The 60948-nt window shown below is 35.6% G+C and overlaps 1 protein-coding gene across 2 annotated transcripts; it reads left to right on the top strand.

Annotated features, from left to right (window-relative positions):
• The first annotated feature begins 14694 nt into the window (after nucleotides 1–14694).
• Nucleotides 14695–51913, top strand: smad3a (SMAD family member 3a). Of its 2 annotated transcripts, none has more exons than XM_051115099.1 (9): nucleotides 14695–15143; nucleotides 34418–34611; nucleotides 37515–37649; nucleotides 38725–38799; nucleotides 39158–39208; nucleotides 41349–41561; nucleotides 41680–41817; nucleotides 41975–42119; nucleotides 49864–51913. In XM_051115099.1, the coding sequence occupies exons 1-9, from the start codon at nucleotides 14941–14943 to the stop codon at nucleotides 49985–49987; spliced, it is 1278 nt and encodes a 425-aa protein (XP_050971056.1). In that variant the 5' UTR covers nucleotides 14695–14940; the 3' UTR covers nucleotides 49988–51913. The 2 variants fall into 2 exon arrangements, with proteins under 2 accessions (XP_050971056.1, XP_050971057.1); XM_051115100.1 differs by lacking the exon at nucleotides 14695–15143 and adding an exon at nucleotides 34166–34266.
• Nucleotides 51914–60948: the final 9035 nt, after the last annotated feature.

Here is a 60948-nt window from a genome sequence, read left to right on the forward strand (position 1 = left end):
CTTGTGCTTTGAGTTGAAAATAAATACAGATAGCTGAATCAGATAAATGAATTACAACACTACTTTTTCATATACTTCTGTTAGATTCACAATGCAGCAGCCACATTGTGGATTTAATTTGTATATGGCAAACACTACTTTTTTTACAAAAAGAGAGAATCATTTTTTGGATGTATGATGGTTAAATCACCACTGTAAAGTTATTGCTCATTAAATTCATGGAAAAAGCCTCCCTGATTAAAGCATGAAAGGGTCAACCTAATTAAATCTCAATGGCACAATAGAGCTGTGACACCTTTAGAAAGAGAACTAAAACATTTGATTACATATCAGCTGATTCATTTTTTCCCACATGTCCCCGTTTCTTTTTTCACATACAGTGTAGAAAAATATGAAGCATGGTCGTTGCAATAAAAGTAGACAGCGTCATAAATCATTCTGTCATTGGGTAATTATCTAAATATAATATTTAGCCTTATTTTCTTTCACTCTTTTTCCTTCATTTAAATCATTCAGCAGTCCATATAACTCTCAGATTATTTAAACGTAACGTGTCTGTGATGTGTAGGTTTACGTGTGTCGAGTTTGGCGTGTAGGCGTATTGGTGTTTATTCTTAATCCTGTCTCTGTTTTGTTTCTTTAAGCACTATGTCTGTCAGCCACTGTAGTAATTATAGTGAGACTGGAAGCCTGGCTCGGGACGGCCCGCTCCTTAAACATCCTTCAGACACAACACTGCTAGACCCAGATTCTGAAACCCTGCCAAAACCATTTCCCTACCCTTTCGCTTCTTTTGAAAATCCTCTCTATGCATCCGCCCCCCCTCTCGTTTGAATCTCAAAAGCAGTTTGAATTACACCAAAACCTTAGATAAGTATCTGTCTATGGATGTGGAAAAATATTTGTCTTTGCTTCATCATATAATTTTGAATTATTATATTTTTATAGGCTTGTAGGTTTTTTTTTTTTTTTTTACCAAGTATAAACTGTGTACTTTATGAAAGACTGAGCCACTGTAGACTGTCCAGCATTTCCTGTCAATAGCTCTGCAGCAGAGAAATCAATATGGTCCCCATGGAGCCAGACACAGTTCTGCTGTTCAGCTCCACTGTTTATCAGACAGTCCACGGTGATATATAAAGAAGACAATCCATTCTTCATTTTATTCTTGATGGGCACACACTGGCATTTATCTGTTTGTGTGTGTGTGTGTGTGTGTGTGTGTGTATCAGTGGGTGACTTTCGTTCATCAGTTATACACTGTCAAAAGAATATTGTAAATGAAAAAATATCTTTTTGGAGCACATTTTACATACATACATACATACATAAAACTAAAATAAATAAGAATAATGAGCTTTTTCATGTTTAAGTCACTGTTTTACTTGTTTCTTTGTAGTTATTTGTGTGAAAATTGTATCTCAGTAAATCCTACACCAATTTTGTTGTGCACATTCCTATTTGATTAACTGAGCATGTATTTATTTATATGTGAATTTCATTGTTATGTTTCTATTCTATTCTATTCTAGACTAGTCTAGTCTAGTGTAGTCTATGCTGGGTTGTTGAGCTAGAAAGTGCCTGATTGTATTTACCAGCTTCTGTCATGAGCAAATACCAGCAAAAACGTACGTATTTTACGAGTTGCACAATACGTATGAATTTGTACGAACGACCTACACCTAACCATGCCCCTAAACCTACCAGGGGTCGTACGAAGTGAGGTCGTACGAATTTGTATAAATTAGCCACCTCGTAAAATACGTGCGAATTGGGCGTGAGATAGCATTGGTAAATACACATATAAATACATGTAATATGTATATATATGTGAATTTCAGTGTTACATTTCTATTCTAATCTAATCTAATCTATTCTATTCTGTTCTATTCTATTATTCTATTATTTTAATCTAGTCTATGTTGGTTTGTTGAGCTAGAAAGTGCCTGATTATATTTCTATGTTAATTTCAGTGTTACATTTCTATTCTATTCTATTCTAGTCCAGCCAGATCTAGTCTAGTCTGTGCTGGGTTGTTGAGCTACAAAGCGCCTGATTGTATGTATTTATATAGAAATCTAAGCATTACATTTCTATTCTATTCAAGTCTAGTCTGTGCTGGTTTGTTGAGCTAGAAAGTGCCTGATTGTATCTATTTATATGTGAATATCAGTGTTACATTTCTATTCTATTCTATTCTATTCTATTCTATTCTATTCTATTCAAGTCTAGTCTCTGCTGCTTTGTTGAGCTACAAAGTGCCTGATTGTATGTATTTATATATAAATCTGAGTGTTACATTTCTATTCTATTCTATTCTAGTCTAGTCTTCTATAGTCTATAGAAAGTGCCTGATTGTATGTATTTATATGTGAATATCAGTGTTACATTTCTATTCTATTCTATTCTATTCAAGTCTAGTTTATGCTGGGTTGTTGCGCTAGAAAGTGCCTGATTGTATGTATTTATATGTGAATTTGTGTGTCACATTTCTATTCTATTCTATTCAAGTCTAGTCTATGCTGCATTGTTGAGCTACAAAGTGCCTGATTGTATCTATTTATATGTGAATATCAGTGTTACATTTCTATTCTATTCTATTCTAGTCTAGTCTAGTCTAATCTAGCCTAGTCTAGTCCACTCTAGTCTATGCTCGGTTGTTGAGATAGAAAACACCTGATTGTATGTATTTATATGTAAATCTCAGTGTTACATTTCTATTTTATTCTATACATTCTAGTCTAGTCCAGTCAAATTCTATTCTATTCATTCTAGTCCAGTCTAGTCTAGTCTATGTTATGCTGGTTTGTTGAGCTAGAAAGTGCCTGATTGTATGTATTTATGTGAATTTCAGTGTTATTTTTTTATTCTATTCTATTCTATTCTATTCTATTCTATTCTATTCCAGTCTAGTCTAGTCTAGTCTGTTTGATTGTTTTTCTATGCTGAGTTGTTGAGCTAGAAAGTGCCTGACTATATTTCTCAGCTTCTGTCATGCATACATAGTTTGGGATGTTTAATTACTTTTGTTTAATTGATATTGTAAAAAAGTGTTAGAATGTACTCCACCCCAGCCAGCCCCTATCTTTCTGTATCTCTTACTCACTCTCTTTCTCTCTCTATTTTCTCACCTTTGCTCTCACTCTCTCTCTCTCCACAGGAGGATCGGATGTTCTCGAGTCTCCAGGAGGGCAGTCGGACGGCAGACGGACTGGCTCCACACTAGACTGGGCATCCGTACACAGTCAGACATTTTCTCATCAGTTTTACTTTCACTAGCCTCAGCTAAACATGCTTGTTGCTAGCAAACATTCTCACACATACATATGTGTAGACATACACATAAATACATTAGAAACCACATGCATGTGCTTGCCTTCAAATTTCAAATTCATATATGCCATTCATTATCTATATATATAGTTTTCCCCTCAAGTAATTCACCAAATATACTGTATATATATAGTGTATAAACAAAGATGATATTCAAGAATATGATGACAGACAGTTATTCAATTATTTGGACAGACACACAAGCATCTATCCACACAGTGTCAACATATGATGATAGGAAAGGTAATCTATAGGCAAGCAGACTAGCACATGCTACCAGGAGTTGAGGTTCTTTTTGTTTTAAATTTGCCTTTAGTAAGGATTTGTCAAAATAACACAGACTAACATACTTTACATGTTAGATGTTGTCACTTGTAATATGAACCTCATCATTAAGTCTTTAAGAGCATTAAGACAATGCATATTATGTGAAGTATGTGAGTCTGTGTTATTTTGACAGTCCCTTATAAAAAGCCTATTTTTACAATTTTAGAAATGATCATCATCATCATCGTCATCTCTCTCTTTCTTTCACACTCTCTCGCTCAGTGAAACCAGAGCGGAGGGCATTCCTTCCTAAAATGGCTCCCTCTTCCTCTGTCTCATCCTGTGGTGTTATTGAAGCAGTATTTCAGGCCTGTCATAAAGTCCCTCAGGGATAAAGTATCATAACTACCTAAATAAGTGTCTCCAGATGATTAAAGTCTTAACACCTCAAGATTATAATAACATGAGGTCTTTCATTATATTATTTTTATTTGTAATATATTTTGCATACTTTATCACATGCCATATCTTATATATTAGATTCAGCTTAAATGATCATTTTCAGAAGTATTTCTTTTGGAGGAAAGGGAATGGGGCGGGCGTAAAAACTTGTTCTGTCTTCAATTGTCTGCACTTGCTGCCACCTAGTGGCGTCTGAACTAACTACACGTCAGTAAGAACCTTTTGGAAGGAGCAGGACAATCCTCTGGCATCATGTTTTGGCTACTGGCCATGCAGCTAGTCAATATTTTCCTGGAAGACACATTAGATGTGAACGCTCACTGGAGCCAAGCAACCTCAGATGTTTTCCTTTGCCGTTTCTGCTTCCATTCATAAGGAGTTGGAGCTCAGCCCAAATAGCTGTGTGATCCGTTAGTGATTTATAACTGTGCTGTATTGTTTAATCTCCTAAATTATACTAGCAGACACTGGAAATGTTTCCACGGTTTTCTAAACGCTGCCTAACCATGATGAATTTTTTTCAACCCACATGCCTGGAGTCTTTTGCCTAAGACATGTGAGAGATACATTGAACTATTCATAATAGTCTAATCAAATAGTCTGTCAGCAATTTTTTGTCTGACTTCCCTGCTGGAAAATCCAGCTTAAAGTGGTATCTGTGTTTTAGAAAAAGCTAGATGGTTTCTAGCTGGTCCAGCCTACTAGCATACCATCTTGGACCACCAATGAACTTGCAAGCAGCTAGTCAAAACTAGCTTAAAGGAATAGTGCTTTCAGAAATTACTGCAAATTTACTCACACTCAAGTTTTAAAGATGCATTACATCACTTGCGATCCCTGAGTCTGAACAGCTGATAAAAACATCACAATGATCTACAAATAACCCACAAGACTCCAGTCCATCAAAGAACATCTTGTCAAGTGAAAATCTGCGTGTTTGTTAAAAATAAAAAAAAAAAAAAACATCATTTAGACAAAATCTTTCTTTGCTATAATACGAGTCCTCTAACCATAGTATTGCTTCCTGCTTGTGGATTGTTGTGATATCAAGCAGCAAAACAAGCTTTTTTTTTTTTTTTTTTATTTCTCTTTCAAGAACAAAAATACAAAGATACATAACATCAAACATAAAATAAACAGAAGTAAAAGTGGGAGCAAAACAAGCTATTTTGTACAGCTAAAAATAGCTGGAAGCCACACCCATAAAACTTATAAACGGCCACGCCCACTCTTGGAGGAAAAATAAGGTGGATAAAACACAAATATAATTGTTATGAAGTGCATTTCTCTCTGTACGTTTATTATTAATTTACAGTAAATGTACGTTATTGTTCTAATAAGTGGAAAGTTTTAGGAGTGAATTGCATGTTGCACTGCATGCTCTAAATAAAGGCTTGTGCTTAATTAAAGAGTATCTCGTGATCAAGCTCTACTGTAATGGGCTGTGTTTATCCTTCTCCATGTGTGAGGCAACAGCTAAAGAGACTAGACTGTTCAGACCCATGTTTGCTCAAGTTATATTTTTAAAGTCTGTTATTTCCTCTTAAGAATATTTGCAGTGCACACAACAGTATTTAAGTATGGATTAAAGGGCGCTTGTAAAGCTGTTTCGAGCCCCTTCGGAGCCCCTGCTTCTCAGACCCCACCCAACAACAGCAGACCTGAACCGAGTCCTGCATCCACTCACACTAAACTCACTGCGACAGACCAGCCCTCAACACTGCTGAGAATTTAATGTGCTGTATTGGTCCATCACTCAAATTTACTCTGACCTAGCAGATGACAAAAGTAGACAGAAAAAGGGAAATCTAAAATAAAATATGATTATTAATGGATAAAATACTGTTGGGGAAAAATGGTTTGAAAGATTGTAGCTGCCTTCTAGCAGGTTAAAGCTGGTCATTAGTTACACAAACCTGACTGTCTAACAGGTATGACCAATGCTAACTGGTTTGCCCCATATAGCAAGAAAAAAAAGTATTTAGAATTATATATATATATATATATATATATATATATACACACACACACACACACATATTCTATTTCTATTCTAACTACTTGTTTTCTTTTTATTTGTATTCTTTTATATTATTTTTATTTTACAAACTGACCATTTAAACTTGCATTCTCTATTCTTTTTCTGTTCTACTTGTTTTCTTTTTTATTATAAATTTTGTTTTTAAATACATTTATTTTTATTATACAGTTTTTTTAGACAAAATGACCCTCTAACACTAGTGTTCTCTTTTATTTTTCTATTCTTCAACTTGTTTTTTATAAAAAATTAATTAAAATTGTCCCTCTAACAATAGCATTCTCCTTCTTCTGTTCTGTCTACTTGTTTTTTTTTTTTTAAATTATAAAAAATACCATTCTTTTTCTATTCTTTGACTTGTTTTCTTTTTATTTCTATAAAAAATAATAAATGTAAAAGTTGACCATCTAACACTAGCATTCTCCATTCTTATTCTGTTCTCTTGTTTTCTTTTTATTTTATTATAAGAAATGACCCTCTAACACTAGCATTCTCTATTCTTTTTCTATTCTATCTGCTTGTTTACTTTTTATTTATAAAAAAAATAAATAATAAAAAAATGACCTTCTAACACTAGCATTCTCTATTCTTTTGACTTGGTTTCTTTTTATTTATAAAAAAAAAAATAATATTAAAATAAAAACACTAGCATTCTCTATATATTTTCTTTTTTTCTGCTTGTTTTCTTTTATAAAAAAAAAAATGACCCTTTAATGCTAACATTCTCTATTCTTTTTACTTGTTTGCTTTTTATTTATAAAAAATAATAATAATAAAATTAAAAAATAGCCTCTCTAACACTAGCATTCTCTATTCTCTTATAAAAAAAATGCTGTTTACTGTGTCAGACTAACTGAGACTTGTCTCAGCACTTATTTTTGCTCTTTAGTTGGTTTTGATTGCTTCTATTGTCCTCATTTGTAAGTCAGTTTGGATAATATATATTTTACACCTATATTACCAATATGTTTTTGTTAATTTGTTATATATTTTGAAATATATTTAACAATACAAATCTAGTGGTGGTCCAAGGTCTACCAATCAGAAAGCAGATACCATGTTCCAAAACATGTAGTAACTACTAAGCTGGATTTTCCAGTCGGAACTAAAAAAGTAGCAACTTTAATAGAACGTCTTCACCAGCAGGTGGCACTGGTTTGCTTGTGAATCTTTAAATACAACCTAAGTGCCTTCTGTACTATTAACTATACATTTTGTACATCTTGCTGAGTGTCCAGCTAAGAAGACTTACTTGTGCGGTAGTGTCTCCTCTGATAAATCAACTTATCTTTATGTCCAAATGACAGGCGAAGATGGCATGGGACAGTGGCATCATCACCATTTATGGTCTCTGTTAGATTTTAGTATGCACTTGCTGATACGTGTCATTCTTGCCCTCAGTATTTCCAACACACAGTTGGCTATTCGCTCTGACTCATGGGTGCGAAGACCAGTATGCATCACACTCAGCACAATAGAGGAGTCATATCTCCAGCCTTGTGCACGCATCAGCACGTGAATCATGGTAATCCTCACATGGGTGTGGAGTATATTGGGCCCAGATCAGCCACAAAATATATGCCCTCCATGCTGGGTCTGCACTCTTTTAGTCCCTGTTACTCACGCAGATAAATAAAACAGAAACATACACACGGTGAGTCACCGGTGGTTTTGCAACGCAGCACACTCCTTCAATAATACAAACCCAGAGCGTCATATTACGTAACACCGGAGTGTGGGCTGGTGTTGACTAAGTGGTGGTGACCAGATTTATCACAGCCCTCAGAGCTTATCAGTGTCTTTCCACAGACGATCGGAGTGACTACAACATGCAAAATAACTCAGCCAATCATATGTTTGGGCTTTCTTGTTTATCCAGCGATGAATTTTAATTACACCGAATGCTTTAAAACAGCATTTACTCACTGTCAGCATGAAATGGGTAGAAGTGCTGTATTTTAATAGACGCAAGAGGTGTTGATAGGCTTTTAGTTTCACTGTGCACACACTTAGGTAACATAATTATATATAGTTTGGGTCATAATGACTTTAATAGCTGTTTTTGTGTATTGGAGAAATAAGGAAACAAACAACTACATCACTTTAAATTTTCAAAGCAAAAGTTTAAGTTTAACCTTAAGAATTCAGTACATTCAGAGGAATGACCTTCGTTCCCTGTGTCTCCGTATCAAGACTTTATAATATGTTTCTATATGATGGCGTAGTGCATGGGGCGTTTATGATGGTAACTGAGGAGTGGCTTTTCTCCAAAGTTCGAGGTTTTATGGAGTAGCGTGCACGTGTGTGTGTGTGTGTGTGTGTGTGTGCTTGCATATGCCTGTGTTTTGGATCTGTGTGAGTCTGTGGACAGATTGATGGATTTTAAATAGCAAAAAGCTTGGGTTGATTTGCACTCTGCTGCCTGGAATCTTCATGCTGTCGTGGTGTGATGGCTCTCAACATAACACCCTACTTATGTCTGCTATAAAATGTGCCTTAATCACACCCTATGGAGTTGCAAATTTCTCAGGTATGCTTGTAAACACACACACACACACACACACACATATATTCTTAAGAAATGCAGTGCAAATGGGGACATACCACAGATTTCTATGGCTTTTATATGCAGATAATTATGAATAACCCACCTGCTAAACCTAACAGAGAACTTTTTAGAATTAAAACTATTATTAAATGTTATCAAAACACTCACTGAAAGGTTTGGAGACTTAAGATATTTGAATTTATCAAAAGTGACAGTAAAGACATGTTTAATGTCACAAAGGATTTCTATTTTAAACAAAAACTTTATATTCATCAAAGAGCCTTGGAAAAAATGTATCACCGTTTTTTAATTTTTTTTCTTGAACACCAAATCAGCACATTATTACGATAAAATAAATGCAGCATTGGTGAACAAAAGATACTTATTTCAAAAACATAAAAATACCACATTTTGAACAACAGTATATATAATTTTCATAAATGTCTCTAGATGTTTCCAAATGCAGGTTTTGTCAGATTTCGCTCAGTTCCAGGAGCAAAATTGTACACACACCTACATGTACACACTACACATTTAGGTGACACATTGCTATGACAGTCACATCTGCACACACTTGTATAAAAGACACGTAGTGGTTTTACACTGGAACAGACACCCTAACATATAAACAAAAATGTATGCATGTAAACATATAGATCCCGCCACACACAAACAAGGCTACTCAGACTCACACAGCTAGCTCTTGGCAGAAATATTTGTTTATCTCTCAGTATCTCTCACTCACTACATACTGGCACAAAGTCGTCATGTCAGAACTGTTCTCCAAAATGATTTAGTGGCATTTCTTTCCATCTGTCTCTGTTATGATCCCGGTCTGTGTTCCCCTGTCTTGGGGCCTGTACCATGAAGCTGAATTAGCTGGCTAGCCAGGTAAGTTTCAGTTTAGTTTTGCACCAAACTGAAATTGGACCAATGAGACATGAGCAAACTGACACATGTCTGATGCAAAAAAGACCATGTTCACACAGAAGCAGAATATGGTTGTCAGTCCTGTATTTGAGTCCTTAATACAGTTACGTTCACACGCAGTACGGTTATTTACAGGTGTGACAACCGTACCAAACTCACACCCAATTTTCAGGACTCCACATTCTCGGAACACACGCGCTGTGTGAACGGAACAGGGCTGCATTTCCCAAAAGCATCGTAAGCTTAAGTACATCGTAGACCCATTGAAACCAGTGGAGATACAATCAACTTAGGCTTACAGTGCTTTTGGGAAACGCAGCCCAGGACTGGACAACTAGTTGTCCATCACAACATTCAGTGCGACATAGAGCCGCTCTGCCACACAAGCACGCGTCTACCTTGTGTTGCCTGTTTTCATGTGTGGTCTCGGTAACTTACAGTGGCGAAGGAATGACCTGTGTGTCATCTGAAAGTTTTATATCCAGTCTCAGCCGGAGCCTCTCCCATCAGTTTTGTGTTCTGTGCGCGACTCAAATGCTCAGCTCTTCAGCCAAATATAAAAGCCGCTGTCGGTTAATGAAGGTTTGATAAAAGAACTCGCAGCTCGACTGGACTCTTGTTCACTTTTATGGATGTCGCCATCTTTGATATTTGATATTGTTCATTGTTGCTTTGTTTACTGGTAAGGAATAGGGGCTTGACTCCCGTTCAGACACTTCTGTAAACTGAACGGGACATTTCGAGACTCACACCTGTAAGTAAATGCGGTTGTCAATTCCAAAAACTGACAGTGTGAATGTAGCCATAATGTCACTCCCCCAGTTTCTCTTGCTTCGAGAAGGGTGTTCCTGCACAACCGGAGGCTGCAGTTTCAGGACCGCATTTCTAGGACCCTATAGTTTTTTGTGTTATTTTATTTTATTTATTTCTTGTATATATGTATGTATTAGTGTCTCATACTATTTAATAGCGCTTGCTATTCAATTCTGTATATTATTATTTTTTAAAGAAATATGTAGTTGTTTAATTGTATACACTTAATTATTGTCCTAACCAACTCCTAACCCTTAACATACCCATTGGTAACCTGTTTAAAATATTAAACCTAATTTATTTCAATATATTCTATATATATTCTGGTGTTGAATTCCATTTTCTTGTAAAGAAAGACTTGTATTTTTGCAGACTTCAGTTCATTAGCCGCAGCACAGCGATTCACGTCTGATGTGTGACACGCATAAAGTGCAATAAACGCTAAAACAATTGCGCTACAAATTACGGTTTATTAGTACATTAATAAATGTAATTTCATTTGAATACAAATGTTAGTTTATAACATTCAACAGAACAATTATCTGTTTTGCACAGCTAAATAGGCTAAATGGAGATTGCTGACACGCCCCGAACATTAAAAAAAGATGGAAAGATTGAAAAAAGAATAGTTTTTGTTTTATGCTTAATTCAGATCTCCTCTAGATGGGGCTGTCACAAAAAAATAGGGTCCTAGAAGTGCGGTCCTGGAACTGCGGTCCTGAAAGTGCAGCCTCTGGCTGTGCAGGAACATACTATTGGGGTGCTTGCTCCATATTACACAACTTTCAACTGCCATCTTTATTTTTTTTCTAAACCATCATGAAACGGAACGCACAGGATTGCACAGGGATATTAAAGGCATCAAAGGATACATCTATGCTGCTTTCAGAAATAACCAGATGAAGGTTTCTCAGGAGGCAAGAAGTGAAGCTAACACTGGAATTGACTGTGCCTGAAAGCCTTCCTACCTTGAAATGTGTCATCTAAAGGCAGCATTTTCTAGTTTTCACATGCAGCCATTGTTTCCTGATTGTGGTTTTTCTGGTTTCCTGTTTAACTTTGTTTACTCTTTTGCTTTAATAAAACTTTAACTGCATGTGGATCTGCCTCATCGCTCCTTCGTCTGCCTCTGCCAAGTGTTACAGTCTCCGTCAGCAGTTATCCAAAGTTATCCAGTTCTACAACGCAGAAAAATGTGTTAGACTAAAGAAATATGTAAAAGAACATTATACTGATAAAAATTTTCATATATAGAGTATAATACTCAATTAGCCTACATAACCAAAGCTAAAGTGAAAGAACAACAAAAATAACATCAGATGTTGCTGCTGTTGCCCTGCTGAGATGCTCTACTGCTGTTTTCCGTTCTGCTAAACATGCACAGATGAAGCTGAGATCATTGCTATGTTCCACCTGTCCTTTATCACACTGGTACTAGTATTGTGTTAAACACTTTTGATTAGACATAAGCTTCATCTTATCACTCTAGCACATGTCCTCCACTGGGACATAGTTCATCCCCCTCCGACCCTCTTTACCACCTTGTAGCTCCCTAGGGTCTCTTGAGTCCAAGTATGCACAATACCCTCATCAGCCATCAGATTATATAGGGCCATTACTCATTCACACAGCCTTGCCTTTTGTGTGAGGCAATTCTTCAGACGAATGCATGCACACACACACAGACATATATACCCCCAAATCCCCCCACTTTGCTCTTCCAGATCCCATCTGCCCCCTACCCCCACACATTCTCAACTACAAGCCCCTGTAGGCCCTAGACTTCATCCCTTACTACACCCCTAAACCAGCTGTCCGGGAGCCGAAGACCCTGAGGGAATAAACAGGTGCTGAGCTTGTGCTGGCCAATGCCATCAAGCCACACATTTTAATACTTGCAATCTCCATCCTGCCACATGCTGTCATGCAGATACATGATGAACATGAACATGCACATGCATGCACACACACACATGCATACTTGGCTAACTAAATGAGGATTTATACAGACCTTTGTGAACTATACTACCATTCAAAAGTTTGGAGTCAATACGATTTTTACCGTTTTTGAAAGAAGTCACATTTATTTAAATAAAAATACGGTAAAAATGGTAACACTTTACAATAAGGTGTCATTTGTTAATCTATTAACTAACATGAATGAACAATAAACAATACTTTAATTACATTATTTATTAATCTGTGTTAATGTTGGTTAATAAAAATACAGTTGTTTATTGTTTGTTCATATTAGTTAATAGTGCATTAACTAATGTTAACAAACACAACTTGTGACGGTTAATGCTTTAGTAAATGCTGAAATTAACATTAACTAAGATTAATAAATGCTGTAGAAGTGTTGTTCATTCTTAGTCCATGTTAACTAATGCAGTTAGCTAATGTTAACTAATGAGCCTTATTGTAAATTGTTACCGTAAAAACAATAATATTATGAAATATCGCTATAATTTATATTATATGAGAGGCAGAAACTACATTGAATGAACAACCATGGAGTTCTTCAGCATGTGATCTTTTACATTCTTGAAGTGTGTCATGCTGTGCACAGAAAGATCGTCTGTTTATACATCAGTTTTGAGTATATATTGACTACAATCATGTGGGAGGACAAAAAGAAAGGAAATGCTATAAAAATATACATCAGATGTTCTTTAAAATAGATAAAAGAAAGAAGCAGTGCCACGCTGAGCTGAGTTCCAGGGTATTTTTAGCACAGCAGTGAACTGTTTTAAGAATGTACTAAGGGTTGTCATACGCCAATTTAACTGAATGTGTGTGTTAAAGATTTATGAAAATTGCCTTGATGTTTTCTTATTACATCTTAGAAAATGTAGAAATTGACATAAATCTGCTTAATTCTTACTGCTTGCTTCTTGCATAATATGTCTTCTGTAGGGGGACAGAAATCTTGGGCTCAATCTGATAAGGATAAATCAAATCTGACTAGTGAAGGCCCTTGTGTTTTCATTTTGTATGTAACAGCTGGCCGTTGGCTGCACACACTTCTCTTGACACTTCTGACCTAAACTCCCACTGGCATATGTTCGTGTGTGTGTGTTCCCAAAGATGATGGTCAGTAATAACTATATTCGACAGACACCAAACACAAACCATTCAGGTTAAAAACTTGACATGTAAAGAACAAAATGAAAAATATAAGTATGTTAATGATGAAAAATTATCACAAGGCCACACAAGAACTAAAAAGTGAAGGAAATATTATAATACCTGATGCAATTCTTAGTTCATATAGTATGTTTTAGCCATAAAATCTCCTCAATCTTCTAATCGGGAAAAGAGACGTTTTTTGAGACTTGTTTATTGCGCTTCCAATGAGTCTGGTTTGTGTCAATGTTTGTGTGTAGGCTGCTACATTAGGGACATGTATGATTGCTTGTTGTCATCATGCTGAGGCAAGGGCGCTGCATACTCAGCGTTGTTTCTTTCATCCCCACTCCCTCACTAAAAAAAGAAGCCCATGCCCAGTATCAGATTAATTAAACCCTGTATACTCAGTTCTGTGGGATGCCCCCCTCACTCACAGACTGTCCTATGGTGAGAGAAAGAGTGGGGGTGGAAGAGGCAGAGGTTTTCTCTTCTAAAAAATAAAACTGCAATTGCTTTTGGGTTCTGTGAATGATAAGAAAGGTTTTGTATAACTCGTTTCCTGTGCGTCACTGTCTAATAGAGGTTATTGGGTGGGTTTTATGAGTGTTTACAATAGCACAGGAGGAAGGGAACAATAAAACTGTTCAGGAGGTTCAACTTAGTCCCTGTTTTAAATTAATGACATTGCTCTGAAATCTATGACATGCTGAACATAATTATTTGTGTATGTAAGTGAGTTTGGCAGTGTGATGTCAACATGTCGCCCTCAAGAATAGACCGACATAAAAAGTGCTTTATCAAGATACTAATATATAACTAAAGCCCTTATTTCATGTGAGTGTACATGATTTTACACATATGTTTAAGTGTACTACTCATTTCTTTCAGGGGTAAAACTTTTTAATGAGGAAAAATGACTGAGTGCACCTTTAAAAGCAAACGGAAAACGTCACAGGCAGCCGCAGCACACAGCGGATGACATTAAACTTGAGTAAACCTCGCTTTTTAAACTGTGACCGCACAAAAACATACGCTATATTGCGGACGGATGAGGTAGTGCATACGTTATTTGAATATTTCTGCTGTTTACTCGCAGAAAGTGCGGTCCAATTAGTCCAGACGGGATTGAGGGACTATTTTCCCGCGCGGAGTGATATGAGTGGCCTGACAGTGCTGTGTGGCGCGCACTATGCTTGATGATCTCGAGAGACAGACGGAGCTGAGCTGAGCGCTGAACTTGAGACCGTGTCTCGGTCACGTCTCAAGTGCCTCTCACTTTTCTCAGTTTTACTATCGACCACTAAGCAGTTTATTTTGATTTACCGCCGTCGGATTAAGCTGAAGATAAAAAAGTGTCCAGAATTTCTCTCCGAGTTGCGTGAGAGACTGCGCAATAGAGGAACGCTGAACTGAATTCAACATGTCAATTTTACCGTTCACTCCGCCGATCGTGAAGAGGTTGCTGGGCTGGAAGAAGGGAGAGCAGAACGGACAGGAGGAGAAATGGTGCGAAAAGGCCGTCAAGAGTCTAGTGAAGAAGCTGAAGAAGACGGGACAGTTGGACGAGCTTGAGAAAGCCATCACAACTCAGAATGTCAACACCAAGTGTATCACCATACCACGGTGAGTGCCGTTAAAAAACCCTCGACTTTACCGAGAAACAGCGGGTTGTGGTAAAGTGCTGTTTTACCAGAACGAGTCGTGATTTTAGCAGTCCGTGTAATCTTAAAGTGAAGCTTTGAAGAACACAGTTAAAGTTGAAGAAAGCAGCAAACCCCCTTCTGTTTAGTAATCAACTCTTGTTTCCTACGTAACGTAAGATCATAAACAGCATCTCCATAGGCTACTATGAGTGCAGTAACTCCTGTCTGTTTATATTATCAAATTCCGACACTCCTGTTGATTTATTATAACTTCATATTCTGCTGTGCTTTCATAAACTCACATTTGCCTTGCCTGGGGTTGTCGTTTGGGTTGTGATGAGGTTATATAACCCGACCTTAATCTGGGGAGCGCTGGAGCTGCTGTATCTGGGCTAAACGGTGTGTTATGTATTCTCTGCTTATATTTTGGATGGTGGGGTATATTTGGTGCAGGACTTTCAGTTCTGTTGTTTTTCATGAGTGCATGTATGTGTGCATAGGTGGATATGGGATGGAGGTTGTTGTCTGAAGTCGTTTTTTCTCTTAGTTTTGCAATGACTGGTTAATCTTGTTATGTCACAGTCCGATGCTGGCCAACTGCTCACAGGTCTTGCCCCTACAAGCCACATGAGGGTTGCCTACAAGCCCTTACACTCGGCAGATCTTCAGCCTCAGCATTTCAGTACAGAGAAACATGGCAGAGGCACTGGTTCTGTCATCCTGTTTTGTTGGTGTATTCAAACATTGAGAACTCATTTATAGAAATCACTGAAGTGTTGTTGTAAGTGATGCTTTTTATTGCTGTAAGGTGTTTTCTTATTGACAGACTTTCCTGGCATAGGGTTTGAATAGTAGATGCCAGTTTTTAAATTGCATTAAATTGAGCAAACACAAAAACAATAAGCAGCTGTTTTTAACATTGATAATAATAAGAAATGTTTCTTGAACACCAAATCAGCATATTAGAATTATTTCTGATAGATCATGTGCCACTGAAAATTAGTCCTGTCATCACAGGAAAAAATAGTTCACCCAAAACTGAAAAATTTGACATTAATTACTCACCCTCATGTCGTTCCAAACCCGTAAGACCTTTGTTCATCTTTGGAACACAAATTAAGATATTTGGATGAAATCCAAGGACCCTCTGGCCCTCCATAGCTAGCAAGGGTCCTACCACAGTCAAGGTCCGGAAAGGTACCAAGAACATCGACAGAATAGTCCAAGTCACATTAGTTGAACCGTAATTTTATGAAGTTACAAGAATACTTTTTATTAATGCATTTTTGTAGATAGGACAGTAGGAGAGATGACAGGAAAGCAGTGGGAGGAGAGAGGGGAGCGGGACTGGCAAAGGACCTCGAGACGGGAATCGAACTCAGGTTGCCGTGAGCGCAGCTGCGCCGTATGTCGACACGCTAACCACAAGGCTATTGGCGCTGACATATGAGAAGATTTCATTTTGGAGAGTATCTCGATACTATACTCTGAACATAAACAAAGCAAGTTTACACGGAGAAGAAAGTGCGCACATGCATCATGATGCTCTCTAGAATGGTGCTAGGGTGACAGGAGAAATTGGTGAATAAAGTCTGTATTTTTGTTTCTTTTTTTGTGCACAAAAAGTATTCTTCTAGCATAAAATTATGGTTGAGCCACTGATGTCACACAAACTATTTTAGCGCCGTCCTTACTACATTTCTGTGCCTTGACCGTGGTAGGACCTTTGCTGTCTATGCAGGGTCAGAAAGCTCTCTGATTTCATCAAAATATTTTAATTTGTGTTCCAAAGATGAACGAAGGTCTTATGGGTTTGGAACAACATTTGGGTACTTGTGTGAGGGTGAGTACTTAATGATAGAATTTTAATTTCTGGGTAAACTATCCCTTTAAATTACATTTCATGATGTATTAAAATAGAAAACAGTTATTTTAAAACATTTAAAAAATCCAACTTTTGAACTGTAGTGTATATTGTCATTATGTTGGTCAGTTGGTCGGAATTTAATCATGATCTTTACATATTGTTTGCATTGACCAAACAGTTTACATTATTTAGCAAATCTTGAAACCACAGATGGAAATTTCAAAATACTTTTGTCTGGTAAAGTAACAATAAATGAACGGTTGTATTACACATTCCTATTAGAATTCCAACAGTAAAAGATGCTAATAAAGATTTGAATTTAGAAGTGACAAAAACGGGAAAAAGCACGCTCTGCGTGGACAGAGAAACAGAACGTGAAATAATTCATGGGATGTTGGTTTGTAAATCAGGTCACCAAATCACAGTGTCTGTTTTCTTTTTCACATTATAAAAGTAGAATAAAAAGTAAGAGTGGTTGGAAAGACAAAAATAGCTTTTTGTGATATCACTGATGGAAAATAACTAGAGCAGGATGGAAATTTGCTACCAAGTCAGTCAAATTAATGGATATTGATTATTGTAAAGCAACCTATGATTATATTGCCATTGAAAACCTCATATTGAAATGCAGATAGACCAATTCAGTGTTATTTTCTAGAGTTTACAGACAGTAAAGACTGAGAATCTCCTTGTAAAGGTTAAAGCCACAAAATCTTACCTATCTGCAGTCTTCAGCTTTATAATCACAGGTAGCTGTCCGAAATGGAACCAGATGCTACAGTATTACTATGCTGGTAAACCTCATAGGAGAGTTTATTCATGAGATATGCCATTGTCTTGACATATTTGGGTTGCTTGACTAAACTTCCTATATATGCTAAGTTAGGTTGGGTAACGGAATTTAATTAAAAACTAAAAGACACAACGTAGAACTATGTAACCTTATAGTCAACATTTACATTTATAGACCTCTAAATAGAGTCCCTTAGAGATTTCTTTTCCAAGTTTGAAGTTTGGATAATTGTGTGGTGTAACAGTGCCGAGCAGCTGGGGTCCAAGCCTGCAGCACTGTTGTATTGGTTGTTGTTTCCAAACAACAGATAGCTCAGTGAAAGCAGGGCTCTTAGCCAGAGATCAGGCTGAGTCACCCCAGAGTGAGAGGGAGTTTGAGCCTGTGGCTTTGTGGTGTGACCCACTGGTGCTTCTCTGGTAGAGCTCGGTGGTGACAGAAACCATAACAAATGAAAGCTTCAGCTATTGGGATGTGTGTACCAGTTTAACTTGAATTGACTGGCTTTGTGCATCAAAACCTGTAGTGTAGTGTAACCTGAATCAGCACAGCGTCCGAGACTCTATTCTTGGCTAGATCTGTAGAACGTGGCCTTCACATCTGAGATGCAACACTCTGCTTCACCCTGCTGGAGGATCCAGATTCCTCAGACACATTTGACTCGCTTCAGGCTACACAATCCTGTCTTGCCCTCACATGCAGCTCACGCTGGAAGCCTGTCCCGGCCTGCTGGAGAACCAGAGAAAGAGCGATAAAGAGATAGAAACGAGTGGAAGGGGACATGAACACGAGTTCAAAAGAAGCACCGGAAAGAGGAGATGGAAGACCGATTGAAACTGTCCAAGACAGGATACGAAAAACATAATTATACCGTGGTCACACTTCCTTCGCCTGCCATACACCTGCCGAAGCTCTATCGGAGTCTCCGCGTAGACTTCCTGAGAGGATGTCTGCTCCGCAGAGTGTCTGTGTTCTGGGATGCCTCCTCTATCTCAAACTCGCAGTCTTTGTTTGCTTTTGCACTCTACGCACAATGACTTCAAAAGCATCTGAACTGTGAATAAAACCCGTGGTCCATTGTGTAGACACATGCAGCCGATTTCTCAAACGAGTCGCCTATCAGCTAAGAAATTATATGTGCACTGCCACGGCGATAGAGTTTATTGTTGGCATTTGAAACTGAAAGTGTCTGCGCCTTGAAGAGATGTCTGGCTTTAAGTCTGGCATCCTGAAACTCTATACAGTATACAGTGATTCAAAAGCGCTTTTGATAAAACATGGAGATTGGATGTCATTGGCTTGTAATTGATGTGCCGAGGGTTGTGTTGTTTCGGCCGGGGTGATGCCTTCAAAGCGCCGCACGTCTGTGGGAAGTGAATCTGTCTGATGATTCAGAGTTATTGTGTGGCAGCTGATGGAAAGAGAGTGAAAGACGGCGTGACAGAATTTCACAACCCTTTGAAGTGATGGCTGAAGCTAACAGACACTATTTGAGCACCATTGGCCTCAGACCTGTCATAGTCTTTTAACGCTTTTTTATCTAAAGCGACTTGCTGTACTCTTATTACAGGGGCTGTCCTGGAGCAACCTGCGGTTAATAGTGATTGTTCATGGTAGGGGTATGTAAAACTACATATTTTTAGTATTGTTTAGTTTGTGGGCTGACTGAAAGACTAGCCCTTAGGCCTATAAGTCTGGTTTTTGAGTTCACCTGATCTTGCATGTGCAGAGTGTAACTGGATGTAACAGTATGAGAGAGACCAGGCACACTTTAAAAAAACTGACTATTTTTAAAAACGTAACTTTGTGGTGTGACACATGCAGCACAATGGCCAAAGATGTCTGTCTGATTGTGTATGGCTGTAGCAGCAGAGCTTAAATAGCATTCATGCAGCTCCAACGGTAAAACATGATGCTAGCAATGCCAAGGTCATGATTTCAGCTCCCAGGGAATGCATGAGCTGATAAATTGTATACCTTAAATGCTGTGTAATTCACTTTGGATAGAAGGCATTTATTTAAATTAGTGCTGGGCAATAATCCTGATAAATTGCATTCAAAATAAAAGTTTTTGTTGACATAAAATATATACTGTGTGTATTTATTATGTATATGTATATTATTTAATATGTGTATTTATTACACACACATACAGTATATATTCTAAATTACATGTATACATTTTTATTGATATAATTAATATTATTTCATATAAAAATATTTAATATATAAACAACATATTTTTCTTAAATATATCAATGCTAGTGTATGTATTTTTATATACATAATAAATATACACAGTACACACATGTATATTATGTAAACAAAAACTGTTATTTTTGGATGCGATTAATCGTTGCACAGCACTAACTTAAAAGTAAACGGATGTAAAACGCAAAGCTTACATGAAAAGTGAAATGCAAATGACAAAAGCACAATGCATTAAAGCACAGGTACTGTAATGTAAAAATGGACACAATGAATCTAGAAAAACTAGTCTAAAACACTAGTCTAAAATAGTTGGTTGATTAGTTGTCTAACAACCAAGTAGTCTAACCGTAGTAATCCATCCCTACTTTATAAAAGTATATAAGTAAATATAAAAGTAAAAATGATACAATACTGATCAAAAGATTTTTAAAAATTAATACTTTTCTTCAACATAGATATTTAAAAAGTCTTACGGACCCCAAACTTTTGAACTTTTTTATGCAAGTAAAAATCTACATATATTGTTCAGCCTTAATAATGAGCTGTTAGGGGCCTATGAAATCTGTTTTTGTTTTTTTTGTTTTTTCCCAAATTCTGTTTTTTTTCCGTTTTAATCTTTCTAGCCTCTGTTTTAATGGTTAAATAAAAAAATATTGAACAAAAACTGTCTAATGAATTGAAAACATGAAACGTACACAATTTAATAGCAATATATTAGAAAATTAACAGAAATTACATTTTTAAGGCCCTAAGAATTTTTCCCCCCTTAATTTTTTTTTTTTTTTTTTTTTTTTTTTTTTTTAACCAAATTCAGGGTTTTTTTCTATTCATTTTCTGGATTCCATTTTAACATTTTCATTAAATTTTAATAATCATCTAAATAATAATTTATTATAAATTAATAATATAAATAATATTATAAATAATTTATTATAAATAATAATTTATTGATTTTTTTTTTTTTTTTTAAAATATATATATATATCTTTTCATTCAAAAATACTGTGTTTTTACATTTTTCTGATAAATAAATTATGGTGAATATTTTCTTTTAGTAAATATTCCTTAAAAATAATGTTATAAATAATTTATTTTTCAAAAGAAATGGTAAAATAAATATAAAGTGACTTTCAGAGCAGTTCAAGAGATTGTTTAATGTGTTTTATAGTGTTATATTGTTTATATTGTTTTATTCGACAGTGTTTATGTGTTCATGTACTCATATATTAAGATGAAAGAGGCTGAAAACACTGCGAGCGTAATGTAAACACTGTAGAGTCCTAAGCTAGTTGGCTGTTAGACAATTAATCAAGTGTTTAGACCTACTAAATGCAGTTGCTTATTTAGTGTAAAATGTAATGCTATCTGCCTGTGTGAAAGTTTGTGTGCATATTTGTCCTGTTTGACTGGCGTGTCTATAGGTGTTTGTGGATTCCCTGAGGGTGTTATGACGGCTGTAGCACCAAAGTGATGGGAGAAAGCCCAGTGTGCCAAGTCGGACTGCGGTTGTGGTAAAGATTAACGTCACGGTTATCCATCTGTGAGTTTGTGTACAGAATGTGTTTGTGCGTTTCTATGTTCTGAAAGTGAGTGCACTCATTGTTTAGTGTAGGTGTACACACCGTTGTTGTGTCTAAGCAAGTCTGTGCATTGCGAGCAGGTATTTGAGCGTTAGCCTCGTGTGTGCTCGTGTGCGTCTCTTCTGTGTGTGTTGTTTGAGGCGGGGTTAGTCAGCCCTCAGGAATGCTCTGTCTGCCCAGGGGAGGGCGTGGGCCGCTTCTGGGTTTGTGGCTCCTGCCGGGGTTGAAGGTTTAGAAAAGCTCTGTGCCGCCTCCATATCTGCTGGAATAATAGACACTCTGTACAGCAGACAACAAGACTGCTTTGTGCTAGTCTGTCATCACTAACCCTACCACTGACCCTCAGACTGCTTCTGACCACCGTGAGAAAATAACCGTCCTTCAGTCGTGTGTGTGTATTTTTTTTTTTTAGAAGAGCACCAGTGTAGACTTTGCGCAGGATGTTTTGAAGTTTGTCTGAGAGTTTTGAGAGGCTTGCTTTAAAGTCTGCCATGAATGTACACTGACACTGATCCAAGTTAATCACTGTAGTCTTTAATTTTAAGACTGAGGTGTTTTATCTGAGGTGGCTCTGTAAGCTTGGACCGCAGTACTCTCAAAGTTCATATCTTTGATTTGATTGTTATTGCAATCTGATTGTTTTAATATTTAAAAAGTTTTATATCTTTTTTATTACATTTATATTATGTTATGATGTTATATTTAATTACATTATATATTGGGCGGGGGGGTAAAGCTGTATACCCTTTCTCAGGAGTAAATGTGTCCTCAGGGGTGTTTCCCCCGAGGAGGCAAGGGAGGCAGTGTCGCCTCAAAATATTGGATGGGAAGAACATTTGTAGCACAAAAATAAAACAACGGCAGTATTACAAAACATAACATAAGTGTATAAATAATTCGTTTTTCTGAACACACGTTGTCCAACAGTACACCAGCAGGTAAAGTTGTAGCAGGACTCCGCATTTCTCTTGCCTCCCCTGAGCCCATTAAGTTTTAACAGACCACCTAAAGTGTGTATTGAGTTTGGTGGGGGGCAATTGAGAATGAATGGGGGAAAGTCACATGAGAGGAGGCAAGGTCTTCATTGCGATATGATTAGATGTGACAGGTTGAGTTTGGTTCATGCGATAAATTCTGACTCTTGTGTTTGTGTGCATTCCACATTTACAAATCAGTCTGAATGAACATTATAATCGTGTTAATGGGAAGAGTACTTTAAAAAAGCATCTCAACAGCTCACACAATTGGATATAACCCTTTTGTTATGTCAGAATAATGGCTTTTCCACCAAGCAGTTCAGTTCAGTACAGTACAGTATGCAATTATTTCCATTTGCATTGTCAGAAGTTGTGAATGGTATTAAAATAGCGAGCCGTATCTTACAATTTTTCTGGTACCCTTCCGTTAGGGTACCTAGCACAGCAAAAGGTACCAAAGGGGTGTAGCTAAAGTATCTCCTTCACTTGTCACGCTATGCTGTTCATACGTGTTGCGCTTATTTACATCAGAGTGCCTAAACACAAAAACATAAGTGCGTTTTATAATTTTATATTTTCACACAGACAATAGGCTTTTCACAATATGCGTTCTTGTCTTTTCTTGTGGACTCTCACTGCCCAAAACCTGCATAATTTTCAAAATATTACAAAATATTGTTATTGTGTCATGAAATGTAGTTTTGAGAGTTTTTCAGGTGAGAATGTAGTTGTTTAAAACTCAAATCTGCGGTTTATTTATAAAGATATTTGAAAATTTGCTGTGCCGATTTCGGAGATGGGAGCTCCAGGCGGTCACCTGACGCTCAGTGCTCATGTGTCCTGCCTAGAGCAGTCTTAGCTTGGCTAGTCCTTCTGACATTTACCACTGGCTCTGATGTCTCTGTTGTGATTAAACATGAGATACAATTCATTTTTCGTAATTCTAACAGGCAGTTGTTGGTCTCATGAATCTATTATTTGTTCCTTGTCATATTATTTTGACTGAGCACAAAGTTATGTTTAACATTATATACTTATTTTGAACTTTACCATAGTACAGCACTGACTTTTTAAGCAAATGGCATGAAAACATGATCTGTGGGAGTTTTTAGTGAGCAATCAACTTGGTGGAAGTAAATCTCCATGTCTGATGACTGATGATCTGAAAAAAAATTCAAAAAAGTTAACTACTAAAAAGAATAGCTAAACATAAGTTCACAAATAAAATGTATTGTTTAAATTGTTACTGCCTTGAATTATTATTTTGGAATAAATGTAAAATTGAGATGAGTCATACTTGGCTTTAATAAATAGAACATTGTTAATGTAAAAATATAAAATAGATTTTTTTTATTTTCTTTTTCTGATAGTGTAAGTAATATTTATTTAACTAAGAAAATGCGATTGGGACATGAATTTACATTTTATTAAAAAAAAATAAAAAAAATAAAAATAATTCTTTGAGGACTTTGCCGCCTCATTTCAGAACACCACTGCCTAAAGTATGCTTCAGTTTTGACATGAATGCTTAGTGTCTACATAGCTCCATTTCATAGCATAAGGCTTACACAAACAAACACAGACAGTTAACACATGCAGACTAAAGTGTTATCTTTGTTCAGTATCTGTGCTATGACTTAAAGTTATGTGTGATTTTTAAAAAAAAAAAAAGTTGTGTTTGCATCTTTGGGTTGCATGCGTCTTTGAATCCCCTTACAGTAGCACTTGTCAGTGCAAGTTTATTAGTGTTACTGTCTCTAGTAGTTGGTTGTTCTGTCTCCTCCACTTCTTTCTACAAAAAATGGCTCATAGAGAGTCAGTGTTTTCCCCTTGTGGACAAACTAATTAGTGCATAAAATTTGTAGGTGCATGTGCGAACTGAGTGTACAGATTATGTACGGTTAGTAAAATCTGTCTGTGTGATTTGGTATGTTCTCGAACCCATACCCTAATGTACGTAAAAACTGAAGTAAACTTTGAGTTTAACTTCATGACGCTAGTTTAATTCTGCATCTTGAATTACTGTGTCCAGGTGCCTGAAATACAGTTTGATTAAAGCCAGTGTGAGCAAAACGTTTTGTTGGATCTTTCATCATTGTTGTCTTTACACTAACTTCACACTCTGTTTTCTATGACACTATCTCAGCTATGTTTTCAACAGTTCTCATCACAGTTTTGAAAAGGTGGGTGGGTGTGAAGAATGGGCTGGACACAGCAGCTGTCTGTGGTCAAGCCACTTCATAAGTGATGCAAAGGGTATTAATGTCAAACCACGTTTTAAACAAACTCTGGTCAAAGTTGTCAGTTCTTCAAGTTATCTTGTAAGAAATGCTTGTCACACATTTTGCAGAGGTGTTGGTTACCGTTGGCCAGAGCCTAGTTCTGACAGGGTTGTAAGTAAAACCATGAGAAAGCATATTTGCAGAAAATGTACCTGCCAAAAAGCAATGGTAAATGATGCTAATAAGTATGGACAGGTACTCATGCACTGCTGGAGAGAGAGGTTCAGAACATACTGTATCAAGTGACCTTTACCCAGTTAAATTTCAAACCTGAAGGAAAATATCACTGTTCCCTTGAATATTAATGTTGCAATTGAACTAACGTAGTGACAAATATTTTCTTGCATGTTGGGAGGTACATCTGAGTGAAATGGTTTACTGAAAAACAGTGTGTCATACTTGGTGACTTGGTTCTGTCCATCGGTTGTTGATTGAATTGAGGCAGAGCTGAATGCGAACTTGCAGTTAAATGTAAGAAAGGGGCGGAGTTTAAGCAAACTAAATAATTAGCTCAGCATATGTTACCAGTCTGTCATTTTTACTGTGAGATTGTATTATTTGATGTAAAATAACAAATTTAAACATACACACATATGCACATTAGTTGTTTACAGTAAGATCAATAACACAGTAACTTTTGTTTAGAAAATGGATAGGATAAATTTTCATTTCATGGTGATTTAAATATATTGCTTTTTTTTTTTTAAAAGAAGAGGCTTAATTTTTCATCCTGCTTTGGAGGTGGAAATCTACTTCATGCTACAGAACCTGAGGTTTCAGGCCTTGGATATTGTGGTGCCAATGCACATGCTTCTAATTTTATTTTTTTCAAAGTTTAAAACAAGATTGTAAGTGCTAAATCAATAGATAAATGTTTAGAAAATTGATAATTTTACACAGGGCAGGTACATTGTCTCGCTTGCAGCAGCATAGGCTTGCCACGATAGACGGTGTTGACGGTGTTACCGGTTTTAAGACGCAACACTGGTGACATCACTTTACCACCGTGACACCTTCCCGATATTTTTTTTTTTTTTTTAAGTATTCGTTTTTTTTTTTATTAAATATTTATTTGATTAAATGGAAAAATATAATTCTAAATAATTTACTTAAGACGAGAGCATGCACTATAATTAAAAACTGAACATAGCTACAATGCGTCATATTTCATTTATCACGTGAGGAGAACGAGAGGATTCGAATTTACAGAAAGAGAATGATGAACGTTATTCAAAGCGTGCCACTCGGCAGTTTATCCACTCGGATAAAAGTTCAAACGGCGGCACGCCATAAACTTACTACAAAGAGCTTATTAGAGCAGATGAGTTCACTAGCTAATAAGTCTTGGTCACTGAACACTGCCAGTGTGAAGTACTTAAATTCAGTGAAGAACATAAATGACTTGGTTTATAGCCAGATAAAACAGTGCTGACAAACAAGAGAAACACTGCGCAATGATACAATCAGAAGGCCATCATTTACTGTAGTAGCACTAACTACACTGGTATTGTGTCAGAAATATGGGTGTAGTTGTGTCGAATTTTATTATATTATTAATGCAGACATGTATTAAATGTATTGAAGGAGGAATAATGGAATGTAATTACAGTATTTTTTTTAGATTAAGCTATACTGTTTATGCATTCATACTAAATGTATTCAGACTACTGTTTTTCACACAAATTCCTGGGAACCATATTACATTTTTACCATGGTATTGAGGTGCTGTATTGTGGTTTTAACTGTTATTATCATGATCTATGGGTGATAGTATGGAAGAGCAATGGTTAATTACAAAAAAATAAAAAATAAAGGTTGCTATAGTTTTTCCAGATATTACTGATTTTGATAATGAACAATTCGACATCTGTATTCTAAGTCAAGCTACTATCGAATGTGTATTTCTAAGAGACGAAAAAATGTTATATTATTAATATTATTAGGTAACACAAACTTGTTTCTTGATTTGAAATAATATCACTCATTAAAACATGCAGAACAAAGTTTTTTTTTTTCTATTAAGATATTTATTTGTTAAGGAAAAATGACTGGAAGAAGTGTGAAGAATGCAAAAAACATGAAGTGTTTGTCATTTTCTGACCATAAAGAATAGTTTAAAGCCACATTTAACCGTCTGGTTTTTACCCTAGCTGGGCGATAAAACGAGAACGATAATTGTTGTTGTCATAGAGTGACAGGACAAGGTTGCTGAAAGGAAGATCACATGCAACAGCAATCAAGAGTCAGATTCACATCTATGACTATGAGGACAAAAAATTTAATACAAAAATGAAACTGTTCATTAATCGTAACCAAGGTAAAATGTTCAATTAATCAAGATTTTGATTTTAGGTCACATCGTCTAGTGAGATTCAGTGTGAAGTGCTTGAATTCAATGACAAACACAAATGATTTAAACTAGTTTAAAGCCAGATGAAACAGCATTGACAAACAGAAGAAACACTGCACTGTATACTGTCAGACGGTTTTTCAGTCTCTGGATTTACTGTTGTAACACTAACTGCACCATAGTTTTGTTGCAGAAATGTGAGATATTCATATCATTTTATTAGAATTAATTAAATTTGAAAAATTAGGTTGTTACAAATTTTACAGATGTGTTACTGAACATAAATTTACATCTGCATCCTAACTCAAGCTACTACTGTCAGCTTAAGCTACTGTGAAGTATGCATTTCTAAAAGACAAAAATATAATAATATGAATATTGCAGCCTGCACTGCAAACTGTGCTGAAGATGTGCGTCATCAAAGTCATTAGAACATCACTCATTAGAACATGCAGAAACTAAGAAATGAAAAACATGAAGTGTTTGCAATGTTCTTACCATAAAAAGTAGTTTAAAACCACAGTTAAAGGTCTGGTTTCAACAACTTTTACTTAGAAGCAAAAAAATCTGCCTTTAAACTTGACAGACATAAAGAAATTTATTGTGATAATTATCAATGTTGACTGATATGAAAAATTTTATTATGATCATTTTTTTGGCCATGTCGCCCAGCTCTACTGGCCGGTCTCACTGAAACACCACTGTCACAAAAACACATGGCGTTCTGGAAAACTGTTGGCTTCCCTATATACATATTATTTTCCACTTACAAAATTTGTTACACAACACGTGGCAGTCACTGTTTTTTTTTTTAGTAAGCCATCTGTATCTGTATTATTTGATTAGCTAATTTTTGCATTATTTTACATGGTAATTTAAACTATGCAGTATTTTGTGATTGCAAAGTAAGTGTTAATTTTGGCCTGTGCTGCATTTGTATGATGGTTGTAGTGTTTCTGCTATAGTCCTGCTCCCCTGCTGAGAACGGGCCCCCGTAACCACATCCAACCACCTGCACATGAGACCCCTGCAGGGCTCTGTTTACTTAAGGAAGGCCTTAATGACTTTAGCAGAGGGAGGAAAACCAAAGCCTTTCAAAAAATAACACAAGCCAAACGTGATATTTTACCCACGCTCACATTATGAAATAAAGGATAAGCAGGTATGCCTTGAATTAGAAAAAAATATTAGGCTGTGAGTGTTTCCATACGAGCTGGGTTTCGTCCAGACATGTAATGCAGTATTTTTACAGTCAGATTCTCTATTTTATCAGCTTCCAGCTGTTATTCCAATATAGATATAATGACCAGTCAGTCCACAGTTGAGTAACTGTATGTTCAGACATAAAAAGTTGGTTTAGCTTTTATCTCTAGTAGTGACTGTGCGATCAGGTATATGTCTGTCGTCACTGCACTGCACAGTGTCCTTTGGTATTAACTCTGTTGTACTGCTGCGTGCCGTCTGGGTTTAGACTGGGGGAAGGGGGAATAGCATTGGTCTTAAAGTGTTTTTAAATGGGGGCTGTGGGGGCTGGTTTGGGGTATGTTCCACAGGGTGAAATGGTCCCACAGACAGTCTGGACTGATGTCGAAGTTGCTTTTGTCCTTCTCTCCCTCTGCATCAAATTTGCATGTATCACAGTTCACTGAGTTCTTGTTTTGTCAAACTCACTGATTTCAAACACAGAGGCATGCAAGTTCAGCTTTAAAAACATCCACGCTGAAGGCCCTTTCACACCAAACGCAGCTTGAAAAAGTAAAATGAAACAAAAGTTGAAAGTTAAAAATCACTTGGGTAAGATGTTTGTCATCTTGTGTGCCAAACATGTGTTGAGTCACATAGTAGTCGTGTATAAGTGCAGATAAACAACACATCAGCTGTAGTTTGCCTTTGTATTTGTTGTTGCTCTGTCTTAATTTGTGTTTAAGCAAAAATTTCATGTTAAGTCCCATGAAAAGATTCAGAACAACAATCCTGTGTGATGTGTTACACAGTGAGTTGAGTATGATAATGCTCTGCAGAAGTGTCAGTGTCATGGTCGAGTCAAGGCTGCATGGGCTGATCCAGAAATTACCCACTGCAGCCCACGGTGTCTGTTTTACCCTCTAGATTAAATCTGCCCAGTGTGGTTCAGCCCGTGTCAGAGCCCTCCATCCCTCCAGCTCACCCTCTCTACTCTCTTTCTCTTCCTCACCCCCTCTCTGTTCCAGTCTCACCCCGCTCTCTACTCAAGTGACAGCCGGCATGCGGATTGGGGGGGGAGGGTGGGTGGTGCGGGCTAGACCCGCCCTCCAGGCTGTGTGTGTGTGTATGTGTGTGTGCGTGCATGTCTGCATTTCTGTTGGTTGGATGTGCCTTGCTGCTGACCTAATTTGCCCTCTGTAGCTCAATCAATAGTCATTCAGTGCTTCCTTTTCATATAAGGTCTGCCCACGCGGCAGCAAACACAGGCTCTCTCTCTCCGCTGAGCGCTGGAATGTAATGGAAAAGTGAAGAACTGACGGTGGATACAATATTTTCAGACTGATGCATCTAATGAATGCCAGAGCCCAAGGACTGATCTCATCGCAAACTTTGCCAGCTCTTGAATGATCCTAATTGTAGTTACCTGTCGTATTTCTTTTTAGACTTTTGTGTATGAAAAATGATTTGAAAGGGGTTTAAATGTTCTGGGAGGATAGTTCACCCAAAAATTAAAACTCTATCATTAATTACTCACTCTCATGTCATTCCATACCCGTAAGACCTTTGTTTATCTTCGGTACACAAATTAAGATATTTTTGATGAAACCCGAGAGCTTTCTGACCCTCCATAGACAGTAATGTAGCCAGACAAGTATTAAGGACATCTGTAAAACAGTCGTAAAGTCTTTTTTTTTTCTTTTTTTTCCCCTTGTATTCTTGTAAAATTATGGTTGAACCACTGATGTCACATGGACTGTTTCACCAATGTCCTTACTATGTTTCTGGGCCTGGGAACATTTCGGTTACATTGCTGTCTATGCAGGGTCAGAAAGCTTTTGGACATCTTCGTAAATAACTTAATTTGTGTTGCAAAAATGAATGAAAGTTTTACAGGTTTGGAGCAACATGAGGGAGAGTAATTAATGGCAGAATTTTCATTTTCGGGTGAACTATCCCTTTAATTGACCAAAAGTGTCAGTAAAAGTCAGATTTCTTTGTTAATAAATGCTGTTCTTTTGAACTTTATATTCATCAAAGAATCCTAAAAATTTTTCAGTTCACCTCAGTTTCCAGAGCACCAAATCAGCATATTACAATGATTTCTGAAGGATCTAGGATGAAAATTTAGCTGTGCCATCACAGCAATATATTATATTTTAACATATGTTAAAACAGAAAACAGTTATTTTAAACTATAATACTATTTAATAAATCAGTCAGTATCGATAATTATCATGGTGAATGTCAAATCTTAATTTCTTTCAAGTTTAAAGGGGTCTTTGGATGCCCATTTTCCGCAAGTTGATATGATTCTTTAGGGTCTTAATAAAAAGTCTATAACATTTTGGTTAAAATTTCTCAAAGGTTGTGTAAAAAACACCCTTTTTACCTTGTCAAAATCAGCTCTTTTCACAGCAACCCATTTTGTTGCATGGCTCTATAAATGCTTATGAGCTCTGCTTACCCCACCCTTCTCTTCTGTGGGGTGACAAGCTATCCTGTTTACTTTAGCCGCGAAAACTTCCTAACTAGCACGTTATTAAGAAAGGCGATTTGCAAAGATGCATAAAAACCCTTACATTCACTTCTGCTGTAGGTGAAGCTGGATCGCAAATGATTCACGTGAACATAGACACATTTAGACAGGTCGGGGGGCTCATTCCTTTCAAAAACAGAAGTAATCCACTGCATCTTCAGCGGCTCAGATGTCGGAAATAAATGACGACTGCTGTGTTCATTATTATATCACACCAACAGAACACCTCAATCGCTTAGGAGATATTCTTGTCTACGTCCCTGCTCCAGCATCAAAACAACGGCAGTCGGACAGTTTATAGCTCACTCAGGGCGGGTCTAAGGTAAGACGGCTGTGTCAGTGAACTATCGTGGGAGCGGGCTTAGTCTGTGTAAGAATGGCTTGATTTGAAAAAGAGGGTATTATTTGTAGGGATAAAAAAAAATACCCCTGCGTCGATTTTTATCATTACAGGGTGGTTGTGTACACAGACTGCCAACACACATTTATGTTCAAACAACATGTAAAAGTAAGTTTTGCATCTGATGACCCCTTTAAAGGCATATTTCTTTCTCTTGAGTGAAAGTTGTAGAAACAAGACAGTTAATTGCAGTTGTAAACTTTTTTTTTTTTTTTTTTTCCTCAGAACATGACAAATATGTTTTCTCCTTCCGCGAAAATAGCGTTCTGGGTAGATAACTTTAACCTGTGGAATTAAAATCAACCCGCTGCGTCAAGGTAAAAGTAGCCCACAACACGCAGCTAAGGTGAGCTTATAGTTGTCCTGTGTGGCACCGGTAACCCTGTTTGTTCTGTTTTTGGCACATAAACGTTATAGTGAAATATGTGTTATTGCTCTATCGAGAGAAAAATATACAGTGGTGATTATAGGTATTGTATTATCTAGGGATGTAACGATATTATCAATATCGCGATAGCAAAACTGTCTCGATATTATCGTGGTCACAATATGAAGCGAGCAAAAAGTGTAGTTTAAAAAAAAGACTTCTACTTCTTATTCTAACATAAAAGGTCTTTAAAGTTATGTTTTGGGCCATTATGCTTTGACATAGGATCTGTAAAACGAACTAAAACCAAAAGCACAATATAGCTTAATACATTAATCAAATCTGTTTTCACTGTGTGTTTCAAATTGAAGCATCCCTAGTATTATCGCCCAGCCCTAATATTGCTGTTTTTACTGTATATTTTATGTAACAAATCCAACCTTGGTAGGCATAGGAGATCTTGCAAAAACAGTAGTGTATGTCATAGAAATGTGAAATTTGAGTTTAGTGTACTATGAAAACAGACTATAGGCAGCAAGTTTCATAACTGTAAACTTTGTTCAAAAAATCATTCATTTCTGATGTCAGAAAACTGTATGCAATAACACATGACCATTATTGTCACATGTTAACGAGACCTATTTGGTAACATCACTATGACCCTCCTATTCACATTGCGGTCATAAGGAGTAAGTGAGATAGATGTTATTTCTAAACACCAGATAAAGTGTTATTTACAACTATCACAAAAATAAAAAAAGGTCAGTAGTGGCTTAAATACCGTATACAAGCTGTTGTATGAACAGGACAGTTGGAGAGTCAGACCTGTTATTAGTATCAAACACTGACCGAGTGAATGCAGCCATATAAGTCTTCAAGACACAAGTTAAAAAAATGACCCGTTTGATTATAAGGATCAGAGAGAGTAAAACCACATCATGACCTGTTTTTAAGTGCAGTACAGTGAACAAAAACGAAAAGTGTGAAATGTATTATATGACTCCTTTTAGAGGGGTCTGGTACAGAAAGTTTACACCTCTTTCCTCCTTTCTTTTCATATCTCTGCTTTATGGAGAGTGTATAAGGGTTGAATAGTGGGTTATGAATGGTATCTGTGGCCTGGATTCCTCAAAGGGTTGGAGAGCTGACCTAGTGCACAGCCCTCGTCTCTCTCGAAGCACTTTGGCTGCTGTTGCATATTTCAAGCTCACAAGGTAGCAGTCATGTATAATAGAGGGCTCTGAGAGGTTTGGACCATACTGTACGTCCCTATTTTGCAGCACACTGGTGCAGTGCATGCATTGCGTCGGTGTGTTTAATTGTTCTCAATCACGAATATACTGTTATAGGCTACATGATAGGCATCATGAAAACGTTTTAGTCACTCAAAAGCTCTTGAATGTGAAGATAAGCACTGTAGGCGTACAAAATGAGGTTAGTGTGAAAATGTGTTTTGATATGATGGTGAGCTTGATTGTGTTTGCAAAAGTCCTCTGTCTGCACCGGTGAAGAACTCGCTTCAGACGTAAAAAGTTCACTGTGTGGTTGTTCTCTCTTGCTTGAGGCCTTTACTGTATTATTCTGAGATGATTATGCCTTTTCCCTTTTCCACATGGGGCCATCCAAAGAAAAGTCTGAGTTTATTTGCCTGGAGTTAAAAAGCAAAGCAGGTAAAAATCCAGTGTGTACTGGATTTTTTTTTTTTGTTGTTGGTCTGGTCTGTTTGTTGGTTTTCTCCTCTTCCTCCACTCTCTCTTGTCTCCATTAGCCTAAATGTGTCTGTGACTGGTGGGGCGTGTGCATGTGTGAACTGAAGGAAGTGACTCGGTGTTTATGGCTCTACTGTGTGAGGCCGGTGTGAGCTTGTGTTACAACTATAAAGTGCCTAAACATTCTTATTTATTCCTCAGATTTTATTGCGTAATATTCTGTTTTTTGGTCTGTAGTTTTCTTTTTTTTTGTTTTTTTGTAAACACACTCTTTCTCCTTGAGGCGTCTGGATTTTACATCATTATTTTTCCTTTTGCAATCTGTCTGTGAAGCGAAATTTCTGCAATGAAAAATTAAAAGCATATTCAGCTGCTGGGAGAGCCATAGAGGCCTCAGGCAGGCCAGCCTGGCCCGTGCCGCTGTCTGGGCTGGGATCGGTGGGTGTAAAAAGGGGAGGGGGCGGGGGGTTTTACAGACATGCTTTAAAGAGCTTTTGGGATTTGCATTATTTGGCCTGTACTACATTTGTGTGTGTGTGTGTGTGTGTGTGTGTGTGTGTGTGTGTGTGTGTGAGGAGTCTACTGTTGCTTTCATATGGCTATATCAGATGAAGCTGTTGTTAAACTAGAGCACAGTCATTCCCCTACACACACACACACACATTGTTTTGAAATAGTTTTTTTTGGACTTCCTCTTCCTCTTTCTTCACCTCATTCACATCACGTGTGACGTGTAACCGAAAGCACCACATTAACAGGAAATTGGGCCACTTTTACTTCATCTGCGGTCTCACATAATATCTTGGCGTTGTCCTTGCAAGTCTTTGAGCAGCAAGTGTTTATATTGCGGTAATTTAAGATTTTACACAATGTTTCTTACTTAAGCAATAATAACATTTCCTCTGTATTTCTGCTCTCGATTTTTGAGAATGAGCTTCTGGGATTGTTTCTGCTGCAGTCATCATTATTAATGCCTGTTCTTTTTCTCTCTTTCCCTCAGATCACTAGATGGTCGGTTGCAAGTATCTCACAGAAAAGGACTCCCTCATGTGATCTACTGTCGTCTTTGGCGCTGGCCTGACCTGCAGTCTCATCATGAGCTCAGAGCCATTGAACTCTGTGAGTTTGCCTTTCACATGAAAAAGGACGAGGTTTGCGTCAATCCCTACCACTACCAGCGGGTCGAGACACCAGGTAATGCAGCCTGATATTTATGAAAGCATCGAGCACACTGTGAGACAGTATCATTTGTTTAGACCTGAGGTCTTCAACAAGGAGTTGATCACAGTACTGCAGAGGGTCTGACAATTATTGTTTTATCACAAACAAGTGATCACAAGGGGTTTTGAGCATGCAATTTGTGTGACAGATAAGATATGACATCTTAAATTTAACTTTAATAAATTGAGCATTGAAATGCTTGTGTTTCTGATTTCCTGCATTTGTATGCGTATGAATGGAAGTTTCCATTCACTGAAGTCCATTTAAACAAAAATATGATAAACCAAAGCTGAAGATGATCTAAAAGTCTGCTGATACATGCCGTTGTGATTTTGTGAAATTTATAATACCCAACATATTTAGTTTTGAAGCAGTGTGATTAATCAGAATTACAAAATAAACTGCAGAATACATATGGCGATATGGCAAAAATATCATATTGTGTTTTTTTTTTTGTTTTGTTTTGTTTTTTTTTAAATATCACGATTCACAATTTTATCACGATTCTTTGTCATGTTGGTTTTACTATTTTGCAAGTTGACTGAGCAGTACAGCCAAACTAATTTACCTTTTTTGAAAACAAAGCCTTTCAAGGTAACAAAAAAGAATGGCAGATATGTGAGCGAAGATAAAAATCTGTCATTATTTTATCTGTGTTATTAAAAAAATAAGAAAAAAGATACACATTACAAATAAACGGAATACAAATAAAACAAACAGTGCTTTATTTTTCAGGTAAATCAGGTGTATTTAGCAGTAGCACTCAAAAAAAAAAGTTAACTAAGGGTGCTTTCACACCTGTAGATCGATTGCTTTGTTCCGAAACAAGGGTTAAAATTATTACAGTGTTGCTTTTTATTCATGGTGCGGTTTGCTTTCACACACCAAAGTTTCTAAATGGACCAAATGTGTTAATACAAGTCACGCACGAGTAAACTGTCCTCTCACTGGTCAAAGTTCCACGTTTTTTTTTTTTCCGGGATTCCATCTGTCAGGATGGACAGCTTTGCGGGCTTATTGTTGCCTTTTTTTTTTAGGTATCGTTATATTAATTTATAATTTTGAGCCGGAGTCCATCATCAGGAAAACATTTTTAAAACACATCTACTACAAACAGAGCAATAAGACAGCATTATAAAATGAAAAGGCGCTCTTTGGTTTTAAATGACGCAGACAGACACAGGTTCATTTTAAGCGGTATTACCAAAACAACAAAGCTACTGCTGTTCATGGAACTGTAATTACCCATTATACAGTGTGATAAAGCCTGGTTTGTTGGTCCATTGGATCGGATTGCTTTCTCACTACAACCGAACTGCTCCAGTGTTAGTTTGAAAGTGTACCAAGACCACCCCTTCAAGGAGGTCTCAGTACGCTTCTTTGGTCCGCTTTTGGTGCGCACTCGAGTGTGATTGCTACATTCACACCCGCCCAAACGAACTGCACCAAGAGGGAAAACGAAATCTAGTGCAATTCAACCGAACTAAATGATATTGGAGGTGTGTAAACACCCTAATATAAAAAGTTAAACACTATATATTATACGCTACATACGTCAATTGTACAATGATTCTTATTGAAGCAACTGCATTAAAGTTCTTCTGTTAAGCGCCGTGAGTGATTTCTGTCATCTGTCAATTCTGTCATAGTGTTTTATTTTTATGCCATCATTTACTCACTCTCAGGTTGTTTTAAACCTGAATGAGTTTCTTTTGTCTGTTGAATGTTATCTATTTGATCATTTTTATTATTAATTTTAATGGGGACCAGCTACTGTTTGGTTACCCACATTCCTCAAAATATCTTAATTTGAGTTTAGCACAAGAAAGAAATTAATACAGGTTTTGGATAACATGTAAGTGAGTAAATGGTGACAGAATTATAATTTTTGGCAAACTATCCCTTCAATAACAAGTGGCAGCATGTTTAGTACAGTTATTCTGCTGTCCCTTCAAGAGCTGCATGCATCTAATATATCAGACCTGTGTGAATGGCGCCTAGTGAGTGGTTAATCATGTGCGCCGGCATGCGGTTGGATTGTTCTTTTCTCTTTACTGTTATCATTGGCATATTGTCAAAGTGTCTAATTCTAACATTTGGTAATATTTCTATTTCAATTTGCGATTTCTAAAAAAATAAATAAATTGTGGCAAAACATTAAATTCTGATTAATCGATAAAATCGAAATGGTTATGACATGGAAGAAAGCATGGAAACAGGGTACACGCACGCTGTCTGAGACCATTTTCTGTCCACAGACACCCAAAGGATGCACAGAAAGCCACCTCTCATACCCCTTTTCCACCGGGTGCTAGTTCAGAGCCAGTGCTATTGCTGGTTCTAAGAACCAAATCCAACGTGTTCGTGTTTAGCTGCTACTTCAAAAATGGCGGTCAAATGTTTCTGTTCGTCTTGTTGGTCACGGTAACCTCACCCCTGACGCAAGCAGTTCTTACATCTAGACCGGTATTATTTTGGTGCTACTTACGAACCACTTTTCCAGGTTCCGAGCTCAGATTTAGTTTGTGCTGTGGTATCAAAATTGCAATTGAGAATTGTGAAATTTCACTGTTTTGTGTCACAGAACAAGTACAATATGCAACGAATTCAGATAAAGTCCAGCACATTTAGAAAATTAGGAAGTTAGGAAATTCTGTCAAAATTGTGATTAATATCAAAATCTCATTAATCAAAAAATAAAAAAAAATTAATGAGTACGTTTTCATCCATATCTCACAGGTCTATGTAGCATCAATAGTATTATACAATTATCTGCAGTATGTTGTGGTTTTGTTTGTGTTGTAATTCAGGTATCATGTTTTTTTCCCCTCTTCTTCTTCTTCTTCTTCTTCTTAACTTTCTTTTTTTCTCTGAAGTTCTTCCTCCGGTGCTGGTGCCTCGTCACACTGAAATCCCCAGCGAGTTTCCTCCTCTGGATGACTACAGTCACTCCATCCCAGAAAACACCATTTTCCCCGCCGGCATCGAACCCCAGAGCAACTACATACCAGGTAGGGGACAAATACACAGGAGAAGACTCTTGGAGTTGAAGTTCACAGTGCTACAAAAACGGATACAACAGACAAGCCAAAGCAAATAACCATCAGGTGGCCTCTAAATTAATATATCGTCATCATGTGCCACAAAGCAGCACAATTTGAAGTGTTTTCCAGGTTTAATAGAGCAAATTCAGTCTGTAGCTGTAGTCCCAGTGGTCTAGTGGGCAGTGGGTGGATCACTTTACTGGAAGGATGTAGGAGGAGGAAAGTGACCAAACACACAGATAGAGCAACAGCTGTTCACTGGCCTCCATGCAGGCAGAAGGCAGTCACTACATCATTGTGTTACAGTGTTGATGAAGCACCAATGAAGAAAAGTATTTATACCTGTATTTATTTATAACTGAACTTAACTCTGGATGTGCTTAAAGACTCATGTGAGTCTTGTGACTAAAGACCAGAGTAAAGGCCTCAATTGTACAAACAGGGAACTTGGGAAAAGAAAAAGGGTGTAAACAGTCATAACCATTTAACTAGTTACTCATGTTAATCCCACCCACAGGCTTGTTTTCTTCTTTTCGGACCAGTAAACAAATGACTGCTACGGTTCTGTCGGTTATTATATTTATAGGGCTAATCAAGAGACATTTAACCGTTGTTGCATCAGACGGACACGAAACAATTTATGCTGAAGTGATTTAAAGACTGCTTTTGGCTACATAAGGGGAGGATTATCCCATGGAGTATGTATGGAGTGGCTTTGGCTGGGATTAGTTTCATCAGAATGGCATTTGCTTCAGAGAGGCAGTCTGTTACTGTAATAGCCGCCCTATTACAGTAACAGACTGCCTCTCTGAAGCAAATGCGTGTGTGTTGTTTCATATCCAGCTGCTGAAACTGAGCTGACCCCAGCTTTCTAAATCAGGTGTCTTAATCTGAGGGGGAAAACTAAAACCCTTGTGAGTCATTGTGTCTGCTGCACCTGCTAGATTTTGCCGGATGTGTTCGCTGGTGTGCCTAATCCTTCGTCTATCAGCTGGGTCACTGTGTTACGAGTGTGTACGAATTGTGTTTGTGTGTGTTACAGAGACGCCCCCTCCAGGCTACATCAGTGAGGATGGAGAGACCAGCGATCATCAGATGAACCGCAGTATGGACACAGGTGATGTCAGTTATACCATTCTTTGATTGGTTGAAACGTTGAATTTTCTATAACTGCATAGTTATGAAGTGGTTCTAGGTTTGTTGGTGGCATTTCAGTTCCATATTACTCTTCCACATTGTTTTTGAGTGTCCTTCTAATAGCTCATCAGTGGTGTAAAGAAGTAGATCTACGCAGAAGAACATTTTGAAAATTTTACAAATGAGACAAACACATGTGGTAACTGTGATGGAATGGAAATATGGAAGTGGAATAATTGACTGCACACTTGAATTATTGGAAATCTAATCAAAAGTGTTTTCATCAAAATGTGCTGTGTATATTCATATTAAATCATTGATCTGTCCTTTCATTGCAGGGTCTCCAAATCTGTCACCGAACCCCGTTTCTCCTGCCCACAACAATTTAGGTAACTCTTTTTGCGTAATGTTGTGTGTGTGTCGTTTGCACGTAATTTCAAGCAGGTGTCCTAGCAGAGTAACCACAAGCGAACATGATTTACTAACATTTGACCATCAAATGGAATTCACATTATTTTTTTCATGATGTCAAATTTTTTGTGATATAACAATACGTACCCAAAAGTTATAGACACTATTATCACTATATATATATTTTTTTTATATTTTTGGGGGAAAATCTTTAACTTTTGTTTTGTGTTTTCTCTTTTTTTGACCAATGAATCACACTCAAAAACAAAAGACAGGGAGTGAGTTTATAACCATAACTGACCAAAAGCACAGAAAAAGAACTTCCTGTTGATCTGCACTTCCTGCAGATTGGGGTGTTTAACTCCCCCGTATTTTTTACGGATTCTAAAAAAACCCACACTAGCAAGCTAACTTCTTTTAGATGCGGGTAGAGTGTCTCTACCTGTTTTTAATGTTTTTTTAAAGAAGTCTCTTCTGCTCACCAAGCCTGCATTTATTTGATCCAAAGTACAGCAAAAACAGTAACGTTTTGAAATATTTTAAATAACTGTTTTCTATTTGAATATATTTTGAAATGTAATTTATTCCTGTGATTAAAGCAGTATTTTCAACATCATTACTCCAGTCTTCAGTGTCACATGATCCTTCAGAAATCATTCTAATATGCTGATTTGCTGTTCAAGAAACATTATTATTATTATTATTATTATTATTATCAATATTTAAAGCAGTTGAGTACATTTTTCCAGGATTCTTTGATGAATAGAAAGGTCCAAAGATCAGCATTAGATATTTATAATGTTACAAAAGATTTTTATTACAGATAAATGCTGTTCTTCTGAACTTTCTATTCATCAAAGAAACCTGAAAAAGTTCTACTCTGCTGTTTTTAACATAATATTAAAATTAGCAAATCAGGATATTTGAATGATTTTTGAAGGATCTGAATAATGCTAAAAATTCAGCTTTGAAATCACAGGAATAAATTACATTTTAAAATGTAATTCTATATTAAATATTGAAATAAAAATTTGTAAATATTTTAAATAGTACAAATATTTCAGAATTTTACTGTTTTTGCTGTACTTTGGGTCAAATAAATGCAGGCTTGGTAAGCAGAAACAACTTTAAAAATCATTAAAAATCTTACTGTTCAAAAACTTTTGACTGGTACTGTACAGTATTTGTTTTTTTGTTTTGTTTTTTTGTCGTCACTTCAAATCAAAGAACTGTCTTTTGTGACATTGGTTTGACATTTTGGTATTAATTAAAAGACATTCATACATTTTTAATGTCCAAATGCTCCTGGGAGCCACCAGTCTTCCTGACATTTGGTTGCATTAACAGTTCTTCTCCATGATTTAGATGCTGAACAGTCTTGAACTGATGTGTTAACGGTTTGATTCAGTCTAATGACCATCAGTTGAATTAGTTCTTATTCGCTTATTGTAGTCATTGTTCCCTATGTCTAACTCCAAATGAATAAGTGTATTTGGCTCGCGAGACCTAAATCAGTGCAAATACTGACTGATTATTCATATAACAGTGAGTAATTAAAAATACAAATTTGGAATAGTTCTAGAAATTGAGTGTTTTCAGAAATGTGTTTTTCAGGAAAAAATGTATTGCTGGAAGGATTATTTGTATGTCCCCAAAACAACTTGGATGAAAACCACCCACACTAAACATCCTGTCAGTTACCATCTTAGCAAGGGAGCGCCCACAATTCCTTTTGTATCAGATCGTACTTTTGCAGACAGCGCTCAGATCCCAAAGCGATTTCTCTTCTCTGCAGCCGTGGTGTGTGCGTATGTGTCGGAGAGAAAGGCCATTGCCATAAGCCTGTAATTTTCTACAGTTTTGCGTCCAAGCCATGATGGTATTTCCCGATTCAGCCTTTATTTCTGGGAAGTAACGTTTACTCTTGACATCACAGTGTCGTCAGTTCCCAGCCCCCGTGCTCTGTCTATTCGGGTATCCCCACCCATTTGTTTGTTTTTCTTTTTCCTGTCTTTTTCCTTTTTCTTTCTATTTCTTTTCCACCGCCTATTTCCGTGTATGTCTGTGCCTTTCGGATTCTCTTCATGTTATTGTTCCTTTTTTTTTTCTTTCTCTCAGATCTACAGCCGGTGACATACTGTGAACCTGCGTTCTGGTGCTCTATTTCATACTATGAGCTGAACCAGAGAGTCGGTGAAACTTTCCATGCCTCCCAGCCCTCTTTAACAGTGGACGGCTTCACAGACCCGTCCAACTCTGAGCGCTTCTGCCTGGGCCTGCTGTCCAACGTGAATCGCAATGCTGCTGTGGAGCTCACGCGCAGACACATTGGTACACACAATGTTGCTCTAAAACACTCATTCATTAAACAGTACTATTTGAAAATAAATATTCAGTTTTATTTTTCATCTACAGTACTTACTTATGTGGCAACCTTCTGTTTTTGCAGGCCGGGGTGTGCGTTTGTACTACATTGGAGGTGAGGTGTTTGCAGAGTGTCTAAGTGACAGCGCCATCTTTGTTCAGAGTCCCAACTGTAACCAACGTTACGGCTGGCACCCAGCCACTGTTTGCAAGATCCCACCTGGTAAGATAAAACAAAAGACCCTCAACAAATAGCCCTCTTAACAGAGTTTCCTTTTCGATAGTTGCATAACATTCAGCTGCCTCTGTGTTGTTATTCTAGTTTGTTTTGTTTGATATTGATTATGTGAACTTATTCAACCTGCTTTGTGTCCATCCAGGCTGTAATCTGAAGATCTTTAATAACCAGGAGTTTGCAGCTCTGTTGGCCCAGTCTGTGAATCAGGGCTTTGAGGCTGTGTACCAGCTCACCCGCATGTGCACCATTCGCATGAGCTTCGTGAAGGGCTGGGGAGCCGAGTACAGGTACGATTACTGCAGTCACTTCATTCCTTCCCTGTCTGTCAGCTCGCTTGCCACTCTTGGAATGTGGTCTTGAATTGACTCGCTCAAAGCCTTTTGAATCGCTTGTGAAGTGGTGTCAGCCAAAACCACAGAAGCCACCCGCGCTTCCTGTTAAATTCTTTGAGTTTGATTGTCGTAATCAGATTTTTGTAGGTAAAGATTTATGAATACTGAATGACATAAAAACACTGCACCTTTTTAAATTTCTTTTAATTAAATAGACCATAAATAAAAACCATAATAGAAATGTTAAATATTAACGTTTTCGTCAGTTATTATATATATTTGTAATATGTGTAATATTTAAGAGGTTCACTAAAGATGCTAAAGAACAACTGAAAGTGTTATTAAAATAATTTGTTTTTAAAGATTAAATTGTAATTGAGTGTTAGGTAAACTATATAAATAAAAATAGGTTAAATATGCACAATTAAATATCCAGTATTGGTTGATATAGCTGCACAGCTATATCAGCACATAGGCTGCACAGTATATTACCACCATATTGGTCATCAGCTGGTATTAGCTGATGTTGGAAATGTAATTACACGTTCATTTAAATGATTTTAAATTTGAGGTTTTTTTTTTTTTTTTAAGGATTAGGTCACCCAAAAATTACTAATTACTAATTACCCCCTCATGTGGTTCCAAACCCGTAAGACCTTTGTTCACTTTTAGAACCCAAATTATGATATTTTTGATAAATCCTAGAGCTTTCTGACCCTGCATAGATGGCAACACAACTGCCACGTTCAAGGCACAGAAAGGTAAGGACACCATTTAAATAATCCATGTGACATCAGTGGTTCAACCGTAATGTTATGATGCAAAGACATGAGGGTGAGTAATTAATGACAGAATTTTCATTTTTGGGTGAACTAACGCTTATTAAGACAAAAATAGTATAGAATTATAGTATCATCCATAACAGTTAAATATTTAAAATGTATGAACTGAAAACTATTAGCTGAAAATAGGGCTACCCCCCTAATAGTCAACTAACCATTAGTCGACGAGAAGAGGCTTGGTTGACCAAAATTTAATTAGTCGCTTAGTCGCAGAAAAAAAAAACAATTCCACAGGAAGTGGCGAAGTCACGCAGTCCATGATGGACAGATCATTAACGACTGGTCTATGTGGTAATATAGTACATTGGGCAGGACATCCAAATGCTCAATCTAATGTTAACATAGAAAAATGTGTGCTATTGTGGAGTGTGGAATAGAAGCTCACTGCATGACAGATGGAGGCGCCGGTGCGCTCACTTGCTCTCAAAATACTATGCTTAATAGCCATTTTTGGTCATACAGATAAAAGTAATACGTCTTTTAGATCTGTAAAGATCTTATTTGTGTGCACTCACAATAACAACGAAACATTGGACTTTTGTCCAATGTTATCTATAAATATATCTATAGAGAGTGAGAAATCTACTTTTAAATGAACCAATTCAAATAAAAAACAAATATTCTCAAGATTATGTAATCTGTACGAAACATGCATACAGCCGCATCAGTACTGCGGAGACGACCAGTCAGTGTCGACTTAATGTCTTAAGCCAAAAAACAAAGAAAGCACTAGTTTATCAATAAATTATGAAAACGTTAATGCAGACCTGACACATTCATAATTATTATACCTGCCCGTGAGTTGTGGCAAGCTTCTTTTTTTTTTGCATGCGCTTGAGTGCTTATTATGCTATGTAGGCAGTTAAAGGCTCATAATTTTAATAATTATATATTATATTTTATAATTATAAGTATATTATATTATATATTATCTAATTATAAATTATGGTTTATATTGTTTATTAATAAACGTACGACTAATAGTCGACTCATGCTTAAAATGAACAATGACTAGTTGACCAGAAAAAATCTTTAGTCGAGGGCATCCCTAGCTGAAAAGAATCAGCTTACAGGTATCAGCCAGTATTTTAATAATATTTGGCATCCCTAATATCCAGTATCAACTGAAAACGATAAAGTAAAAATCTCCAGTTATCAGCAGATATAAATAGTAAAGATAGAAGTTGATAATAATGGAAGCCCAAACTATTTTACTGCTCCATAGAACAATAGGAGGGAGTGTCGTTTTAAGGCTATTTTAGTATAGACAGACCTGCAGGGTCAAGGAAGGGTCTGCGGTAACTGTTTTTCCTGCTCTGGTGAAGAGTTCTGACGTAGCAAGACAACCCGGTGTCCACCAGCTTAGCGTGTCCGTCATATAAACTGTTAGGTCTGCACTGGAAACCATTCCACACCAAACAAACTCACACATGGTGTGCTTCAAAACCTCTCAGAGTTTCCTGATCTCTTTCTTTCTCCCCCTCTTGCTCTTTTGAGTAACTTCATTGTTTGAACCCAAGGAACCAAGACCCTAATCAGAAGCAGTTGTGGGTTTTGACCAGGGACATGTGTAACGAAGCTTGAGAAGAAAATAGGAAAGAGTAAGACTGGTGTGAGAGAGAGTGAGACTGTGGTTTCCAGACAGCTTGGCGTGTGGAGACACAATCTGAGCTGTGTCGGGTTTCAGCAGACACCCACTCTCTCTCTCTCACGCCCCTCCACGTCTCCCCACCTTCAGATCCACCTCTTTAAGTGCTGACAAACTGTCCCTGTTGCAGTTTAAAAATGCCATTTGAGCACTTTATGGTCGGACCCTGTATTTACCATCACGTCAGTGAATATCATGACGTAGAACAGCACAGTACCATTGTCTGTCACCTAAGCTGCCCCTTCTTTTAAACCCATTGTCTTTTTCAGAAGCTTGACATTAAATGTGCTCATTAGGAGAGGTAACTTTTTGGCTCCTGCTCTCCAGATTTCTCTCTTTCCACTACATCATCTCTTTTTCTCTCTCAGTAGACTTGCTTATACTGTATTTCAGCACTGTCCTTATAAACAGCCGAGGTCTATTCATAGACGAATGAAAGATTTACTGAGAAACTCGTGTTGAAAAACGAGAGACAGTCAAACGATCAATAAAAGAAGCTTCAAGGAAAAAAAAAAAAACAGTGGGCAGACACATTGTTGGTTAGTGCTGTAATGAAAAGGGTATAAAACAAAAAGGTTGCATTGTGAAGTGATTTGAAACACAATATTGTGCTGCACATAGACTACCGTTCAGAAGTATGGAGTCGGTAAGAATTTTTTTTGAACGTAGTTAGTACTTTTATTCAGTAAAGATGCAATAAATTGATCAGAAGTGACAGTAAAGACATTTATAGTGTTACAAAGGATTTCTGTTTCAAGTAAATGCTGTTCTTTTAAACTTTCAATGAAAAATGTACTGAGAAACGTGTGTTGAAGAATCAGAGAGAGTCAAACGATCAATACAAAAAGCTGCGAGGAAAGAAAAAAAAACAGTGGTTGGACGCATCATTTGTGGATAGAGCTGTAATAAAAAGAGTCTAAAATATGTAAGAATTGCATTGTGAAGTGATTCAAAACAACGCAGAAGCAGCAGAACAGTTGAAATAACCAAAGTTTAATAACCGAAACTAATAGTTAAGAGGCAGAATGGTTTTTAATCACAGTACTTTTAATTTTATGTTTAAAAAAACATTACATGTACTTTATATAAGCTATCATTTAAAAGTTTGGATTCAAAAGACATTTGTAGTAACAAAGTTTTATTTCAAATAAATGCTGTTCTTTTGAATGTTCACAGTTTCCATAAACATATTAAGCAGCACAGCAGTTTTTAAACCTGATAATACATTTCTTGGGTTTCTTGAGCACCAAATCAGCATATCAGAATGATTTCTGAAGGATCGTGTGACACTGAAGTCTGGAATAATGGCTGCTGAAAATTCAGGTTTGCCATCACAGGAATAAATTGCATTTTAAAATAAATTAAATTAGAAAATTAGTTATTTTAAACTGTAATAATATTTCAGGGGAGCCTATGAGACAATTTTACCAACCCCAAAAATATTGAACAGTAGTGTAGGTGTAGATTTTTACGTGTCAAGTAGGGTTAATTTAAAACTTTTATAAAACAGTGGGTATTATTTTCTGTTGACCACCTATTGATTGACACATACATGCTTGTTTGCAGTTACAAATATCTAACAGTATGACAATAACATTTTAAAAACTCAGAGGTTTGTGCAGTGTTAAGATTTGATTAATCAATATTGAAATTTATTGCAGGCTGTTTTCATTATAGATTTAGTTGTTTTAGCCTTAGTAATGAAATTATAATCTATTTGTCTGTAATTTTTTCCTGATTTATCCTCTCAGTGCTTAGTGACTAACTCATGTAGGAGGAGAGGAACTGAGATTCAGGAGAGACTTACACACGTGTGTGTGTGGGTGTATGGATTAGAGGAAGTCCCAGTGAGGAGTGGAGCAGTGTAAGGTGTTATGAACAGCACTTTCAGGACCGAGTCTGTTCACGTGTGTGTGTGTGTGTGTGTGTGTGTGTGTGTGTGTGTGAGCACAAGCGAGGAAACATAAAAACGTATTGTGTAAGCATTGTGGAATGTAAAAGAAGTGTGTTTGGCAGTGAAAACCGTCCCTGTGAGGGACGAAAGCAGAGAACGGCAGTTTACACACACAATTCATATCCAGGCAAACCAGTAAACTCTGTGAAATCCCCCACTGGTCAGTCACAGTAAAGGATGTTAGTGGACAATCCGAGAGTCTTGAAAAAAATCTTTATATTATTATACACCACCAGTCAAAAGTTTTTGATCAGTATATTTTTTGTTAATAATAATAATAATAATAATAATAATAATAATAATAATAATAATAATAATACTTTATTTGTATAGCACTTTTCATACATAGAATGCAACTCAAAGTGCTTCACAGGCAAAAAAAAAAAACATCAGCATGGTACAAATGATTCAACAAATATAAACAAAACATAATAGAATATAATAGGAAATTATAAAAATTAAAGACAAAGAAGAAAAGAAAAATAATAAAGATAAATAAAAAATACACACACCTCACACACTATTATGCACATAGGCAACTTTAAAAAGGTATGTTTTAACACGGTTTTTAAAAATATGAGTACTAGTGGACTCTCTTACTTTGTTTGGAAGACAATTCCAAATTTTTGGAGCATAGTGACTAAAAGAAGTACCACCAGATTGCTTAAGATTTACTGTGTAATATGCTAAAAATCCAGCACTAGAAGATCGTAACATTTGTTTAGGATTATATCTTAACAGACAATCAGAGATATAAGAAGGTGCAAGATTATGCAATGCTTTATAAACTAAAATAAGAATCTTAAAATCAATCCTTTGGTGCACTGGTAACCAATGTAATTCCATTAAAACCGGTGTGATATGTTCCCGTTTCTTCAATTTCATTAATACTCTAGCTGCTGCATTTTGTATCAATTGCAGCTTAACTATAGAACCCTTAGGTAAACCAGTATACACAGCATTGCAATAATCTAGTCGAAAGAATATAAATGCATGAATTAGTTTCTTAGCATCATCGAGAGATAAAAACAGACGAATCTTGGCAATGTTTCTTAGATGATAGAAACGTGTTTTTGTAACTTGGTTAATATGAGACTTAAAACTCAGATCACAGTCCAAAATGACACCCAGATTCTTTACCTCTGTCTTACATTGTATAGCTAAGAAACTCAATTCAGCTTCAATCCTCTCCCGCTCAGGTTTTTTACCCACAATAAGAATTTCAGTTTTATCTTTGTTTAGTTTTAAAAGATTTTCATTCATCCATTTTACAATGCTGGACAGACAGTTGGACAAATTTTTTATCACAGCAGTATCTTTCGGCTCAACTGATACATATAATTGTATGTCATCAGCATAAAGATGGTAATTCATATCATATTTCTGAATTATGTTCCCAAGAGGAAGCATGTATATTAAAAACAAAACTGGCCCAAGGATGGAACCTTGTAGAACACCATATAGTATATATCGTGATTCTTTGATATACAATCCCCTATATTCACAAAAAATGTCCTTTTTGTAATGTATGATTTGAACCAATTTAAAACGTTACCAGAGAGACCTAGACGTTTTTCTAATCTATTTATCAAAATACAGTGATCGACCGTGTCAAATGCTGCGCTTAGATCCAGAAGGATTAAAACTGATGCATTACCTTTGTCTGTATTTAATCTCAGATCATTTACTACTTTTAATATTGCTGTCTCTGTATTATGACCTTGTCTGAAACCTGACTGATATTTCTCCCAAATACTATATTCATCTAAAAACTGATTAAGCTGTTGCAGTACAACTTTTTCTAAAATCTTACTTAAAAATGAGATATTAGAAATTGGCCTGTAGTTATTAAGAAGAGAACAATCCAGGTTCGTTTTTTTTTAAAAGTGGCTTCACTACACTGTTTTTGAAAGCATTAGGAAAAATGCCCGTCTCCAGTGAATTATTTACTATGTCAGAGACATGGTCAATCAAACTGTGTGAAACCTTTTTAAAAAATACTGTTGGTATAATGTTAATAAAGAAATCTCTTCTGCTGTTCCAAAATACAGCGAAAGCAGTAATATTGTGAAATATTTTTACTATTTAAAATAAGTGCTTTCTATTTGAATATATTTTAAAATGTAATTTATTCCTATGATCAAAAAATGTTTTTTTAATTATTATTATCAATATTTAAAACCGTTAAGTACATTTTTTTTTCAGGATTCTTTGATGAATAGAAAGATCCAAAGATCAGCATTTATCTGAAATAAAAACCTTCTGTAACAAATTATTGAAATTTATAAGAAGAAATTATAGAAATGTGTACTTCAAGTTAGCAGGAATGCTTTTATAATGTTACAAAAGATTTCTATTTCAGATAAATGCTGTACTTTCTATTCATCAAAGAAACCTGAAAGAGTTTTTGAGCAGAATCAGAATATTAGAATGATTTCTGAAGGATCATCTGACTGGAGAAATTATGCTAAAAATTCAGCTTTGAAATCACAGGAATAAATGATATTTTAAAATATATTCAAATAGGAAACAGTTATTTTAAATAGTAAAAAATATTTTAAAATTGTACTATTTTTGCTGTACTTTGGATGAAATAAATTCAGGTTTGGTGAACAGAAGAGACAGAGGAAACATTAAAAATCTTACTGTTCAAAAACTTTTGACTGGTAGTATGTGTATGTGTATACATACTGTATTATTAGTTTTAGAAACAAACCTTTAAAACCTTTTTTGTATGATCACATAGTGGAAACTTAAAGAGAGAGTTCACCCAAACATTTAAAATTCCTCATGGTGTTCCGAACCTGTATGACTTCTATGAAAGGAAGATATTTTGGTAACCAATGACTCGTATTGTATGGACAAAACAAATTTTAAGATAGTTTAAACATTTTAAACAACATTATTGTAAATTACATACTTTTTTTTATTTTTGGGTGAACGATCTGTTTAAATCACATTTAATGTTCCAATTTTATTTAATTTAGATAATAATAAAATATCTAACCAAGTGGCATTTAATTTAAAGCAGAATATGTCTAAAAGAGCTTTGACAGTTCTGCTCCATCAAGCTGTTTTAAATGCAAGAACGTGCTCTTGTCCAAAAGAAACATCTGAAGTGATTTGTGATCAAAACAAAGGCATGCAAAGGATAATTAATGTGCAAGGATATTCATATACCAATCACCGAAAGTGCTTATTGCTTAAGAAATGCCATATAAAGTACATATCTCTCTCTCTTTTTAATGCTGTCAGGCGGCAGACAGTGACTAGCACCCCCTGCTGGATAGAACTGCACCTGAACGGTCCTCTCCAGTGGCTGGACAAAGTGCTCACTCAGATGGGCTCCCCCTCCATCCGCTGCTCCAGTGTATCATAGGAAAAACACTCCCTACACATATACAACATATACAAGCCACAAGATCTGGAAAGAAGAAAAAAGTTCCTTCAGGAGTCAAAGGCTGAAGACCTTCATACCCACCAACCATTTGGGTTCCACAGACTCGGTAGCACTTTCTCATGTTGGAGTGTATTACAGTATATGTATATATTCGTTTTTATGTTGTTGTTAGCCATTTTTATTGCCATTATTGATATAAAATATTGCCATTTATGTTATATGTTGTTATATAGCATGTATATGTAAGATCTCTCCTCTGTCCTGTCTTTTACTATGCTGTGTTAGGTACACGTTTACCTTAACAGGTATATAAGAGGCTTGAATAGTTTTTAGAGACATGAAAAAGTGCTTTTTTATAAAGTGAAAATATGAAGTTTTTCCAAATATCAGTTCAGCTAAATAATGGAAACTTGGCCCATGTCATAATGTTTTGTAGTACATATCAAGAGCTCTTATACATCTTTATAAGATTTACAAACATTTAAAACCCAAATTAATATATTTTCTCCAACAACCTTGAATTCCCATACATTAGCAGTTCACCTTTTTAAGATTCACTGCACACAATACTAGACAACAAACTTCATATGTGCACATAACAGTTTGTGTAACACTTAAAAAAAAGTGTTATCTATGCTTCACAATATCTCTGTTATGTTTGTTGAAATGTTAGGGCCTTTTGTCATTGCACAGATGCAGAGAGCTTGATACGCTACTCTTCCTACAGCAGTTTTCCAGTTGTAGTGTTTTCATCTCTAAACAAGCTAAGCATGTATATGAACATTACTTGAGGATGTTATAACTGTGCCAGTCGTCCTCAGTGAGCATTTTGTCTAGTGTTGATTTCATCACTGTCTGCATTGAACCGATTGTCTGTTCTGTGTGAATGAATGTGAATTATTGGATTCATCACTCTTATAACTCCATGTATTTTCGTGCTTTCATTGTTATTCACTCAGTGTCTTTTGTGAGTGGGTGAGGAGCTCTTCAAGGTCTGGTGAGGCCTCTCAATTGTCCGCTTCGGAGAAGTTTCTCTGTGTGTAGCGGTAGATTTCGAAAACTGGGCATTACATCATTTTGCGCACTAAGAAGTTGGCACTTCATATCTCACGGTATGTGTTCTCATCCTCCAGAAATAAAACTGAGTGAGTGTGCCTTCGTGTCAACTTTCATAACAGAGTTTGTAAATAGTATATTGGAGACTTCACAGGCGTTTACCCGTGTTGTTGAGTAAGTGGGTTGTCCAGCGTTGGACCACTCAGGGTTGTGATCCTTTCTCAGCTGAATTTGTAAATAAATTGTCTAATAAATTGATTATGCATGCCTATTTTCTGAAATTCATGCCATTTGTACTGTAGACTCTCTATTTTGCTACCAAATATTTTTTCAGAAGTGGAACGGGATGAACAAGTAAATGCTCTTACCTCTGTTTGTAACTGTTGAAAGGTGGGGCTTGTACTGCTGGCAGGTTTTTGTAAGGTTAACCCTGTATTTTTATACGTCATAGGATATGGAGAAGGGCTTAAAGAAGGGAAATGTCACAATGGGCTTTGTGAAAGCCAGATCATGTACAGTACCTTCAGTTCAGTGGAGAGGAGCTCTTTGCATGCCTTTCCAAAAAATCTCTGGTCTCTCAGCGTGTCGTACAGAAATCATGGATGAAAGTGTAGCGTTTAGGTGCATTGTGTACTTCACAGACGGTAGAAAAGATGTGTGACATCTGTGTGCGTAAATGTTTATGACTTTACTTTGATAAAGTCAGATTGACTAGGATTCCTTGAAATGTATTTAAACCTCTTGATGTCATCCGGCAAAGACTAAATAGAAGGTACTGAAGTTATTCAGGAAGTGATTTATTGTCCATCTAAGCAAACATGTTTTCTTTGAGAGAAAAAAAAAATCAAATCTCATTTTCTCAACAAATTGTTGAATATATTTTAAGTAACGTGCATTTATTGTGCTTGTGTTAAACTTTCACATTCAGTGACATTGTGGCTTAGTGGTGATTGTTGTGCTTGACATTGTTAGGTTTCTTCTTTGTATAAGTATATAATCGTTATTATTTCTCTGCATCTTTAAAGTTTGATGAGAAAAAAATAATTGTTTGTTATCGTTGTACTTTTAATAAATATGTAAATGAAAACGTCTCATTCATCTGATTTGTCTGTTATATCTGTGCATCAGTCAAGTTCTGCTTAATTTTTTTTTTTTCAGATCATGACAATGCCGTAAAAGCTGCATTGCTAGGATACAGGTAACACAACCCTGGCCTGCGACCTAGCACACACTTCTCTCCTTGCTGAAATATGAAAGCTCTCTTTGTTCGGAGGACCCTAAGGGCAGGGAGGCACTGGAATTCATCTCAACCACACATGTGTCTTCAAAAAATGTTTGTTTGTCAGTAAAACATAGGTTAAAGAGTGGGACAGCTTGCTCATATTGAAATAGTCCAGGTGTGTGGTGACTTCAGTAGATCACCTGGTGCAAATGAGTAAATAGTAGGGACACTCACCTCATAATCTTTATTCAAACACAGATTTCTCTCAGTATGCAAACAAGCAATTCAGGCAAATGCTTAAATATCTAGAACACATCTACTCCTCACTGACGGATCAGACAGACACCAGACTAAGAGTTTAGCTGGTTAAACTCTCAACCCAGCTCTGCTGCTGAAAAATTAACGCTGAGGTTTGAGGGTCAAAACCTACTAACACTGACGCTCGTGAATCATTCACTGCTTCTCGAATGTGTAGGGCACCGGGTCAAGGTTTGTTTCAGGTTCATGAGGCAGCTGAATTTGTTTCCTTACAGTTTTCTTACAAATTTCAGGTTAGGTGAGCTGCAGTCTGGTGGATTATTTCCGTCGTGCTGTCGCCCTCTGTGGGCAGATTTGAGTAACGCGTCACCGCATTTCGCTGTCACGAGTGTGTGTTGACTGACTGAAGCATCCAGACGGGCAGAGTTTGTTTGCTCTGTTGAATCACCATCAATCATCGTTTAAAGTCTCTGATTTTTTCAGTCAAGCAAAACAGTTAACACCTGGTCTTTATTGTAGAGTAAACCCGGGATTAGCGTTTTCCGGTCTCCACCAACAGGCCTAGTTTTATTGTAGTGAACACATAAGCTGCGTCAGAATTCACGTGCTTTCGGAATGTACGTCGAATTACAAAGAACCTGCTTCTCCACATTTGAGTATAAACCAACATTCTAAATATTCACTTCGTACTATGATGTCTGGACTGCAAAAAAGCGGGACAATTTAGGTTAACGTTAGTTGTATATCCAAATATGGAAAATTCACGAAAGATATGGCGAACAGTAACCGGATGACCTACTGCTTTGTCGAAATGTGCAACCAGTGAACATTTTACTATCCCATAAGGCCATTGGAAGTGGTCAAGCGTCCTGAGTTAAAAACAGAAAATGGCTGAAAACTCGAAGGACTGTTCAGGTAAAGAAATTTTTCCTAATTTTGTTGTATTTTGACATGTCTTAATGAATATTAGTAATATAAAGAATATATGGGAATATAAGATTCATTATTTAACTAAAGTGCCCCTTATAATTTAGTGTGCATAAATACTGTAGGCCAATACACAGGGCCTGAATATGGGGAAATAAGCCGGTATACCTAATACCTACAAAAACCCTCCCAAAACCCCCCAGACAATATTAAAATAAGAAAGCTGTAAAATGTATTAATGACTGTAAACAATCTAAAGTTTTTGTGGATATTTCTATCGTTGGTTCCTTCTTTATTGATGTCTGTTTATCATTTAGAGGGTCTGTACTTACCTCACAATATGGTCAGTTACCTGGATGTAAACAACAGCATGGATTGCACAATTATGTACTACTGAATACATTGTTCTGCTAATTTATGCTGTCTAAACCACGAAAAAAATGTGCGGAAACTGCTAAATCATACAGTGAAGGACTTGGTAAGCAGGAAAGGGCACAATATTTTGACAAACTAATGTTAAATTCTATAGTGTTTTCATATGCGAATCCAGCAGATTGGCAGAACTGAATGCAAACAATGCCACCGAACAAAACTCGCCTATTTAGCTGATTATTGCTGCTGAAAATGCCCAATTATTGTCATGTTTTGGGCTGTACTAATCGGTTGGATGGGGGAAAACATTTGGAGTATTATAGACTGCCAAAAGTTACAACAAATCAAGGAGAAGAGTGGAAAAAGCTGTCTAAGGCGTTTGTGGTTGGCCAGACTGAACCAGGATTTCCAGGGCAAGAATCTTGACAACATTCATGGTTGTTCTTATCGTTTCTGGTCAGGTAGGTGAAGTATTAGGCTCATATCTTAAGTAATACTGCTCACATGTATATTTACCACCTATTAACTTAAGTTTGTCAAAATATTGCGCCCTTTCCTGCTTACAAAGTCCTTCTCTATATGATTTAGCAGCTTCCACACGTTTCTTCTGTGGTTTAGACAGCATAAATTAGCAGAACAATGTATTCAGTAGTACATTAACCGTGCAACCCATGCTGTTGTTTACATCTGAGTATTGCCAATTTGGCCGTCCATCCGGGTAACTGACATAAGTGCAATACCCCCTTCGCTGAATTTGCTAAATCTTGTGAATATTATTTCACTAAACCAGTGAATATTATTATAAATGCAGTTAAAATCTCCTTTTCTTTTCTTTTCTTTTCTAAAAATAGTGAAAACATACATTTAAAAAGTCTATCAAAAGTGCTAGGAAAACTAATAAAGTAACAAAAAAAAAGACTGGGTTGTTTTGACCCAGCAGTTGGGTAAAATGTTTAACCTAGCCTTCTTGGTAGTTTTATTTATCTCAACTCTTGTTTAAAAATTACTATACGGCTGGCTTAAAAATGAACCCAAAATATGTTGTAAAAAAAAGAAGACGACATTATTACTAGAGGCATCTGAATAATCAAAATGTTCACTTATTGAACATATTAATAAATGTTCATTTTCTACCTGATGTCTGACTCTGGACCACAAAACCAATTGTAAGTAGCACAAGTATATTTGTAGCAATAGCCAAAAATACATTGTATAGGTCAAAATTATAGATTTTTCTTTTATGCCAAAAATAGTTAGGATATTAAGTAAAGATCATGCTCCATGAACATATTTTGTAAATGCTGTACCGTAAATATAACAAAACGTAATTTTTGATTAGTAATATGCATTGCTAAGAACTTTACAGGCATTTTTTCTCAATATCATGATTTATTTATTTGATTTTCAAACAGTTGTATCTCGGCCAAATATTGTCCTATCCTAACAAACCATACATCAATGGAAAAAAAATGGACCCTTATGACTGATTTTGTGGTCACATTTGGGTTTATTTTAAGCAAGAAATAAAACAAATAGTTTAACACACAAGGTTGGGTTAAACACAAAGTGTTTTTAACCCAGCGTTTTTTTTTAACTAGAGTGTAACTAGAGCATTAAAGTAAAATGAAAAATAAAAATAGAAGGAAGAAGAACACTATTATAACCATATGTTGGCCTTAGTATTACTGTAAAATATTTCATTAGCATTACTGGTGTTTACTGGAGAGATGTCCTTACAGCTGTTGATGAAAGACTGACAGAGAAGATAAACTGAACAGATGACTCCACTAAACTCTCTCTCATCCGGCTGACAGCATCATGATCATCACCAGCCGAGTGACAGCCACTACCTTTGTTGGTAAACAAATTAATCTTCTTAAAGGTCACCATTTGCTGTAAGGCGTCGCTGTCTGTCTCTTTCAGTCCCGTCGTGATGAGCGCGGGAGAGGCTGTCAGATTGTCCCGCTATCAGCATTCCGCTCAGGTGACTCACACCTGATTGCGGCGCTACGCACTGCTGCGTCACAGCTGTCTCCGGACAGAAGATAAGACAGGCCGCGCGTCTCCAACTGCCGCGCACTGGAACTCTGCCCAACGGGCGATGCGTATCTGTACTACTGGCCAGCATTTCTCCCTTCAAGCCTTCTGTCCGCGACAAAGATAGACTCCTTGCCTCTCCTTAAAAAATGTGAACACCTGTTCTACTTAAGACCTCGGCTCGGCCTCCAGAGAGATGAGCCTCAGCGCGAAGCAAAAATGATCAGGAACGCATGGACTAGGCTATGTGTGTTAGATGCTGGCATATTTACTGTTAATAGAAAAGGGCACAGCAAAATTGAGTGTAAGTCACAGAACTGATGCTAAATGTTCTGCGATCTCAGGTAAATACCAAGTGATTGGGTACGAAATATTTTTGAGTCCTTCTGCCTGAAAAAAGAAAAAGATGGATAGGTAACTCATGCATGTCTCATTTTTCTTCATGAACATTAACACTTTGCCCTTACTGTCCCTTCAGATACTGTTATTCAAGCTAATGCGTTTATTGTCAAGTTCAACTTTAGCTGAATTGTTTTGTCAACGTTCCATTGACAAGAATGTCGGAAGTAACGTCACAGATTGTGAAAACGGCCTATTGACTATGTTTGTGAAAGCAGTCCCCCCCCGTTACACAGACTGCAAATCTAACAGCTTTAGTTTTAGTCCAGCAGCTGCCAGCCTTCTGATTAATGGCCGCTCAATCCCTGCCCAATGAAGAGTAGCCATTTGAGTGGGACAGAAATCAAGACAGCGACCCATTACTAATAACATTCTACTTGAGCAGTCTATTGAGCGCACAGACCACTAGTGGTTATTGTACTGGTTGATGGCTGTGTGAACCGTATGTGAGGCAGGGCAGCAGGTTAATAATCTAACCTTTCAGTCTGACCATTCATATCTATGTGCACTGTATGCACTTGCCTTGGTAATTTACTGCAGTACTGAAGTCTTGATCTTGTTTAGGTCTTGTCTCAAGACCAATTGGTAGTACATGATATCACTTTAAGTGCTCTCACAAGGGCTTGTAGTGACCTGTGCTCTTTGACTTTTTATTCTCATCACTTTTTGTTATTAAAAATGCTTTAGGTTAGCCAGTACATTATATACCCGGGGAAAAAAAAACACTTGGTTTGCTCGTTACATGTATGAAAAAATGGCTCTCCTCTCCAGAATGTGTCATGGTTGTTTTGACCAGTCATTGCCATTATAGTTATATGCATAATTGCTACACAGTTTACAGTTAGTACAAAATAGACCTTATAAAATTACAATTGTTTTAAAATTGGTATAAATAGTAATAATAATAGAAGAAAGGAAGATATACATCTTGTATGTTTCTATGTATATTTTAGGTACAAATAGTAATAATACCCAGTACATAATGCCAGTTTGTTGTTAATATGTATATTTATTCATTATTAATGTACATATAATCTAAGATTAGATTATATTTAATCTAATATTAATAAATATTAATAATAAAATAATATATAAATGTGTATATATATTTTTTTCATTTGTTTAATTTGTTATATTTTTAATTATTTAAAAATAATTTATATATTTCATATATTATAATATACAGTAATAATTTTAATGATAATTTATATATATATATTTCATTTGTTTAATTTGTAATATTTTTTAATTATTCATGAATATTAATATGAATATATTAAATATAATATAATACATTATAATTATAATATATACAATTGTAATTATATATAATTTATTTACTAATTATTTTATTATTAAAATGTATTATTTTAAGATGTGTGTATATATATATATATATATATATATATATAAATCTTAAAATATTAATAAATATAAATTACACTTTTTTTAATTTAATTTGTAATATGTTTAATTATTTAAAAATAATTAAAAAATTATTAAATGTATTATAAAATAGCAGTACTATTAATGATAAATAAATACATAATAATAATAATAATAATAAATATTAATAATAAAAATTTTGCACACACACATCTGTATATACAGTATATAAAATAAACTTTCACTTGTTCAATTTGTAATATTTTTCATTATTTAAAAATAATTAATATAATAAATATATAATAATTATAATAAATATAAAATTACAATTCTTTATTATTTATTTTTGTTATATATATATATATATATATATATATATATATATATATATATATTTTTTTTTTTAAATATCTTAAAATATTAAAAAACATTAATAATAAAAATAATAAATAAATTATATATATTATATAAAATTCTATATATAATAAATAAAAATAGTTTTATAATATAGTACTTTTATATTATAATACATTTAATATATTAATTATTTTTAATTATACACGCACAGACAATTACACATAATTATATATATATATATATATACATATATGTGTGTGTGTGTGTAAAATATGTAGCAAGATCATAGCAGAGACTCTCGAAGTTTAAATGTAAAACAAGTATTCAAATGTAGGTATATAAATAAGTATTTTTCTAACTTACTAAAGACATTGATTCATCAAATAGGGTTGTATGGATTACTGTCATTTTCACGTTTTGCTTGTTAAATGAAAATTCACAGAGATGGATTATTTTCTAAAAACTTTCTTTGTGTTCATCTGAAGAAAGTCATATACATCTGGGATGGCATGAGAACATTTTTGAGTGAAGTATCTCTTAAAGAATGTTAGCATTAGATTGATAGATCAAGGGCAGATGCAGTCAGAGCTACTGTAGGGTTTGGTCTTAGGGCTGGTTTCAGGTTTAAGAGTTTTTGTTTGGGTCATGGTAGTGTGCAGACTTAATGTAGATGGATTTCAATCAAAGCAACAGTTGTTGATGTGGAGAGAAAGGCAGAATGATGTCTTCACTGTTATTAACTTACCAAATGTTGACAGCAAAGTCTCAAGCCAATTTGTTCATTCCAAATTTGTGTGGTATCTCTCTGTCAAAGCAGTTTAGCTGCAGGGAGGAGAGGAGCAGCATCTGGATACTAATGAAGCACTGAGGAGCTTGTGCTGTTCCTAGTTGTGCTGTCATGTCATGTTGTCCCCTTGTCAGCATCACACACACGTTTTTATGTTCCAGTGTTTCAAAAAGTTAAAAAAGCCCAGCTGGTGTCATGTCATTGACTCATGTAATTGATCAGTCTAATTTTGATCGGTTATGCTGTGCAATAATAACGCTGGAGAAATATTTAAAAACTCAAATCTTATAACAGATGTCTCTGGATTATAGAGAAAAGTTTTCCACATGGAGTAAATCAATTGCTTGGGTTTTGGATGCAGCATTATTGATGTACTCTAGCTTGCCAGCGAAGACACTACTGCAGCATTACAGCAGCAAAAATATATCAGCTTTATGCTGCTTTTCTCTCTGACTTTCTTTTGTCCTTTCACACTCTCCTCACGTTTTCATATTTAATATTTAAGTCTGTATTTTCAAGATATCTGTGTTTCTTCAAAAGTAAGTTCTATGTTCCGAGGTGGATGTTTTTTTTGTTGTTGTTACATGAAGGTCACAGTAAAACTATTCTTTAATAATTGAATTTTTATATATATATATATATATATATATATAATTTTATTTTATTATTTTATTTTACTTTTTATTTTATTTTATTACTTTATTTTATTATTTTTATTTAATTTTATGTTATTATTTTTATTAAATTTTATTGATTTAATTTTATTATTTTTTATTATTTTACTGTATTTTATAATTTTATTTTACTTTTTATTTTATTACTTTATTATTTTATTTGTATTTTATTACTTTATTTTGTTTTATTTTTAATTTTGTTATTATTATTTTTATTTATTTAATTGTATAATTAATTTTATTTTACTTTTTATTTTATTTTATTACTTACTTTTATTTTATTATTTTTATTTAATTGTATGTTGTTATTTTAATTTAATTTTATTTATTTAATTTTATTATTTTAATTATTTTACTGCATTTTATTATTTTATTTTACTTCTTATTTTATTATTTTCTTTATATTTTATTACTTTATTTTATTTATTTTATTTTGTTATTATTTTTATTTATTTAATTTTATTTACATTTTTTTACTGTATTTTATTATTTTATTTTGCTTTTTATTTTATTATTTTATTTTATTTTGTATTTTATTGCTTTTATTTTATTATTCTTATTTAATTTTATTTTTATTTAATTTTATTTATTAAATTTAATTTTTTACTGTATTTTATTTTAGTTTTATTTTATTACTTTATTTTATTATTTTTATTTCTTTTACGGTATTTTATTATTTTATTTTACTTTTTTATTATTTTATTACTTTATTTTATTTTATTATTTTGTTCACTGTAGTTTATTATTTAATTTTACTTTTATGCCTATTTTTTCCTACTTATTAAATGCATTTTATGTGTATATATTTTATAGTTTTACTCCTTATAGTTTTACCCCACCAGAAATTTCAACCTGAATTATTGTTTATTTTATTTTATTCATTAATTTTATTATTTTATTATTTTTTATGTTATTTTATTATTTATATTATTTTATTATTTCATTTTATTGTACTACTTTATTTTATTATTTCATTTTATTTTTATTTTTCCACTGTATTTTATTTCATTCTATCTTATTTAATTTTTATGCCTTAATATTTTTTCTATTTGTTAAATGCATTTTATGTATATATATTTACATATATACCCCCAGAAATTTCAACCTGAATTTTCTTTTTCTTTCTTTGTTTCTTTGTTTCTTTGTTTCTTTCTTTCTTTCTTTCTTTCCCACTGTCCTGCATCTTTTCCCTGTAACAAATACCAATTTCTTTCCTGAATATGAAGAAAAATATCCTTTGTAACTATCATTGTACCAAAATATTATATCATTCATCATTTTCATGCAAGCTGTAAATTTGTAAGATACATAAAAAGCTATACAAAAGAGCTTGGCATTTTATTCCATTTTATTCCAACTGTGCCTTTTTCACATGTCATTTCCATCACAGAATATTATCAAACAAAATAAATAATTTGACATGAGTAGTTATTTGTGAATGACACTGTAGTGAAATGACAAAAAT

This window comes from Labeo rohita, chromosome 7, assembly GCF_022985175.1.
Source record: "Labeo rohita strain BAU-BD-2019 chromosome 7, IGBB_LRoh.1.0, whole genome shotgun sequence".
NCBI lineage: Eukaryota > Metazoa > Chordata > Actinopteri > Cypriniformes > Cyprinidae > Labeo > Labeo rohita.

What these genes read in the sequence shown, in the direction of transcription:
- smad3a (XM_051115099.1), top strand. Translation starts at nt 14,941, where the DNA reads ATGTCAATTTTACCGTTCACTCCGCCGATCGTGAAGAGGTTGCTGGGC. An exon ending in GAACCGCAGTATGGACACAG is followed by an intron (nt 38,800 to 39,157) that starts GTGATGTCAGTT and finishes CTTTCATTGCAG; the next exon opens with GGTCTCCAAATCTGTCACCG. An exon ending in GGCTGGGGAGCCGAGTACAG is followed by an intron (nt 42,120 to 49,863) that starts GTACGATTACTG and finishes TAATGCTGTCAG; the next exon opens with GCGGCAGACAGTGACTAGCA.